Source organism: Mobula hypostoma, chromosome 7 (assembly GCF_963921235.1).
Source record: "Mobula hypostoma chromosome 7, sMobHyp1.1, whole genome shotgun sequence".
Taxonomy (NCBI): Eukaryota; Metazoa; Chordata; class Chondrichthyes; order Myliobatiformes; family Myliobatidae; genus Mobula; species Mobula hypostoma.
Window position 1 is genome coordinate 46,507,139 of NC_086103.1, and position 60,948 is coordinate 46,568,086.

The following is a 60,948-nucleotide window of genomic DNA, read 5'->3' on the forward strand; positions in this document are numbered from 1 at the left end:
CTACCAGGATTGGTGCAGTGTCACCCTGAAGTGTATGCATGACAGCTGTCAGAGGGGTGGCAGGTGGGGGAGTCTCATTCTGAGCAGTCGGTGTCTGGGGAGCGGGTGAAGGCCCAGGTTGAGTGTTGTGCAAGAGAATTTGGAACAGAGTTGATGAGGCAGAATGGGGGGCAAAAACAATTAAAATTGATGTGTGCATGCGTTGGGTGGGGGTGGGGTTGCAGCGTAACAGGGGCAATAGGGTGTGTGTGTGTGTGTGTGTGTGTGTGTGTGTGTGCGCATGCATACCTGCAAAGGCATGCAAACCTATTTCTTGAATTACTGCATTCTTTCCGGGAATGTACACTCACAGCATTGTTTGCAGATTTTAAATCATGAGTGGTGACAGAACAGTGAAAGTTCCAAGGCAGCATCGTGTGTAACTTGGTGGAAACATGCGAAGTTACTATGTACCTCCATTCCCCTGTTAGGCAGGACTTGGGGACTTCCTGCTTCTTTCCGGAACAAAAATTAAAACACCTCCCCTCCAGCTGGCACATGTTGTTTTTATCCTGAAGAACTTCTTCTGGTTTCTCTCACTTTCAAATCAAAGGTATAGACATGAATATTTGCATGGACCCAAGCCATGTCCATGTTCTTAAGGCAATGTGAAACAGTCCTTGTTCCAAACCATCTCTGACATTTCATCCCAACTCTCTCTCCAAAACACTGATGACTAATTGGTGCTGCTCCTTCACATGCAGAACTCCTCAATTTTATCACTTGCCCTACCCCCAAACTTACTCAGATCATTTCTGACACCTCTCTGTATATCCTGGATCTCTCTGACTCCATTTCAAGAGACAAACTAGCTACGAACATTTACTATAAACCCACCAAATTCCAGAACTACCTTGACATGACTTTTTCTCACCCATCTCTGTTGTATTTGTTCTCAATATGAGGGTTTCCACTACAGGGCATCTGAAATGTCCCTTCTCTGGATTGTGACTTCCCCTTTACTGTGGCTGATGGAGCCCTCACTTATATTTCCTTCATGTCATATATTTCTGCTCTTACCCCCTTCCCCTTTGTCCTCACCTTTCACATCAAGCACATCATAGAACATGCAACAGTACAGGGCCCTTCGGCCATGTTGTTGTGCCAACCTTTTAACCTACTCAAAAATTAATCTAACCCTTCTCTCCTACATATCCCTTCATTTTTCTATCATGCATGTGCCTATCTAACAGTCTCAAGTGTCCCTAATGTACCTGCCTTTACCACCATCTCTGGCAGCATGCTCCATGCAGCCACCATTCTGTGTAAAAAAAAGTTATCTCTGATATTCCTACCCCAGCTTTCTTCAAACCATCCTACAGTTATGCCCTCTTGTATGAGCCAGTTCAGTCCTGGGAAAAAAATACTTGCTGTGCACTCAACTTATGCCTCCTATTATCTTATAAACCTCTACCAAATCACCTCTCATCCTCCTCTCCAATGAGAAAAGCAATGGCTTGCTCAACATTTCCTCATACAACAATACTCTCTAATCCAGGAAGCACCCTGGTAAATTCCTTTGCACCCTCTCTAAAGCTTCCACTCTTCCTATAGGTGATCAGAACTGAATACAATACTCCAAGTGTGGTCTAACCACAACATTACCTCATGACTCTTGAGCTCAATTCCCTGTCTGTTGAAACCAAACACACCATATGACCATTTAACCACTCTAACTTGTGCAGAAACTTCAAGGGATCTCTGGATGTGGACCCCAAGATCCCCGTGTTCCTCCACACTGCTAAGAATCCTACTATCGACCCTGTACACTACCTTCAAGTGCAACCTTCCAAAATGTGTCACTTGACACTTTTTTGGATTTCTCAACCTATGCTTTGCATCCTATCAATGTCCCGCTGCGGCCCTACTAAAACCTTCTACACTGCCCACATCACTCATTTTCATATCTCCTGTGAACATACTAATCCACCCTTCCATGTCCTCATCCAAGTCATTTATCATATAAACATGATGAAGAGCAGGGGTCCAATATTCAACCCTGCAGAACACCACTGGGCATTGGTCTCCAGACAGAATACCATCCATGGCTGAAAGATTACAGCTGGGAGCTTAATGTCCAAGGATACATATTATCTTGAAAGGGAGATAAAGGGAGCAGAATTGCATTGTCGGTAAAAAATTAAATCAAATCATTAGAAAGAGGTGACATAGGGTTGGACGGTGTTGAATCATCGTGGATAGAGCTAAGGAAATGCTCTTAATGTTGTTTCCTCTACAGCACCTATAAAAGGTATTCACCCCCCCCACCCCAAAAGTTTTCATGTTTTATTGTTTTACAACATTGAATCACAGTGGACTTAATTTGGCTTTTTTGACACTGATCAACAGAAAAGACTCTTTCGTGGCAAAGTGAAAACAAATTTCTACAAACTAGTCTAAATTTATTACAATTATTAAACACAAAATAATTGATTGCATGATTACTCACCCCCTGCGAGTCAATATTTTGGCAGCAATTACAGCCTTGAGTCTGTGTGGAGAGGTCTCTATATCAGCTTTGCACAGCTGGACACTGCAATTTTTCTCCATTCTTTACAAAACTGTTCAAGCTTTGTCAAATTGCATGAGGATCAGGAGTGAAGTCCAGTCACAAATTCTCAATTGGATTGAGGTCTGGGCTCTGACTTGGCCTCTCCAGGCCAATAACTCTGTTGTTTTTAAGCCATTCCTGTATAGTTTCAGCTTTATGCTTGGGGTCATTGTCTTACTGGAAAACAAATGTCCTAAGTCTAAACATAGCATTTAGACTGATGGCCATAAAACTCAATTTTGGTTTAATCAAACCATCGAAACTTCTCCCAGCTGACTTCATAGTCTCCCACATGCCTTCTAGCAAACTCTAGCCGAGATTTCATGTGAGATTGTTTTCAATAGTGGCTTTCTCTCTGCTACTCTCCCATAAAACTGCGCCTCGTAAAGTACCCAGGCAACAGTTGTACGCATAGTTTCTCCCAACCTAGCCACTGAAGCTTGTAACTCCTCCAGAGGTCATAGGTCTCTAGGTGGTCTCCCACACTAGTCCCTTTTTGCACAGTCACTCCATTTTTGAGGATGACCTGCTCTAGGCAGATTTACAGCTGTGCCATATTCTTTCCATTTCTTGATGATTGACTTAACTGTACTCCAAGAAATATTCAGAAACTTGGAAATTTTCTTGTATCCATCCTCTGACTTGTGCTTTTTAATAATCTTTTTTGTAGAGTTGCATGGAGTGTTCTTTTGTCTTAATGGTGTGGTTTTTGCCAGGATACTGACTCACCAGCAGCTGGATCCTTCCAGATAGAGCTACCTTGACTGCACACAGCTAATCGCCATTTAACTAATTTTGAGAGTTCTAAAACCAAATGGCTGCACCAGTGAAGTTTTGGCGTGTCATATTAAAAGGGGGGAGGGGTGAATACTTATGCAATTATTTTGTGTTTTATATTTGTAATTAACAATTACTTTGTAGAAATCTGTTTTTACTTTGACATGAAAGAATCTTCTGCTGTTGATCAATGTAAAAAAAAGCACAAATTAGATCCACTGTGATTTAATGGTGTAAACAATAAACCATGAAAATTTCTGGGGGAGCAGGGGGAGGTGAATACGTTTTATAGGTACTGCATGTCTGACATCTTCTTCGGCTGTCTGTCGATTTTCGATGTTGACTGAGGCCTGGGCAAGTTTGTATGGAAGACCGGCAGTTGCCCATGTTGCAAGTCTCCCCTCTCCACGCCACCGATGTTGTTCAAGGCAAGGGCACTAGGACCCATACAGCTTGGCACCAGTGTCATCACAGATCAATGTGTGGTGTAAGTGCCTTGCTCAAGGACACAACACGCTGCCTCAGCTGAGGCGCGAACTAGCGACCTTCAGATCACTAGACCAACGGCTTAACCACTTGGATACATGCCACATAGACTAAAAACAACCATTTTGTGCAGCACCTGTGCTCTGTCCGCAATGACCGCCTTGCGCTCTCAAATTCATGCCATTTCAACTCCCCTTCCATTTCCAAATATACTTCTCTGTTGTTGGCCTTCAGTGCCATGTTGAGGCCAAGTGCCAATCAGAACACCTCATATCCTAGTGGTATGAATATTAAATTTACCAATTTCTGGTAACTCACATCCCTTTTCCATCTAATCCATCCAGTTTTTCTCACTCCTTTTTCCACCCTCCATTTCCCCCTTATCTAGCTTTATTCCCCTGCCACCTGACTCCATTTGCCCATCACCCACACACTTTACCTGCTGGGTCTCCTGTCCAAACCCCTCCACTCAAATTTGTTCCAGACGCCCATCAGGTTCCAACGACCACTTTCCACCTTCTAGCCTGTCACTACCTCACACTCACCCCCATTTTTCCTGCTTGCTTTTTATATTGTTCATCCACTACCCACCAGCTGCTCTCTCCCGATTCCATTCATCCTCCACTTGACCCCGTATGTCCATCACTGTTTTACCTTGGCGCACCCTTCCTATCAACTCTTGATGATCATCTCCTCTCTACACTCCGAGTCCTGAAGTTAGGTTTCATTCATATTGACCTTCCCTTTACCACCATAGATGCTGCCTAATCCCATAGTTCCTTTAGCAATTTTGTCCCCAGAGCTTGAATTATAAAGAGAGTAGATAGGCTAGGTCATTTTCTTTGGAACAAAAGATACCATGTAATAACACAGAAGTACAGACGGCCCTCCTTATCCGCGAGTTCCGCATGCGGCGCAAATTCAACCAACTGCAAATTGAGAAAACCCGGAAGTGCTCTTCCAGCACTTGTTGTTCGAGCATGTACAGACTTTTTTTTCTTGTCATTATTCCCTAAACAATACAGTATAACAACTATTTACATAGCATTTACCTTGTATTAGGTATTATAAATAATCTAGAGATGATTTAAAGTATACGGGAGAATGTGCGTAGGTGATCGTGGATTGGGATCGGAAAAAAAACTAAAGTTCCCTTACTAAGTCGGAACAGGTACATCCGATATTATTTGTTTGTCTTAGTGTATAGCATATATTTTACCTTCTATGCATATAAAACTTATGAAACGTATGTTTCAGTGCCGGGTCGGGAACAGAAGTTCCCGAGTCGAATCCAGTGTCAGACCGCTCCCGAGAGTGCTCTCCATCCCTGCTGGGTTGATGTGAAGGATCAAAAACCCAAAACCCAATAATTAAACCACTGCGTTGCTTAGTAATAATTGTAGCTTTCATCGGGGCAGGCCCTTTCTCACTTTATTCTTTAAAATTGTTCCAATCGTTGACCGACTGTAGCCTAACGCTTTTCCAATGACTAATGGCGTTTCACCTTTTTCCGATCGCTTTATTATTTCCATTTTATTTTCAATCGTGATCGTGATTATTTTCGTGAACAGAAACACCGCGGATTCAGAGCTCCGCTGCCGGGTCCTGATGTCCACCGCACTGAGACAGGTTAAATAAGGTCCGAGGTTCCACTGGGTCCTAAGGTACACCACATTGGACAGGTTGAATAAGGGACTTGAGCATCCACATTATTTGGTATCCGTGAGGGGTCCTGGAACCAATCCCTCGCGGATAAGGAGGGCCGACTATATTTAAAATTATGAGAAGCAAAGATCTGTTCATAAAGGTGTCCAAAGTTAGACAGCATAGATTTAAGGTGAGAGGGAGGAAATTTAAAGGGTTATTGAGGGATTTTTTCACTCAAAAACTAATTGGTATCTGAAATAAGCAGCCAGAGGAGGAACAGTAACAACATTTAGCAAGAATTTTCATTGGTGCACAAATGAGTAGGAAATGGGGCACAGAGTGGTGCAGAATTAAGACAGGACTGATGATTGACATGAAGGGTCTGTTTCTCTACTGTATAATTCTAGGAGAGACAAGTATTCAACAATTCACATTTCAAGCTTCCCTTGCCACCTAAATTCTGAAAAGTCAGACTTTTCCTCTTTTACTCACCCTTTTTTGCGGCATTTCATAGAATTCTACACCATACAGACCGACTTTTCAAAATAAAAAAGGCACAGGAGGAGGAGCTGATACAAGACCAAATACTAAAATCCTACCAATATTTCCTCTTGTCACATGTGATTGGAATGACAAACTTTTAAGACTTACACTACCTTATAATCTTTATGGGAAAATTGCATTTCTTGAATTTATCTATCCAGAAATAACATGCATTGATATTGAAATAACTTAGTTCAGAAATGTAAATGAATATAACATGCAAATAATATTGAGATGTAAATGTAGATTCGCACTACATTTTTATGGTAATTTGATGAATGTGGCTTATGAGGAAAAATATAAAAATACACAGTGTTTTTGAAGACCACAGTTTTATTTGCATTCACATGTGAATCCTCTGTAGTGAGGCTCTTAGGTAAAATTGCTTTTGGAAAAACCTTCAGATTTATCTTAAACCATTCTATATCCTGGAGCAGTTGACGTTAGCTGATCATAATAGTTCCTTTAAAAACAAAGTAATCTATAAAAATCTTTTCTTAAAAAAAACAAAAAGCAGAACTGTTGTCAGTACAAAAAAAAGCACCATCTAATGTCAAACTTGAAATCAAAATTAAAAATCCAGCATGAATGTCAATTGGCAACAATCTTTATATACAAGATCTCTTATTGCACAAACACCGTGTAACAGGCAGACGATGGAACATAGCCGGTTAGGTTGCAAGTACATTTTCAAGTAACTACTTTAAAAGCACTTGTAACATTAACAGCTTCAGGATACCAGTACTTAACAGCAGCCCCTTCTGTCAACATTATGCTTAACTCAATGGAAATGAAACAGAGCATTAACAGAAAAACACTTTGCAAATATCAGGCCTTGACGCTGCTCATCTGACAATTATAACAGAAAAAACATGGCAGTCCACAGAATTCACAACTCAATTTGTACATTGTATTATGTAGCAGGGGGCCTGAAATTGACAAAACATTGATACTGATTTTATTTAGCTCTGGTTTAGCGTCAAGCCCTGATGCACACTGAGATCAAACATATACATATACACCTATAGTGGCTACAAACAGTTAAAAGCTTTACACCTATCTTTCTCCAATCTTAATACAATCATTCTAAACAGTTTAAGGAAATCAAATTTTTGTGCAAACCACCTTCATGTGCAGTTTGTGCAATCTTGCATGAGGCTTAGGCACCCAATGATTATAAACAAACATGCTTAAAGATGCAATTATTTCAATTCATCATAACATTGCCTCTAAGACACATTACTCCTCAAACAGACACAAAACTGTAAAGCCCCAAAATCATTCCAGGTGAGCAGTTGAGTTCTAGCAAATTTTAAATACTTCATAAATGCAAACACGGAACAAATGTGATACAAGTTTTTTAAACAAAGAATTTGGATATGGAAATGTGAAATAGAAGAACTCAGTATTTTACATGCAATTTCTATAGAAAATTAATATATAACAAATGAGCAAGATACCAAAAGTCAGACCTAGCATACGTGACAAGGCAACATCAATATTTTCCATTAAATGTTAAATGCCACAGTATCTTAAATTTCTCCACAGATGTGGCACATTTAGGAAGTATTTCCAGCTTCCACTTAATTTGATTAATTTATTTTGGGAAGGGTTTGTATTATATGCTAATCAAACCACAGTTATGTTGCTGAGGCAAGACACCATTCATTTAAAACTAATCCATCTAATGACAATTGAATTTCAGTTGAAAGATGACTTATCTCCACTCAGCTTTAATTTGTCAATTAAACAGAACTACTAGTAATTGGAGGTAAAATTATTTTTCTATTAACTATACATAATCCAAAAATAAGTTACTAAAACAATTTCAAATGTTTTGATAAAACAAGGCACTATTTCATTAGTCTTACAGAGAGAATTTTTAAAAATCTCATTTCAGTACTACCTTGCAACTAAAGCTAGATTGTAAAACATTAGTACTACTGTATCATCATCGTTAAATTTTCCCCATGAAACAAGAATTTTAATATCAAAAGTGAAGGTTAACTACATCTTAAAAAGGAAATAAACACATTTATGTCAAAACCCAGGTGGGCCTGGCTTAAATTATCAGGAAATTTGCAGTGATATACTGTAAATAAGTGGGTGGGAGGGTGGAGATATGTCTCTACCAAAAGAGGTGTAAGGTGCTTCTTTCCTCTGCTAGCCTGCAGGTCACCCTTGGGCAAGGTGAGACACCTGCTTAGCTCCCCGATCAGGGTCATGTGAAGCCATGGGAGCAGGTGGTAGATGGTCGTATGAGCAGCTGCTGCATATCACAAGTCCTGATTATGTGATCACTGATGCCAAGAAGACAATCTCTGAGGAGTATTGACAATGGCTAGGGTCACCTATCTTGCAAGGACACTGACCAGAAGGCAGCAATGGCAAACCACTTCTGTAGAAAAATTTGCCAAGAACAATCATGGTCATGGAAAGACCATGATCACCCATGTCATACAATGTGGCACATGATGATGACTGTAAATAAAGGTGATGGAACTTTGTTACAACAAACATTCCTGGGCAATATTTCATTGTTAGTATTGAAAATTATCCTTAGACAATATAATGCAAAGCTTAAAAATTAAAGACTTGCAGGAAAAAAAATCAAACAATTTCCATTATACAAGCCACAGTTCAAATTAATTGTGTCTTTACTATGAAGCAAGGTTTTAAACATTGAGTTTAACCATCCTAGTCCACTGCACAGAAAAATTAATTTGCAAACTGATGTGTGCAACAACTTATAAAATCTACTTTGGTTGGAGTTTATTTACTACATGAACCTACTGCTCCATCTTTAATTCAAAGCATTTTGTGTTTTGGGCTTATCAACGAAACGTCAAAGAAGGAGGGTGCCCACCTGATGACCCCGATGACGTACCTACTCTCCCTCCTTGTCACCACTCCAAGCCCACTACCAACATGGAGAGTGCCAACTTACCATAGGGATTGAAACATCAAGTCCTAGTAGCTCTACTAAGAGCTGCACTTTGTTCAAAGATGAATGTACTGCAGCTAATTTAGATCTTCAATCCGACTCCTCTGATGACAAGGCCATGTATAAGTCTCTCTTATTTACCTAAACTTCAAATTCTATTGCTCATAAGTTCAGCATCAGCTGAAGTTTTACTGGTAAAGAGTAGGTAGGAGGGGAAACCCTAATCTGAAATGGTTCGAACTCTTCTCTCCCCCTTATGAATTCCAGGACAATTTAAGAGATTAAAAACCAAAAATAATATTGGTCAGATAAATTTGTTTATTCCAACATCTACAAGGAAAATACACGATCAAAGGTTTCCATTTATTCCAGGAAATGCATGTCTGCCTACATATTCCTGACATCTTGCCATACTAAGGCAAGAGGAGATGTCAGGGTGGAGCATGAAGTGAAGTATCTACATTCAAAGGAAGAATTGCTTACTTTTTCAATTATAGCACTACTTACCACAATACCAAAAACAACAGAATTCAGCACCAGGGATGGCTACAGATTTGAGTCAATCCACTCCAAACGGGTAGGAATCTGAAACAGTATAATCCCTAGGCACAAAATATCCTAAAAAACTTGGCTTCAGGATATTCAAATAGACAAAACACAGTGCTAGAGGGCACTTGGCAATTCGACCTTGCTCTTTCCAAGTGCCAAACCAGTAATTTTCAAGCCATGGGTTCTTGGCCGCACAAAGCACACAGAGAATGCCGAATTATTCAAATACTATCTGCACCATCTAGAACAAAACATCAGTTATTATTTATATTGAAATTAACAATTCTATTTAACATGTTATAAAATTTATGTCTAGATTTAGCTTAATTTCAACTTTTACCTTCAACTGACAAAACCAGCTTGTAATAATAGCCAAAAACCAAAAACATCTTCATGACAATCTTTCTTCAATAACTTGCTATTCCACTCTTTCAGTTTGCAGTTACCGTCTGGTAGAAGACCACAATTTTGTTCAAGTAACATACAAGGGCAGGCCTTACATTAAACAACAGATACTTGCATCAACAGAACTATTCAAATTTAAAAGAAATCTACACTCCAACAAAAGAGATAGGGATGACTTCCTCTGTACATAATATATTCAGAAATCTGATAAATTTATAAAGTTTAGTGTACAATTTTGCTACAGATCTTGGAAGAAATTTTGCCTATACATTCCATAATAATGCAATCATGATTTTTTTTTGGTTTGAATTATTTAATTTTACCAGCAAGTTGAAATTCTTGCCACTAGTGCAGTTTTAAAAAGGCATACTGGTTAGTTGTTGCCGCTTAAGTTTAAGGCAATGGATTTTATCTACAATTTATTCTGGACTAAATGGATTTACTCTAGTGGGATACACAATAAGTATTCTAAACAAAAGTTTTTCATAACCTTTGGCTTATTCTCCAAGCAATGAAAACTTTACAAGGCACATTAAATGTTAATATTGGGTTTATATTTCTATGAATTCGTTTTGAAAAATCCCAAATGAACTCATTTCAAAAACCCGCATTTCAACATTTTCAAATGGCTACAGCAATGTTCCTCCACAACAGGGAAATCATTATTATAACTCCATGCAATTCGTTAACACGTAGTAATTTAGAAGCTATTTTCTCTCCCCCCCACCCCCCACCTTTAAACTACAGACATGAAGCTGAGTTCTGTTCTTCTTGGTCATCTTGGACAATCCATTTTGCCTAACAATTACAATTACTCTAATCTAGCCAATGAAAAGTTAAAAGCTCAGACCAACATCATACAAAAACTTTTATCTTGCTTCCTACTACCAGAAATAATTGCCTACATGCCTAAATAATTAACGTGATAGATCTGAAATGCACAACATTGCATCTTTAGATCTCATTAATATACCAGTAACATACTGAACATGTGAAGAAATGATTAGAAAATATGAAGGGCTGCTAGTTGTTTCCTTTACATACTTTTGGAATGTACTTAAATCTTAAACAAATGTGTGAGATCATGAGGACGAAGTGTTAGCATATTTTGCACAAGTTTATATTCTTCTTATTTTTCCCACATCTGCTCATCTGAATTTGGGGCTAATAGCAGTTTGCACAAATATACATTGCATTATAAATTTCCTTTTCAAATTTTACAAGACTTATTTGTAACCAAAACCAGGCAATCATACAGTAAAGCACAGGCATTATGTTTGTGGTACATGCAACACATATGTATATATAATCATTGTAATGGGGTTTCATTAAATTAAAAGCAACTCAAGCCAAGAATAACAGTTGTAGTTACTTTCTGATAATGCTCATTTTTGAAGTCAGTAGGCTGATCACCTGCAACCATCAAGTGGTCCTGTTGAAGCATCCAGGCTGCTGTCGGTATCGGAAGCCAAGGTCTGCTCTGTTGACATGGACGATATGTCATTGATGGAGGAAGACTGAGAGGGACTGTTGTTGTTATTCACTGCTGCATCTGTTCTAAGAAAATAAAAAAAGTAATAAAACCTGAGAAAATAGCAAATTGTTTTGCAAATGCATACCCCAGAATATTTTTTTTAAGAAAACAGCAAGACTCACACAAACCTACCTATGCTAAAATGCCTGCAAGGGAGATAAATGAAGATCTCAAACTTCTTATTCCAGACAAAGAAATACACGTGTGCGCCGCTTAACATTCATTCGGACAACATCTGATCGCATATACGTCCGTAGTCCCGATTGGAGAACGTGACGTAGCAGACATAACCAATCTCGTGTATCGCGCATCTCTCGAGTGTAGTAGCGTTATCTAATTTTCTTTCAAAAATATTACCGTAAAGTGCATCATGGCTTCCAAACGCAGCAAAACCACTCCTAGTGATAGCAGCAAGAGGGAAGAGGCAAAGGAAAAGTACTGATTTGGAAGTGAAACAAAAGATTATTAAACAATATGAAAGTGGAAAACCAGTGAATGCTATTGTTCAGGATTTAGGCATGTCACACTCAACAATCACGACGATCCTGAAAAACAGAAAAAATTCTCGAAGCTGTTAAAGGATTGGCTTCACTGAAAACTACAAGGCTCATGAAAATACGAGAGAGATCTATATCAGATAAGGAGAAATTGCTAATGACATGGATTTAGTCAATACAGGTACACTACAGTACTCCATATACGTTTGCTAAGTATATAATATGGTGTTCGCACAAAGTCCAAATCACATAACATCCGATTTCACAGAACGTATCGTGAACGTTAAGCGCCGCATACCTGTAATCAGAAACTAAGAGGATATAGGACAGCATAGACCTTATTTGGTAATTCACAAGAGAAAGAGTGATACTTTCTCCTTTCCTATAATTTACAGAAATTTATAGAAACAAAAAAATACAATGCTCAAAAAATAAACATCCTAATCTCTGAAGCACCTTCAGTAACCCGGACAGAGAAGTTGAACTGGGAGACTGTGATGCCCTCATCGCTCCGCAGAACCAACAGAGGCTTTCGACCTTCCAGAGCCTCTCTTCAAGGAGATTCAGCAAGTAGTCAAGAAAGCTAGAACTGGCTCAGCTCCTGGTCCGAGTGGCACCACCTACAAACGCTGCCCCCAGCTTCTCCAGCAGCTGTGGAGAATCCTCAGGGTCGCCTGGAAGAGAGGCAAAGTGCCCAAGCAATGGAAGTACGCAAACTGAGTGTGGATTCCAAAAGAAGAGGACTCCGAGAACATCAGCCAGCTTAGAATAATATCCTTGCTGAGGGTTGAAGGGAAGATCTTCTTCAGCGTGGTGGCAAAGCACCTAACAGAGTACTTCCTGAGGAACAATTACATCGACACCTCCGTCTAGAAGGGTGGCGTTCCAAGGGTAACAGGCTGCTTGGAGCACACTGCAGTCATCACACAGCTCCTGAGAGAGGCCAGAGAGAATAAAGGTGACTTAGTGGTTTTGTGCCTACAGATCACTCCCCCACAAGATTGTTGAAGACGCTCTAAAGAGGCACCATGTTCCTGAAGGATTCAGAGGCCTCCTTATGGAGTACTACAACGAGTTCCACCTGACAGTCTCAACAGGGCCAATTACATCAGACTGGTGCTGGCTGGAGATTGGTATCATCACAGGCTGCACCACCTCAGTCAGCCCTGGCAATGAACATGCTGGTAAAATCTGCAGAGCCAGAATGTCAAGGCCCAAAATCAAGATCTGGGATCCGCCCACCACCAATACGAGCCTTCATGGATGATCTATCACTATGGAGTCAGTGCCTGGTGCTAGGTCGATTCTTAAGGGGCTGGAAAGGTTGATGAGGTGGGCAAGGATATCCTTTAAGTCTGCAAAATCAATATCTGTAGTGCTGAAGAAGGGGAGAGTACAGAAGAAATTTTGTTTCTCTATTGAGGACATTCCAATTTCTACCATCACAGAGAACCCTGATAAAAGTCTTGGGAAGATGTTTGATGCAACACTCAGAGATAAAGCCGCAATAAGAAACACCTGTGGGGAGTTTGAACAATGGTTGCAAGAGGTTGACAGGACTGGCCTTCCAGGGTGGTTCCATCATCATCATCATTAGGTGCCGTGCCCAGTTTGAGCTTTGACTGCCATGGCCCACACACTCCTGTTTCGGGTCAAGTGGATCAATTCATTGGTATTCATTTCCAGTTCTCTGGCTGCTGTCTCCATCATCATTTGTCTTCATCTTCCTCTTGCTTTCTTCTCTTCAATCTTTAATTACCGTGCATTCTAACTCCTCTTTCCTAATCACATGTTCAATGAAGACACGTTGTCTTTTCGTGATCTCATACATTATTTCTCTTTTTGTGCTTGCTCTGTTCATGACATCCTTGTTAGATATTCGTTTCATCAATGATATTCTTTGCATCCTCCTCAAAAACCAATTCGTTTCCTCATGTTACTAGATATTGTACAACATTCTGAGCCATATAACATAACTGGATAAACATAACATTTCAGTACTCTGAGGCAGGTTGTCATACCTAGTTTAGTGTTGGTCAGTATACTCTTTATTCTCATAAAGCTGTCTTTTGCCATCACTATTCTTCTTTTGATGTCCATGTCACACCTGCCATCTGATGTCACGCAGCTTCCTAAGCAAAAGTTCTGTACTTGTTTTATGTCTTCTCCATTTATTCTCAGCTTGCAGATAGGATTCTCCTTCTTTTTGGATATCACCATACATTCTGTCTTTTTGCAATTGATAGATAGACCCATTTTTGCACTTTCTTCAACAACTATATCAGGGCAGTTTAAGGCATGGATTTACCAGCACGGTACACTACCAAGAATCCTCTGGCCACTGCTTCTCTGAGTTTCCAATTTCCACTATTGCTGAATTAGACCATAAGACAAAGGAGCAGAAGTCAGCCATTCGGCCCATCGAGTCTGCTCCGCCATTTTATCATGAGCTGATCCATTCTCCCATTTAGTCCCACTCCCCCGCCTTCTCACCATAACTTTTGATGCCCTGGCTACTCAGATACCAATCAATCTCTGCCTTAAATACACCCAATGACTTTGCCTCCACTGCTGCCCATGGCAACAAATTCCATAGATTCACCACCCTCTGACTAAAAAAATTTCTTCGCATTTCTATTCTGAATGGGTGCCCTTCAATCCTTAAGTCACGCCCTCTCGTACCAGACTCCCCCATCATGGGAAACAACTTTGCCACATCCACTCTGTCCATGCCTTTCAACATTTAAATGATTCTACAAGGTCTCCCCTCATTCTTCTAAACTCCAAGGAATACAGTCCAAGAGCGAACAAACGTTCCTCACATGTTAACCCTCTCATTCCCAGAATCATTCTAGTGAATCTTCTCTGTACCCTCTCCAATGTCAGCGCATCCTTTCTTAAATAAGGAGACCAAAACTGCCCACAGTACTCCAAGTGAGGTCTCACCAGCGCCATATAGAGCCTCAACATCACATCCCTGCTCCTATAACTCTATTCCTCTAGAAATGAATGCCAACATTGCATTCGCATTCTTCACTACCGACTCAACCTGGAGGTTAACCTTAAGGGTATCCTGTACGAGGACTCCCAAGTCCTGTTGCATCTCAGAACTTTGAATTCTTTCCCCATTTAAATAATAGTCTGCTCGTTTATTACTTCTGCCAAAGTGCACTTTCCAACATTGTACTTCATTTGCCACTTCTTTGCCCATTCTTCCAGTCTATCCAAGTCTCTCTGCAGACTCTCCGTTTCCTCAGCACTACCGGCCCCTCCACCTACCTTCGTATCGTCAGCAAACTTAGCCACAAAGCCTCTATTCCATAAGCCAAATCGTGAAGTGGCCCCAACACGGACCCCTGTGGAACACCACTGGTAACCGGCAGCCAACCAGAATAGGATTCCTTTATTCCCACTCTCTGTTTCCTGCCAATCAGCCAATGCTCTAACCACGTATGTAACTTGCTCGTAATTCCATGGGCTCTTATCTTGTTAAGTAGCCTCATGTGTGGCACCTTGTCAAAGGCCTTCTGAAAATCCAAATATACAACATCCACTGCATCTCCTTTATCTAGCCTACTGGTAATTTTCACAACTGTTGCATTTATTATCCTTTCGATTACTGTGTTGCTTGTTTCTTTAATAAAACTTTCTTAGTTCTAGTACTCCAGACTCCAACTGAGTGATCCATTTCTGCTGGTTTGGCAACCCAGTTACAGGGTACGTAACATAAAAAAGGGGCGGGTTACACCTGAACCCAAGGGGGACCAACATTTTGTGAGCAGGTTTGCTAGAAGTGCTCAAGAGAGTTTAAACCAATATGGTCGGGCGATGGGACTGGAGTGATAGGGCAGAGGGTAGTTGATTTACAAACTCAAGCAATGTGTTGTGAGACTGTTAGGAAGAAGAGGCTGATGATAGGGCAAAATTGCAGTCAGTGGGATGGGCTGCAATGTAAAGGAGGAGAATATCGAAAAGGGAGATGAATACAGGACAGATGTATATAGATGCAGTATAAAGCATAAGGTAGACAAACTTGTAGCAGTTACAGATTGGCATGAATGATGTTGTGGGTATCACTGAATCATAGCTGAAAGAAGATTATACCTGAGAGCTTAACATCCAAGAACACACAATGTATCAAAAGGACAGGCAGGTAGGCAGAGGGAGTGGGAAGGCTCTGTGGGTAAAAAAAATAAAATTAAAGCAATAGGAAGAGGTGACATAGGATTGGAAGGTGTAGAATCATTGTGGGTAGAGCTAATAAACTGTAGGGTATAAAAACTCTGATGGGTGTTATATACAGGCTTCCGAACACAAGTAAAGATGTGGTCTACAAATGACGACAGAAGGTAGGAAAAGCATGTCAAAGGGGCCATGTTACGATAGTCATGGAGGACTACAAATGCAGGTTAAATGGGAAAATCAGGTTGGTGCTAGAATCCAAAAGGGGGAATTTGTAGAATGGCTACAAGTTGGCTTTTTAGAGCAGTTTGTGGATGAGCCCGCTAGGGTATCATTTATTCTAGATTGGGTATTGTGCAATGAACCAGAATTGATTGGAGAACTTAGGATAGAGGAACCCTTGGGGGACAGTGATCACAATATGATAGAAATCACCCTGCAATTTGAGAAGGAGAAGCTCTAGTCAGATGCATCAGTATTACAGTAAAGGAAAGGAAATTGCAGAGGCGTGCGAGTGAAGCTGGCCTAAAATGCTTGGTAGCGAACACTAGCAGGGATGATGGAAGAGTAGCAATAGCTGGAGTTTCTGGAAGCAATGTGGAAGACGTAGGGTAGATACATCCCAAAATAGTAATACAGGTATCCCCCACTTTACGAAAGTTCACATTACGCCACTACACTTTTACGAAAGACCTACATTAGTACCTGTTTTTGCTAACCGAAAGAAACTCGGAAGAGGATGTTCGCTTTTATGAGAAAAGGTGAAAAGCGAAAATAGCTTTCAGCGTTTGTTTTGCAGCGAGCCGTTATAGAGGCAGCACGCACCCCAAACAGTGAAAGCAAAGCAGAGCGCCCCAAGCAGCAAGACGTAATTAAGCATTTTGATCATTTGAAGAGCTAACTAAGGGGATAGATGAAAGTAGGGTATGGATGCTGTCTATATGGACTTTAATCAGGTGATGCATTTTGGATATTCAAAGCACGGTAAGATCTATTTAGTGAATGGCCGGAAAGGGATGAAATATCATCGAACAGAGGAACCTGGGAGTACAGGTGCACAGTTCGCTGAAAGAAACCACACAACAGGGTTGTGAAGGTGTTTAGCATGCTGGCTAAATGGAGACAGGCTAGCCCCTATTGACATCAATGGATCTGGGGTTGAGAGGGTGAACAGCTTCAAGTTCCTTAGCAGAAATACCTCACGTGGTCTGTACATACCGGCTATGTGGTGAAAAAGGCACAACAGCACCCCTTGGGCCCCCAGATCTTAAGAACTTTCTATAGGGGCACAATTGAGAGCATCCTGACTAGCTGCATCACTGCCTGGTAGGGGAACAGTTCCCTCAATTGCAGGACTCTGCAGAGAGTGGTACGGACAGCCGAGCACATCTGTAGATGTGAACTTCCCATTATTCAGGACATTTACAGAAACAGGTGTGTAAAAACGGCGCAAGGCACCCCAACCACAAACTGTTCCAGCTGCTACCGTCCAGGAAACAGTAGCGCAGCATAAAAGCCAGGACCAACAGGCACTGGGACAGCTTCTTCCACCAGGCCAACAGGCTGCATAATTCATACTGACACAAATGTATTTCTATCTTATATTGACTGTCCTGTTGTACATACTATTTATTATAAATTACTATAAACTGCACATTTAGACAGAGTTGTATCGTAAAGATTTTTTACTCCTTATGTATATGAAGGATGTAAGTGATAAAATCAATTCATCAGTTGGGGCATGTGTTTGGGAGCAGGGACATCATTTGCAGCTATACATGTCATTGATGTGGCTGTGCTTGGAGTATTGTGTACAATTTTAGTTACCACCTTATACAAAAGACATTGTCAAGCTGGATAGGGTGCAGGAGAAATATACGAGGATGCAGTCTGAACAAGAGGAACTTATTGAAAGAAGTTGGCCACCCTAGATCTTTATTCCTTGGAGCATATAAGTCATGAAAGGTAAGGATAAGATGGATGGTCATAGTCTTTTTCCTCGGGTTGGGAGTCCAAAACTAGAAGGCACAAATACAAGGTAAGAGGGGAGGGGTGTAAAGGAGATCTGAGGAGTAACCTCCAGAAGAAACAGTCAAGCAGGCACAATTACAATATTTAGATGACGCATGTGGATAGGTATATGCAGGGGAAGGACTTGGAGGGTTAAGAGCCAAACGTGAGCAACTGTGACCAGCAGGGAGGATCACAGACATGAGAAAATCTGCAGATGCTTGAAATCCAAGGCAAAACATACAAAAGGCAGGAATAACTCAGGTTAGGCAGCATCTATGGAAATGAATAAACAGCTGACATTTCAGACTGAGACCCTTCATTAGGAGCCCTGATGAAGGGTCTTAGCTCAAAGCGTCCACTGTATATTCTTTTCCATAGATACTGCCTGGCCTTCAGCATTTTGTGTGTTTATCAAGGAGGATGCTGTGGTGGTCAGTATTGACCAGATGGGCCGAAGGTTCTGTTTCTGTGCAATATTACTTTAACCAATCCAAACGTGGTTTTAACACCCATTGGTCGACCACGGATATTGTGTCCTAGCTGTCCTAGTGTGTCCAAGCCAGGGTAGTACAATATGGAGGGCAAGCTGTTGCCCATGCAGCAGGCTTACCCCCTCCACTCAGATGATTAATCAAAAGGAACGGCAGAGATGAATACAGTTTGGCACCAGCAGTGTCGCAGAACTGCCAGTCATTGTTAAACTCAACATCTCAACATGGGATTGCCATAGGGACTCCTACTCTTGACTTTTTCTTTGGAGTTTACTCCTGGAGTGCCCCCCCCCGCCCCCCCCGAGTGAATATAGCTGCAAGGCAGCAGAGGTTTGAGATCAGAGTCTTCCTTCTCCAAAATGAACTACCAACCACGGCTGATGAACGCCATCTGCCCGAAGTGACAAGTTTCAAGGCACCAGTAACCCTTCTTTCCCCTTCTCCTGTCAGCAGAAACAGTTCCACTGTGCTTAGTAGTTAAGCCACACATGAAGGCCAGGAGCTTGATTTGGTTGTCGGCAGCTATTTGAGATGGACACCATTGAGAACATTTAATAGGCAGTGGAAGTTTATCTCCACTTCCTTTCCTGGTTATGACAACCTCAAGGAACCTAGGTACACTCATGTCTAATATTTCCACAATCCTTTCAAATGATGACAGTGGGTGGATCAAACAAAGGTAGGTAATGTTAATTATCCCAGTCAATATTTTTAACAAAGATATGCTGCATAGCATTATAAGGAGTGGTTTAGAGAAAAAGGTTTCACGTAATTCTAAAATTAACTTGACACTATTGGGCATCAGAAAACTGGCAAGCAAACTTAAATGCAAGTTCTACCTCACACAAGTTGTCAACTCATCACTACAAGTTACAAAACAGAACAAGACCTTACATCAGACAAAGTGCTGACAATTACTTGCCATATATTCACCATGTGTAAACCATTTTATTATTTATCTCAGGTACCCATCCAGTCTAGTGTTAATGTTAAAACTTACTGCAGCTTCTCACATTGATAAGGACAATGGTCTTACCTAGATTCAATCCAAAGGAATTTAATAAAATTGAAAACCAAAAGTAACCACCAACCTGAAGGTAAGGGTTGTTCCTTAATAACACCATTCTTATTTCTTTCCTCCCAGTCCACAACTTCTTTGTATATCAATTCTGAAAAAAACAAAAGTTTGATGATATTTAATTGCTCAGAGAAAATGATGCAGTGGAAAATAATGAGCTGCAAAAGAATGAAGAAACAGATGAGAAATATGGGCCATGGCAAAGGAGGGAAAAGCAGTCAAAGAAATAGAATTGATGACATTGACCTTAAAGACAAAGTCAAGCAAATCTTTGTTCTGCATGTTGGAAGAGAAGGTGTTGATAAGAAGTTCAATAGCATGGTCCACAGTAAAATAAAGCAGTTAAAATTTACCACTGTCCTCTACTTCAGGAGTAACTGGAAGCTTTGCCAGCTCCAAAAGTATGTGATGACCCGCCCAGATTTGGTGATTCAACCAGATTCTTCTGCCCTTCAATCCTCTCCAACTCCCACATCTACTTGAATCTATGTCAATGGGACAAGTGTGCAACAAAAGGAGTATAACAAAGGCAGGCCTGAATTAGTACAATTAATGTTATGACAATTTCTTTGGCAACAAGAAAATCAAGGTGGAACTCCAGTAAACAGTTAGTACCTGTGAGATAATTCTCCAGCAAAAAAAATATCGGTGTGTGAACACATGAACACTACAGCACACATCTTCCCTTACTTCCCATAGTAACCTGGGGTACATCCTGTACAGCCCCTGGGACTTATCTATTCTAACGTTTTTCCAAAAGTTCCAGCACATCCTCATTTTAATGTCAACATGTTCCAGCATATTAGCTTGTTCTATACCGTCCTCATATTTTCAAGGTCCCTCCCACTGGTGAGTACTGAAAACAAAGTATTCATTAACTGCAGTCATAGGGGTTAGCTTTTCTCCATTCCTCTTGTAGTCCACAACTAGCTCCTTTGTTTTTGTGACACTGAGGGAGAGGTTGTTTTCTTGACACCACTGTGTCAGGGTGATGATTTCTTCTCTGTAGGCTGCCTTGTTATGATTTGAGATAAGGCTAGTCAAATTTAATTAGCAGATTGGAGCAGTAGGTGGCGACACAGTCATAGGTATACAGAGAGTAAAGGAGGGGGCACAGGACACAGCCCTGAGGGGCACCTGTGCTGAGGGTCAGAGAGGCAAAGGTGAGGGAGCCCACTCTTACCACTTGCCGGTGATCTAACAGGAAGTCCAGGATCCAGCTGCACAAGGCCGGGTGAAGGCCGAGGACTCTGAGCTTCTTGTCAAGCCTGGGGGGAATTATGGTGTTGAATGCTGAACTGTAAAAAAGATTTAGCTTATCTGGGAGAGAGGCAGCGATGTTGGCAGCGCCACTGCGCTTAGCTTTGAAGGCTGCGATGGTGTGCAGACCTTGTCATAAGCTGCACGTGATTTTGGTGGTGACTTGTGTCTGGATCCTGTCCGTGTGTTCTCGTTTCACTGTCTTGATGACTTTGCATAGACTGTAGCTGCATTTCTTGAGTTCTTGCTGATTACCGGCAATGTAACCTCTGTCTCGCGCGGTTAGTACTGCTCACACTGAACTGCTGATCCAGTATTCAACCAATGCTCACCCACTGGGATACTGACACTTGACCTGGTTCATTGCCTAGCATCTGATCCAATATGGCCTCTCCTCTAGTCAGCCTTTCTATATATTGTGTCAGGAATCTTTCCTGGATGTACCTAACAAGTTCTACCCCATCTAAACCTTTTGCACTACAGAGGTGCTAATCAGTAATAGGGAAGTTGAAATCACCAATGACAACGACCCTCCTAATTTTGCACCTTTCCAAAATCTGCTTCCAATTCTCTGCACTGCTCAAGCATTTTGTGTATGTGAATAGATATTCTGGACAAAAACATGGGAAGTACAGACTGTTAATTTACTGCAAAGACTGAAAAAACATTAAGGTGAAGGATGAGTGGGATAAAACTGAAGATGTCAGAAAGAAGCCTGCTGAACAAAATAGAAGTGGAAGAGAGGGAAGAGCGAGGTTGTGCTAATTGTATAACCAGTTACAGTGCCTCTAAGGTGTCTTTAGACAATGGATCTGGTCTTATAACAGGGCCATCGTAGACTACCATGATAGGACAGTAGTGAAGTAGAGAAATTGAGATGCATCAAGGTAAGCACAAACTATTAGTACAGAACTTTAACAGAAAAAAAAGTAACAGTTTCAATAAAAAACAGCATAAATAATGAAACATTCAAGCTGAGAAACCAAAGTAACATATTATTCCAGGATTTTATATCCAGAATCCAAAACAATTGTGCACTGAAGAGATTCAGCTCAGAAATTAGAAATCTTTAAGACAAAAGCTCTGCAACGAACAATGATTGGTTACCTTAAATGGGACGAGTTACTTTAAATTATAAAGGAATTGCAACTGAGGCAAATCATCATGGTCAAGATATGCAAGATGGTCTGTATGGCAGAAAAATCCATACATTCAAAAAAATAAAACAAGCAATGCTCTGGACATTAAAACAACATGATAAAAACATGTTCCTATAGCTTATATAGCTTAAACAAAGCTGTATTTACTCTACAATAGATGACAGGTGCTGGAATACAAGGCTGTTGAAAAAATAGTGATGGATGACAATGAACAAAATTACAGTAAGAGTTCTTCAGAGAACTGCCAGTATAGAAATTATTATTTAACCTTATTACCAAGATTGAGCCACGTTGAACAAGGAGATAGGATTTCATACTCAGGCACCTCTTTAAAATCTATTTGATAAAGCTGGAATGTATTAATTGAATTGTTAAACTTAACTGTTAACTTCATATTTAGAGTTAAGTTGTGACAATGATGGGATGGTAGTATATTAAATGGCATTTCCTTGCAATTGTGAGATTTTTTTATATGAACATTTTTATCATGTCCCTAAAATAGGAAAATGATTAACCTGAGTTTTTATGCTATTTATTCTAGAATTTCTTTTGTGATGAGGAAGTGATTTGAACAAAATTACGACAATGGAGAACCAGGTTGATGTTTAAATAGAACACAGATGCACATTCAGATCTCTTTAAAATACAGCACAAGAAATGAAGTTTCAGTACAAAACAATGGAACTCCAGTGAGAGTGAAATAACAATGATTAAGAACAACATATGAATATTTACCTTTCCATTCCTCTATAGTGTGCTCCCTTTCTTCCAACTGTTTATCATATATCTGTGGAGGGGGCTATTGCACAAACAAAACCTTATTAGAATGAGATATATTAAAGGCTGTATGGTAACTATAACATTACATGCTGAAACATAATCTACACATGCATGACACTTTAATGCAATTATAGCTCAATAGTTGGTTTTTAGTTTACTGGACTATTAATTACATAAATACTCTAAAATCATAGAGGTTCATCGATTAAGTTCAAGTGGTATATGTAGCATGGTCCCATCAATTTGAATGGAGTTGCCCACCTGGATTGAAATGTTTAGTGCATTTTCCCCTTTATTTTGTTACAGATAGATACTTCATTGATCCCAAAGGAAATTACAGTATCACAGTAGAATTGTAAGTGCAGAGATATACAAGTACTAGAAGAGAAGAAAGAATAAAAAGTAAGTTACCTCAAAACAGTTTAATAGGAGGGGTTCATCACTTCCCCAGTTATAGGTTGACTCATTATAGAGCCGAATGGCCGAGGGTAAGAATATAGCGCTCTTTGGAGCGGCGTTGTTGTCTTCGTCTATTACTAAAAGTGCTCCTCTGTTTAGCCAAGGTGGCATGCAGAGGGTAAGAAATACTGTCCAGATTTGCCAGGATTTTCTGTAGGGTCCTTTGTTCTACCATCAGTCTCCAGATAACTCCTATAACAGAGCCAACCTTTCTAATCAGTTTATCGAGCTTACTGGCATCACCTGTGTTGATGTCTTTGCCCCAGCACACCACCACATAGAAGATTGTACTTGCAACAACAGACTGGTAGAACATGTGAAGGAGAGGCCTGAATACTCCTAGGGACTTCAGTCTCCTCAGGTACTTGTAGGTTCTCACCATCAAAAGTAACAGGGAGCATTGCAGGCTTAGTTTTCCTAAAGTCCATCATCTTCTTTGTCTTACTAACGTTGAGCTACAGATGATTCAGCTTGCACCATTTGACAAAGTCCTCCACAAGGGCTCTGTATTCATCCTCCTGTCCTCCCTTTATACATCCAACTATTTCTGAGTCATCAGAGAATTTCTGCGGATGACACAACTCAGTGCTGTATCTCAAGTCCGAGGTAGACTGGATGAACAGGAAGGGAGCCAATACAGTCCCCTGTGGGGCCCCAGGGCTACTCATAGTCATGTCTGACACACAGCTCTGAAGCCGCACAAAGTGCGGTCTGCCAGTCAGGTAGTCCATTATCCAGGATACAATGGAAGTGCCAACCTGCATGGAACGGAGCTTTCCCCCAAGCAATGCAGGCTGTATGGTATTGTAGGCATCCGAAAAGTCAAAAAACTTGATCCTAATAGTGCTGCCCTGCTTATCCAAATGGGAGTAGGCTCTGTTCAGCAGGTAGATGGCAGCATCATTGACTCCAATGTACTCCAGGTATTTTTAAGGCTTTCAATTGATTTCTTCAACCTAATTTAAGAGCAGTGGATTCTGGTTAATTAGACTATCAGTTTTCTAAGTGGGCAGCCACTTATTCGGGAAAACTCTGAAATAGCAAAACTAACTGGAAAAAATAGTCAGAATTCTCCTCGTTTATTTGGGACACTATGCCACTCAACTGAGTCAGCAGAATGGTGCTGAACAGTTTCTAATTAGCATCAGACACGTGCCCTTGAGTGGCTGTTAGACAGTACACCAAGCTTAGAGCGAATAGTTTTAAATAATGCCAGTGCTTGTGACAAAAAGCAGTGACTCTTGTCACTGATATTTGGTGAGAAATAAGCAGCAAGACAATTTAGATCGGTTTTGCTCACTGTGGTTTCAAGAATTCAGACCTGGAGATGCCAGAAATCGCAGGGAGTGAAAATGAAACACTTTCTCTGATTCAACATGTTAGGAACTAAAAAGAATTTGAAGGTATTGACACTCACCTTGAACGTTACAATGAAAATGATAATTTGGAAGATGCAATTGTCAAAAACATTGTATGAAGGCAGTCCATTATCTGCAATAGGACTTAGTGCTGATTTTGTTCACTTACAATCAAAAGAACATGGCAGCATACAATGGATGAATTCCTCCATCAATAACTGTTAGGAACCAATACAGTTTTATAGTTCCCTGGTAGTACAGGTCATGTTCTAATTTGTTCTGCATTTCACTTAAATACATAATTTATTACTTAGATAAACAGCAGTTTGTCTTTTTGTTAAATTAACTTTTTAAACTATTTCCGTAAAACCTTGGCTAATTGGGGCAGCTGCTTAATTAGGCCAAATTGTACTGGTCCCAATGTTCCAATTAACCGCAATCCACTGTATATCCACAATTTTTTAAAACATTTTAAAATAATTTTTACTTTCTAATTACAATGAGCTGGATGATTCCTGTCACAATTCCTGTAAGCAATAGGACAAACCCAACAGAGTGTCAGCACAATGGTAGACCTGAAAGATCTACAACATTTCAGGCATGGGTAATGAAATCTTTCCCAATTACCACCCACATAATGCTCTAGCTGATGAATCGGGTGCTCCTCTATGCAGATCACTTGCAAGTAGTACGAAGTATTCTGGCTGCGATTCTTTCGTTGTCTATTATCAAGAGAGGCTTGGCACTATCAGCATTTGCCAAGTAGGTCACAGAGCAACACAATATGGATACAGACCCTTTGGGTCAATGAGTCCATACCAACCATACCTACCTTCAGCTAGTCCCAATTTCCTGCATTTAACCCATAACACACACAGCGCTGCCCCTCTATGTACCTATCCAAGTGGTTCTTAAATGATACTATTGTACCTGCACAACCACTTCCTCTGAACCCTTGTTTCATATAGTCACCACCCTGTGTGGAAAGAGTTACCCCTCAAGTGCCTTATAATTTTTTCCCTTCTCACACTAAAGCTATGCTCCCTAATTTTGGACTTTTCTTCCCTGAGGAAAAGACCATTATCATCCACCTTATCTATGCTTCTCATAATTTAAAACATTTCTATCGGGTCACCCCTCATTCTCCTATGTTCCAAGGAATAAAGGCCTTGCATGGCTAACCTCTCCCTGTAACTAGTCCTGGCAACAGCCTTGTAAATCTTTTCTGCAGCTTTTCCAATTTAAACAAGCCTTTCCTATAACAAGATGACCAAAACTGTACATAATACTCCAAGTGTAGCCTTGCAAATTGAATTATACAACAACATAAGATTCAAGCTCCTATACTCAATGCCCTGACAGATGAAGGCCAACACACTAAATGTCTTTTTCACCACCCTGTCTACCTGTGACAATGCTTTCAACAGACTACATACTTGTACTCAGTCCCTCCGTTCCATTACGCTCTCTAGTGCCCTATCATTCACAGTATCAGTCCTAAACTGGTTAGTCTTTCCAAAATGTATCACCTCATAATTATAACTATCTGTATTGAAATCCATTTGCTACTTCTCAGCCCACTTCCCTAACTGATCAAGACACCTTCCCCCACCCTGTAATTCATAGTAACCTCCTTCATTACCAATATTTCAATTTCATGACATCCTCAAACTTACTGCTCAAGCCTTATGCATTCACATCCAAATCATTCACATAAAGAACAAAACTAATACACCACTAGCTAATGGTCTCCATTCCAAGAAACAACCTTTAACTATAACTCTGTTTCCTACTACTTCCAATCTAATTTTGAATCCTCCTAACTAGCTGTCTCTGGATTCCATGGGACCTAACCTTGCAGATCAACCTATCATATGGGACTGCCGAAAGTCTTGCTAAAATCCAAACAAACAACATTCACTACCCTACCCTCATATCTTTTTGGTTACCACTTCAAAAAATTATAAAAGCTTTGCTAAATATGATTTCCCATGCACAAAACCAAGCTGACTCCTCCTAATCAGGCTATGTCTATCTAAAAATGCTGGTTGACTGAAGACTCAGCACAAGACAAGTAAAGAACAACAGTAACTAATCTGGTAGATGCACACATATATATAAAAACACAGAAGAGTAACGATTAGCACAACACTATCACACCTCGGGGGCAGAGTTCAGAGTTTAATCCCGGCATCCTCTATAGAAATTCTGAATGTCCTCCCTTATGTGTGGATTTTCTCCAGGTGCTCCAGTTTCCTCCCACAGTCAAAAGACATACCGTGTAGTAGGTTAATTGGTCACTGTAAATTGTCCCATTATTAGGCTAGGGTTAAATTAGGCTTTGTTGGGCAGTGTGGCTTGAAGGACTGGAAAGGTCTATTCTGCATTGTATTTACAAGTAAACAACTAATATAAAAAACAGCAAAAAAGTGACCATCGCACCAGTGTGTAATGCAGATCACAGACTCCAATACACTGTGCTCCTGACCTTCAAAACAGATCTGGAAGCTCAAACAAAACACCATGGACTATCAGCAGCAGGAACTTCATTAGAAGTACAAACGGTAGTTATAATCTGATCAAGGGTGACAAATTAAATATTCCAGCATGTTTAACTTTAAAAAGAGAAAAGCAAAATGGAAAATAAATGTAAGTGTAATTCCAACATTAAAGGATGGGACAAAAGCCCTCAGCTTCTAATCAGTAATTAAAATCGAGAAACAGCAAGGGGCAGCAAACATTGGTAGGCATATTATAAACTCCAAACAGTAGTAGCAATGCACAGCATTGTATAAATCACATAATTACAGGTGCACACAAATATAATGCAATAATAGTGGCAGCCTTTAATCTGTATGTAGACTGAGCAAAACAAATTCAGTAGTACTGTGGAGGATGCATTTATGAAATGTGTATGAAATAATTTTTTGGGAATCAACAAGTGAGCAAACATTTTAGATCTGCTATTGTGTAATTGTGAGCTAAATAATGATCCGGTACTTAGACATTCAAGGGCTAGTGATCATAATATGGTAGTTCTGTAAAAAAAAATGGTGATTTAACTGGAAACTAGAATCTGAAGGAATCAGGTGTGAATTGCCTGTGTTGATTGAGAAGCATTGAAATAAATGACAGGAAGCAAGCTATGGTCAACTTTAAATAAGTGAACAATTTTTTTTAAAAAAGGGAAACATTTTTAAAAAACAATTGGAAGAGTTGTGCAATCATGGTCATCAAGTTACAGTAATATAAATCAAAGGAAAAGGATTATAATGTGCCAAGAAAAATTAGCAGGAAAGATTAGGAAAATCGGAAATCAGCAAAGGACATTCAAAGTACTGAAAGAAGGATTACAAGAGTGGCTAGAAGGAAACATAAAAATCTAGGAAGAGCCAGATTAATTGCCTCCCCATCCACAATAAACATCTTCTTCAGTTTGCTCTGTCCACAAAAGGACTGTAGTTTTTCCACCTTGGATACTTCATTGGCACCTTCCAAAACTTCTGACTACCTATTATTCTATCAGCTAAGCAGACAACATCATCAAGCCATACATTATTTTGACTGGAAAATCTATTATTCTTCCTTTAATGTCAAGGACAAATCCTGGAACTCCCTCGAGCCAGGAACTAACTTCACAAGAAGGTCTGCAGTGCTACCATCACCATCATGAGGCAATTAAGGATAGATTATAAATGCTAATCTTGCTCGAGAAATCCCAGAAAATGAACATGTCAGCCAAAAACCTACAATCTATGCGGGGGGGGGGGAAATCGCCAAATGTCTCTGGAATACTAAGCGAAAGATTCCCTGTAACACGCTTATGTCACTCATCCCAAATTCTGGAGCATTTTTGGCACTTGTATCATTCTTTTCAATTGCAAATGGAGTAAAGGGCATGAATGTGCATCTATCTTTAGAAACAGAAAGAACAAACAAGTTTTTTAACAGTAAAGTCACCATTATCCTGTTAATTTTTTTAAAAAACTAGATTCCAAAGGTCAATATACTGGAAAGAACCATACAGGTCAACTGTTGCTACTAGCCAACAGGAACTCCTACTTAATCAATTTAAAATTGATACTAACATGTTTAGTAGTCTTGTTGCATGTGGAGAAAAGCCTGTATTGTTCAATGGGTTAGAAAATTTGCATCCAAGAGGGATGTTAGGAAAAAACTCTTTTCAACACTACATTTCACTGTAATTAAGCACCAATGCAAAGCAGATGTGAAGCAATCAATCATTAGTTTAAAAATATTCATGATCAAAAATAATTTGCTTACTGCTTCTACTTCAGAAGGATCATACCAGACGGAAATATATGGATGCTGTAAGGCTTCATCCACTGAAATTCTCTTGTCAGGATCAATCACTAGCATTTTCGAGAGAAGATCTCTGGCCTGACTTACTGCAATTTAACACAACATACATATTTTAATGACTGACATTTTTATAATTTACTCACTTTACAAGTCATGTGTGGTTCAATTAAATACTGAAGGACCCAAGTCTTCAATAAATCCACACAAGAAGAAAGGTACCCCAAAGAAAATAACTTAGACTATACTTGCAAAATCTACAGTGATGCTAAACAGTTTGTGAACGCTGTAGAACTTTCTCTATTTCTACGTAAATATGATCCAAAATGTGATCAGATTTTCACGCAAGTCCTAAAACTAAATAAAGAGAACCTAATGTTACCTGGATTGGGGAGCATGCCTTATGAGAATAGGTTGAGTGAACTCGACCTTTTCTTCTTGGAGTGGAGGAGGATGAGAGGTGACCTGACAGAGGTGTATAATATGATGAAAGGCATTGATCATGTGGATAGTCAGAGGCTTTTCCCCAGGGTTGAAATGGCTAACATGAGAGGGCACAGTTTTAAGGTGCTTGGAAGTAACTACACAGGAGATGGCAGGGGTAAGTGTTGTTGTGGTTTGTTTGTTTGTCTGTTTGTTTGCTTGTTTTTTTTTACACAGAGAGTGGTGAGTGCATGGCAATGGTGGTGGAGGCAGATACGATAGGGATTTTTTTTTTTAGAGACTCCTGGATAGGTACATGGAGCTTAGAAAAATAGAGGGCTAAATTAGGTAATTTCTAAATAAGTACATGTTCGGCACAGCATTGTAGACTGAAGCTTCTAATTAAACAAATAACATAAAATTCATTATACTTGTTCTTTTATTTATTGAAAATAATGATCCAATAGTACATGTATTTGTTGGAAAAACTATATGAACCTTTGAAGTTATTGCTATAAAAGGGGGTCACATTAGTTACTGAAAACAATCAAATGTTTCCGGTAACCGTTGATCAGTCCTGCACATCGGCTTGTAGGAACTTTAGACCATTCCTCCTTACAAAAGTGCTTCAACTCTGAGATGCTTGTGGACTTCCTTGCATGAACTGCTCGCTTCGGGTCCTTCAACAACATTTCTAAAGGATTAAGGTCAGGACTTTGACTCGGCCATTCCAAAACATGAGTTTTCTTCTTTTTAAACCATTCAGTTGTTGATTTACTCTTGTTCTTTGGATCACTGTCTTATTACATTATCCAACTTCTATTAAACTTCAGGTAACGGACTGCTACCCTGACTTTCTGCTGAAAAATGGCGATACTAATTTGAATTGATTGTTCCCTCAACGACTGCAAGCTGTCCAGGTCCTGAGGCAGCAAAGCAGCCCCAAATCGTGATGCTCCTTCCACCATGATTCACAGTTGGAATGAGTTTTTGGTGTTGATGCAGTGCCCTTTTTCCTCCAAACATAGCAATGTGCATTTCTGCCAAAAAGTTCAACTTGTCTCATCTATCCACAGAACATTGTCTCAGAAGCATTATGGGACATCCAGGTGGTCCTATGCAAATCTGAGATGTGCAGGAATTTTTGTTCCAAAGAGCAGTGGTTTCCTGTATGGTGCCCCTTCCACAAACACCATTCTTGTTTAGTGTTTTTATTATAGTGACACATAAACAGAAACTTCAACAAGTTCTAGAAATTTTTGCAGGTCTTTGGCTGTTACCTGACTTTGTGCATTTTTTTATATATGGGGCAGGGCACCTCTACAACCCACACCTCCAAACTCATCTCATTTACTGGAACACCCGACTCCAAATAGCTTTTGTAGAACGCATCACCCCAGAGGTTCACGTACTTTTCCCAAAAATACATTAATATTGGATCATTTTTCTCAATAAATGAACAATTATAATGTTTTTGTATTATTTAATTGGGTTCTCTTTATCTAGTTTTAGGATTCACATGAAGATCTCATCACATTTAGATCATATTTATGCAGAAATAGAGAAAATTCTACAGCCTTCACTAATTTTCCAGCATCACTGTATCTGCCTCCTTTTAAGTATTTTGGTTACAAAATTCCAAAGCAAAAATCACAAATAACAAAATTAACTGAGCTATTTTAATATTCCCCCAATGGCACAAAATTGAAATATCCAATATTTTCACAAGTAATGGCTAATTTGTGACTGGTATATTACAGATAATATAATACTGTCTTTCAGCAACTGATTTACAAGTAGTTTTATTTCAGCTTATTTTTGTTAAGTCTTAAAACCTCAAGCATATTTGAACTTAATTGAAGTACCATTTAAAAAAATAAATCATACCTTTTAACTTGTCTCGCTCAGAATCTGCTGGAAAAACCCAATCTGGAAATAACGTTTCAAAACCAAGCCCTGGATACTTAGGCCGATTTTCTACATAATTTCGGACAGTTGGCTGCAATTTCTTCATGAATTCTGCAGATGGGGTTCCTAGCTGTTCAATGACTTTATTCCACTGATCAATATCTGTGCCAACTGGTTCAGGAAAATAGGTCCACACAATCTCAAGCCCCTAAGTTTTATTATTTTAACTGTAATCAATTTTATTAATTCACTTTAAAATGACTTCATTACTCTCATTTGCTTTCTATTCGGAATTTCAACTCTGAAACACTATATTTAGCAAAAATGTTTTGAAATAAATATTCCAAATGAAACAAAACATTTAAGGAGAAACAGGTATTAAACTTCAATTTAATTTAACCAATGTTAAGGCGAATAAGCAATTCATTCACATTCAGGATCATGGACAAAAAAACCCCTGAATTTCCAAAGAATGAAGACAATGGAAGGCAAAAAAAATCATCACAAAATTATAAAGTAATTAAGAATCAAGGTTAGCTTCAAGTACATCTTCAAAATGTTAATTTTAGCTCATGATCAATTAGACTACCCGATAATGAACATACTTAAAATATCCCTTTCACTTCAAGTATTGCTCTTTACTAGCCCTCTATCTATATGCAGAAACCTATTTGGAAGTTTAGTTGATCTCAGAGCTGGGCAAAATGATTGCAGACGTTTCAGCTCCAATTGAAAAGCCATAATCAGTGCACAGCTGGGGCTGTTGTCTCTTCAGAATGCCAGCTTATATACTCCTCCAGGATCTGAATGGATATTGATTAGACGTCATGATCTGGTTGGCTGGTTCAAAATACTGAACGGTTTACTAGTAGCAGATTCTGATTGGCTCCCTTTGAGGGAACTAGCCAGTCAGAATCTGCTACTGTTAAACTGTTCACAGTGTTTTGAACCAGCCAACCAGATCACATCTAATCAATGTCCATTTGGACCTGGAGTATATAAGCCATCATTCTGAATAGACAACATCCTCAATGCGCACTGATAATGGCTTCTCAATTGGAGCCGAAATGTCTGCAAACATCTTGCCAAGCCAGGCAATCAAGCCAAACTGAACTACCAACTTTCTGCAATATTTCAGAAATCTATTTATAAATAGCAATCCTGATAATCCAGAATTAATAACGCAAACAACAGAAGTTCTATTCTTTTAAAGCATTAGCCTTAAAATTGCAAAAGGAGTGAATTTAGTTTCTATATTTTAGCTTTGAAGGAGGATGTTCGTACAGAGTTATCTATGCAATTACCCTGATTTCACTACAAATACAATACTGGCAGTAAATTATGTAGGCAGTTACCAGAACCAAGGGTTAAATAATCAGGAAATTAAGCTTATCGGTAGTTGTCTTAAACAGGCAGAACTCCTTTTGACAACAGTTTACCTTTTTAAAAACATCCTTAATACTGCCAGACACTCCAAACTACTTTGTAACATCTGATCCAAAGAGGACTCTGCAGCAGAAACCATCAGGACAGAGTGTTCAAATAGGCTTAAGGATGTAAAACCAGAAAATGCTTGAAATACTAGGCCCAGCAGGAAGGAATGGGGGAGAAAGAGGGGGGAGGAGAGAGGGGGGGAGGAGGGGGGGGGGAGAGGGGGGGGAGGAGAGGGGGGGAGGGGGGGAGGAGGGGGGAGGAGAGGGGGGGAGGAGAGAGGGGGGGGAGAGAGGGGGAGGAGAGAGGGGGAGGAGAGAGGGGGAGGAGAGAGGGGGAGGAGAGAGGGGGAGGAGAGAGGGGGAGGAGAGAGGGGGAGGAGAGAGGGGGAGGAGAGGGGGGAGGAGAGGGGGGAGGAGAGGGGGGAGGAGAGGGGGGAGGAGAGGAGAGAGGGGGAGGAGAGAGAGTGGGGGGAGAGAGAGAAAATACTTCTGGTTGATAATTTTTCCATTTGAATGGGAAGTTAGACATTAAGCATGTTTTAAGTTGCGCGCCACTGCATCACAGACACTGTTTCCTCCAAGCTGCGTGGGTGTGCGGCTACATAGTAACTGAAATGTTCCCGCACACATGACCTTTGTTGCTACGCAGCTGAATTTTTCTTTCATATAATGTTTTATTAAAATGCCACGCAGTTTTCAGGCCATGTAAAAATTTCCTGCTGACAGCGATGGTTGGTCTGCAGAGCTGTAACAAAAAACTTAGAGGGAATGTTGATCAGACATTCCCTTTGTTCTCTCTACTCTCTCCTTGCAACTAATTTCTTTTATAGTTCTGATACAAGGTTATGACTCACAATATTACGTTTTCTCTCCACAAATGTAGCCTGAACTTTGTCATTATTTCAGATTTTCAGCACTTTTCTATTAGTATAAAGGATGCCATTATGACAAGGAATTTCCTAGATAGTCCATTTGTACAGAAGCCATTGGAAAACAACGAGGTTCAATGCCTTTAGAGCCTTATGGAATTCTAGCTCTGGATGGCTAAAGCTATCTTGTGCTAGATATGATCATCTCTGTACCTCGAAGACTCTTAGAATCAAGATAGCAAGGTTAGGGGCATTCTGAACAAGCGGATAGGATGGCAGAGAGAGGTAAAAACTTTTACACAGTTAAAGCTGTTGCATGTATTGAATTTTCACAAAGGAAATATAAAATTATTTTTATATTTTGATACTAAAACTAAAACTTCTGAAGAAACAAATCATCCTGAGATGGAGGGTTAAGCTCTTTTGGTCCTATGGATCAAAGAGTGAATTTTCTCACTTCTTTTAATGGCATAGATTATTAGGAATTTTTGCAGTTGCAGCTCTCTCAATGGGCATCTTGCTTAAATGCTCTTGGGAGGAGGTCATAGTAATGACACCACATAATCATTTTATGCCCTTATGTTCAGTTAAAACTAGGTATTACATTTCAGTACATCAAAGATGCTACACAGCTGAGAAAAATCATTTTCCTTTAATCAATTCCCTTACATCCGTCCAAAGCACGACTTCCCATCCTTTTTTATGCCATGGATCAATACCATTAAGCAAAAGGCCCATAACCCTCAGGTTAGTAACACCAGAAAAAAATAAAATTTAATCTATCTCATATTCACTAACTTATTGATTATGTTATCACTCAAAACAAAGATTAAAGAGTCTGAGTCAATCCAGTGCCTAAATATTCTGCCCGCATGGTTTATCTTGGCCAATATTTGAAGTAGGGCAAATTAAATATTTTCAGATCATGAGAACATTTCAGTAGCAATCAGAGAAAATACTGTAAAAGCACAGCATGCTACATTGAACATTAGCCAATAATTACAATACTCATCAATATGCAGATATTGGAAACTTACTGCCACTATATAATGTGATCAGATTAATTATTTAAGATACAACTTTTATCTTGGAATTCTTAAATACCTGCAATTTCTTTCAACTGATTATTTGTCAGGAAATTAGCAATGACATGAAATTACAGTTATATTGATATGATCAAACAACCGCATTAACACACGATGCATTAAGAAATGATATGGAATCAGTATCAATGCTCTGCACAGTGGCTTGCATGCATATTAGAAGAAACAACCAGATAGAAATACACCACAGCAATACAATCTGAAATGACTGTTGGATAATTTTATATTAAAAGAATTTACACAAACAGGTAAAGTTAATGAATTAAAGTATAACGGATTTCAGCTTTAAAGGAATTGGTCTTAATGTATTTTTTATAGACAAAACCCAAAAGGATGCTTTTTAAAATTTCTGTCACTTGCCATTTTAAAGGGTGAATTGTGAAATTTCATTGAAGTTATACTAAACTCAAATGGGAAACTTAACGACTTAATTTTTACAAAACTAAAATCATTTGCATGAAAAGCCTTCAAATGCAGTAAATGTCAAAACCTCAAATAATAGCATCGATAATCTTAAATACAACTTGCACACAAAATACAATTTATAAAAAAAAAATTTTTGTCAATGATTTAGCCAAAATTTGGCTAAATCATGTTCTTTATGAGTGTACCAATTCACTTCAGAAACTATTGCTTACTCTCTTCTGTTGGACAAATATTTTCAAACAGCAGAAGTTATGATCCATGTGGAAAGGAGAATTTTAAATGACCTTAGCAGAGGTAATTAATGTCATGCAGGCCAATAGATTAAAGAAAAACACATACAGACAGCTTCACAAGAAAACATTCAAGAATGGCAAACTAAAATAACCTCTATTTTCACCTTAAAACTATTTTTGGTCCTCAGAATGAGGGAAAGTAATTGTCTTTTTGCCTCAACATGTATGACTCTAGATTCGGAAATGGCTGGGCAAGGATACGATCAGTGCCTTGGAATAGCACAGAACCTTTCAGCATTTCTCCCATGATGCACCCCACTGACCAGATATCAACTGAAAATAAAATGAAATGATGGATAATTAACATGCCTGTCAGAAAATAAAAACCAACAATAAAAAAATGTATTGAAATTTACACAATGTGACAATGACAAAAAATATCAATTTGAGCATTAAGACATTGCAGGGTTTGGGAAATGCATAGAAGCAAGCCCAGTACGCTTTTATATGTTTTTAAGCACAATTAATGTGAATAAACAAACATGTATTTCTGTATGTACAAGGATACAATCCCTTCCAGAGAACAGGATTTTGTGGAGCACCATTTCTGCCATAATGCAACCAACAGACCATAAATCCACTGTATGGTTTATGTGGGTAAGGTTAACAAAACAAAAATGAAAAAAAATTCTATTTAACATGTTACTGATCAAGTACAGGAAAAGCAATTTAAAAAGGGCGACAATGGCACAATTTACCAGTCCTGGTACTGAAAACTTCAATCACATTATGATACATAGTTTTATCATTTGAGCTGTAAGTTTCATGCAATTACAAGCCTTAAGATACATATCAGATTATGGGGTTTTACATACTGAATTTTAAAGCAAAGATTTAAAATTTTAATTCAGAAATTCTTAAAACAATTTCTGAAATCTACTTGATCTACATGCAACTAGTCTTGAACCAGACACTACTTAAGTTTAAATGTTTCTACATTGTGCGTACCTATTCTACAAATTGTATTTTCAAAGAAAAAATACCAAGAAAATAAAAAAGGCGCATTTCCAACTCAGCCAGAATTTAATCTGCTATGATACTCTGTGGTGAAAAAAACTTGAGTAATAAGGGAAAGTCATTTTTACAAGTGCCATGGACTCTTTAAAGAGATACAGTATGATACAGTTTTAAAATTCATTACCCCCTCAGTCTATTACCAGCAACTTTTAAGAACTATCATTTATTTTTTTAAAAAGTCTGATCATTTAAAAATATTCTATTGAAAGTCAATTTCATATTTACCGGTGTGAATCAGATTACAATTAACTGGAACAATCCATATTAATATTATTTCTGTTTCTCTCACACTGCTTGAAGAAATTACACTGCTGTCTCCTACAGGGACGCTACAAATTTAATCTTTATTTTGCTTAGTTAACTTAGGACATGTAGCTTCATCATTTCCCCTCCACTTTATTTTAAAAAATAAAGCTAAATAAATATAAGGTAGATATGAACTATCTGAGCAATCCTTCTAGTCACCCACTCAATAGCATTGCTGGATATTCCACACAGACTTGGAACTCATTACCTGCCATTATTATGAAGTTTAAATGGGAAAGCTTGTTACAGCATGTCAAATCTAAGCCCTTTGCAATTTGAGGCTTACTGGGACTGATCGGCCTAGAGTCAAAGGTCATGGAAAATTGGGCTGCTTAGTAGTTCAAGGTTCTGTAACTGGACTAATTCTGATAAACTGGACTAATTAGCAATTTTAACAATAAACTATTTCAATCAGTTACGTTAGAAATATCCGATATGAAATAGCAAGGTGAATAAAACTTCAAATTTATGTAATGCATGGCAAAGAAGAAAATCCCAGAGATAAACTATTAATGTAAGAGATCATACAACAGTTTCAAAACCTTGTCTGGGTATGTTTTTGTATGACATGCCTTCCACTTTCCCAATATCAATTATGTTCAATTCTACATCCTTGTTTTTATACTGTACTAATAAAAGTAAGCCATGTTGATTAAAGCACGTATATGCTGGTTTCAGCTGAATAAACTTATCATAACCAAATTGAACTTAAATACTTCTTGCATATTTAGTACAGAAATCTCAGGATAGCTATGGCTAAAACGGTTGTATCAGAGCATTCCTTTTGAAAAGTATATGTGGGAATGCATTTACAGAATAATCAGTCTTGGCTATGATGTCTGCCAGAAATCAAAGGGCCAATTGCAATCACACTAAGAAAGGAAACTGGGGTCATTTTATGCAACACTATTGGCAATAGGGTACATAACAACAAAACAAAAACTAACACCTGCAGTTGAAAAAGGGGCAACAATGGCTCATGTTTCAGGAGTTCATGTCAACTACATTTTGTGTCCTGTAAGTAGTGCATCCAGCAAGAAATCCTTACCGTTTTCTTTGTATCCCATTCCTAGGATAACTTCAGGTGCTCTATAATATCGTGTCACTACATATGGGGTCATCATAAAATTAGTACAGGCAGTCCTTGCCAGTCCAAAATCTAGAATTTTCAGTGTGCAGTCTGACTTTACTACTATGTTGCTAGGTTTCAAATCCTATTGCAAACAAGAGAAAACACCTTTAATATTTAAAAAGATAACACACAGGAATTCACCAACTTAAAACTGTTTTTAAAATGTCAACAATTCAATTCTTTAATGTCATGCTACCAACTGGCTTCCCATATCATTAATAGATCATGAAGTATTTACAAACAATAAAACTTAAAATTAACAACTTAAGAGAGGGAATAAAGGATTTGTTTTCAAAACACAATGCTTTCTTTAAATGATGATTCAAAAATTGAATAAATTAAAACCCTGAGTACCTACTCTGTGGATAATGCCAGCTGAGTGAAGGTGTTTAATACCACATAACATCTGGTAAAGAAGGTAGGACATTCTCTCATGGTCTAGCTCCATATGGATAACCTGGCATAAGTTGGCATCCATCAACTCCATAACCAAGTAACTACAGAATACAGAATTAAAGATACAACCTTTACGAACTTCACGACAAACTATTCCACTACAACTAAAATTTAGAATCCACAACTCTTGTCAAATTTTATTCAAATACTTACACATCTTGGAATTCTTCTAAAGACTTCTGTGGTGTAAATACATTCAACAAACTAATAATCTGCAAGAAGAATTTTAAGCTATCAGATTTGTAGGCAAACAACTTGTTTTTAAATTTTGCATAGCAAGCTGCTGAATATTATGTCTGGTTCACATCTAGAAAGCAACAAAACTATTACTTTTAAATGTTCCCACTGAATCACATTTGTAAAGAAAAGCCATTTAATTTTAAGTGCACTTCAATTATAGATGAATGCAACCATCAATTCTGCTATAATAAATTTACTTTGAACTTTAAAATCAAACCAGATAAACAATACTGCAATGTTTCATGTTTATACGTTTCAATGCAGTGGCACAAAATGTGTAATATTCAATACTGTTTTATCCAATTTTAAATACTCAACATATTTAGTCCTCTTACGATACAGGAACACATAAAACAGTTGCTCACATTTTTATGATTTACACATTTTAGAAGAACAAGTTCCCTGTAAGCTCTCTTGGCATGAGTTTGGTTCTGAAAAGGTCTGCTGAGTTTCTTAACAGCAACACTTCCATCAAGTATACAATCAAATGCAGCACTGTAATTCAAAAAGAGTTTATATAAATCTTCTACCATCCAAAAGCCAGAAAGCAAAGTCACAATCAGCATCCAAGTAGTTGACACAATTGACTTAATATAAAAACTTTCAAATTATAATTGTACAATTATGTTCTGAAGAGCGTACCACAGAGTAAGATGCATGTTTTATTCTCTTGCCTTCATATTTTTGAATAAACTTATTTTGTGATATGCAAAATGCAAATGACAAAACTAATTAATGTACTATAAATTAGGTGCAACATACATATTGAAATAAACCTAGGAAAAAGCCAATCGCAATAGCTGACATTTAAATGATACTCTGCAAAATAAAAATGAGGTGCAAATATACTTTCAAAATTGTATGACAGAAGTGGATTTTGTTCTCAGGTTTATTTGAAAAACTGCATTTCCATTTTAATGACACTTTGTTGAACATGAACCAATTTCTAATTAACTACGATGAAGATGAATTGAGATGCAAATAACTGGGAAAAAAGAACGAAGATGAAAGGGTCTAGGGATTGCCAAGATAGGGAATAGTAAATGAATGTTTTTGAGAAAGGGGAATGGGACAAGGAAAAGAGGACAGGCAGGAAAGAATATAAAGTGAAAGTGAACTATCAGATAAGCAGAACATACATAAAGATAAGGGTAAAATAATGCACAACTGAGAGTATCCTGGCCCTTCATGAATTTATATACAGCAAGTGTTTCAGCCTGTGACCCAAATAATTACATTTTTGAGATCTGCACAATATACACTTACCAAACAATTCCCTGTGCTCCTGAACCTATGGGCTTCAATGACTGGTATCGCTTAAGAACTGTGAAGGTGGAATCACCAACTTGTACACTGTAGAATCCTGCTTCACTGTTAATTTCACTCATGGTGTAGTGTTTTTTGCAACAGAATCTTTATCACTCAGTTCTGGAAAAAAAACCAAACTCAGCTATAAGGATTGGATGCCAATATGATAATTGAATTTAAACAGTAAAATTAATTTTTTGAATGAAAAATAAGTATCTATCTGCAATTGATAAACAATTACCTAGTCCAATTATTAGCAAGACCCTTACTGAGAAATCCTGTTTTAATAGGATACAATGATTGAGCAAAATTATCACCATGCTTGATCAACCACCTTCTCAGTTGATTGTACCAAAAGTATATTCTACTCTGCATTGTTCCCCTCCCCCATACCCATCCTCAACATTAGCTAAACACATTGATAAAGGCTGGTGCAGCAGTATGGAGAGTTGATGTTTGTCCAGTGCAAATGGAATACAGTATCCTACTGCCAGTCACATCTTCCCCTTTTGTGCTCCACAGGATCCACTCAATGATTGCCTAGTTCATGACCAAGATTGGTTGGGCATTGCCTTTGCAGCTACTTCACTCTGGTACACACAAATTGGTTTAAAGTGAATTTACACCAACCAAAAGAATTTCAAAATAGTTCATTTTTCATTTGGTGTCAAAGAGACAATGAATAAGAAGCAGCAAAGAAAACTTGGCAATCATTTACATTGAGCTAGAGGCTGATGCTTTGCTTATTCCTAACACTATGAAGGTGATGAGTATGTCCATCAGCCATCTCTGATTTGTCAGCACAAGTAGCAGATTAACTTAGGAAATGGATAGGTACAGTAATGTTAAACAAGAGAACATCGGCAGATGCTGGAAGTCCAAAGCAACACACACAAAATGCTGGAGGAACTCAGCAGGCCAGGCAGCATCTATGGAAAAGAGTAAAATCAACATTTTGGGCCTGGACCCTGGACTGGCTTTAGATTGTCACAAACATAAACTGGTTCACAGCATGCTTCAAGTCTGTGCTGTAGTCCATCACATGCTAGCAAACTATTACACAAACCAAAAGCAATAAATGCATCTTACCAATAGAAGTAATAGCTAGAGAATAAACATGTTTAAAAAGTTTGTACCGTTGAGAACTTTAAGGAAGAAACAACTTATTTTCTGCAACATTTTAAAATGACCTTTGTGACTTCAAATCAAAAGTGTCTTAGCTTTACAAAGCTACTTGTGCCTGACAGCAAACCAAATCATGAACAGGGTCATGCTTCTCACATAAGCTAAGTAGCCCATTCTTGTCTTTATTAAAGCTTAACTGACATCATATCTGGTAACATGCTGCAAAACTGCAGCAGTCCTCTTGGATACATATACTGTATTGATGTTGCTCAACTGGAACCCTGCCCCTGCACACTGGCTGCTCATCACAAACTTGGAAATGGTGCACCATACTCATGAGTGGAAAGGTTGAAACTATAGAGGTTACACACAAGTAAAAATAACCTATAAAAAACTAAATAGTTCTTATAAAAACAGGGAAATTCACTAGCTTTACAGCTGCACATCTTTAGAAATGTGATAGGAATGTCATATCATTTCATGTGTCACACAGTGCTATCACATTTTCAAGGCAGATTATTTACTAATACATTGTCAGCTATCATTCAGCTATGAATGACAAAATTAATTCCAGTAAACTATAAATGACTATTGGACATACAATAGTTACTGAAGAAAAAGGAAAGGATAACTGCAACAAGAATATTAGGAACTAACCATTTCACAGCGAACTATGTCATATCCCTCAAAAGGCTTCAGCACCTCAAACAGCAGGTTTGAAATTCATGTTTTCTTGACAGCTACGATTTCTTATTAAAAAAGATAAAAGATCTTATGCAGACAGTTCTTTCATGCATCTCAAGTGACAACTCTATGATCATCAACACAATTAGCAGGTTAACTCAATAAATAGAAAGATATTGTTACCTCATAACAGCAAAAGCTTAAAAAAATCCTTTCATAATTAGGTCAATGGTGAAGACATATGAAACATCTTTTATAATCCAATTCCAAGCTGCTTCACTTCTTCTAAAGTTAACTGTGGTATTTTTAATTTTTTTCTTGGATAAATTACCTCAGATTTTCCTTTAAAAATCTAACATTGACAGCTTACTAAAGGCTACAGCACAGCAAGAAAACCTGCTTTCCTCATCCTTATACACTTGCTGTCCACAACACCTGCCCATTTAGTTCTCTGAACTGCACATTCTTCTATTTGTCTTTTCATCTGTACTATCACAACCTCCCCAGAAGCATAAACTTCCTTCCAAACAGTGACCCAAACCCACCAACTGTTCACTTGGTACAGTTACAAAACTGAGATTTTCTACTCCAAATAATTTTCTACATAGTCCTGGTTTCCAGGATGTCAAATTATCTTCAGTCAGATTCTACACTTGTGGAGAAGTAATCCGCCATAAAGTTTCACTTGCTGGAGCTCAAGCATTTTACACAAAAACTCTGAAAAAGAATGTTTACCATCACTTATGGTGAACACATTCCATCCTTACTGTATAATAAATACTTAACAACTGCGACAGGACTCCATACTTGTTTCAACCAGATTATCCCACAAACTGGCTTTCATAAGTCTTAACATACACCCTGACAGTAGATTATTGCCTCTACGCAAGCCTTGGCCCACAGCCCTCTGAAAGCTTTTGAAAATTCAATTAGTATAGATGAATTATCAGATGCTGATTAAATTCTAAATATGAGCCTCAAGGAATAAAACATGGATGCAACAATGAGTTCAAATTCTCAGACACTTAAAAGTGATACATTAATAAAGCTGGAAAAAAAATGGAATCCCATGTCTTAACCAGATGCTTAGAAGGAAAAAATGAAGCAGTTTGAATTATAAATTAAGCTTCAATTAAGATAATCCTAATTCAAGAATATTACCAAAGCCTAAGAAGGCACAAAGAAGATTTGACATTAGAAATAATTGGGGCTGTCTTCATTAAAACATCAGTTATAAAGAATAAGCTTCACTAAAAGCAACGTTAGGGAGTGAGATTGGGAAATTCAACAGCTGCTGCAACCCAAACTGATCCAAGTCACAAACTTTGAAAATTATTCTAACTAAATTTTTCAGAAAAAGCAAAAATAACCTAAAAATACAAATAGTTACGTCATGCCCTCAGCAGTTAACATACATTTAAATGAATGAAGAAAGTCCTGCATTATCCAATAAATCCACAGTTATCCAAAAGGATTCTTCACCTTAAGTATTGTGGAATTTCCACACATTCACTCTGTCATGCTGGTCAATAAGGACTCTAAAACCAAAGCACTTTCAAAGAAACACCAACCAGCAGCAAGGAGAAGCCTAGGGCCTTATGCATGCAACAGCTGAGATGCAGAACCTCTTGGCAATTACTGGGAACCATCAGCATTTCTCCCATAAATGCTAAACCAAGGGGAAGATAAATTGTTAAATATGTAGTGATTGGTCAAACAAGACATAGGAATTTAATGAAATCAGCCATTGAGAGTTGCCTTTGAAATCTTTTTCTTATCATTCATCTTTATAAAGTTCATAGATTACACACATCAAGATTTCCAAAGTGTTCAAAGACCTCAAACCTTCAGATCTTTCAGTTGCCTTATTAAAAAATTACCCAAAGTGCTGCCTAGATAAAATGGATGGAAGAAACTTAAACAATGGGCTCACTGTCTCAGAATAAAGGTACCAGGATGACAAAAAATGTCTTCAAACAGAGATCGGTGAAGTTCCGGTGACCTCATCGTTCAGAATGGCAGCTTAAATCAACAGCTCCTCTGGAAAAACGCATATTTTGCCCCGTTAATCCATGAAGTACAAGATCTTTCGAAAATATCTGAATTGATAACGGGGGCAAGAATGGGGAGAAAGAATGAAGATAAAAAAGCATCACTGCAGAGCCTATGGAAGAGAGAGTACAGTGCACGGCTCTCCTACACGTGTGCGTGGCGGCGAAGCTGATGATGGGCCTCGTGCAGGCGAAGTGGCAAATATGATAAGGATTCTGGAAGAGATAAGAGAAGTCCAAAAAGATATAAAGCAGCAACTCAATGATATAAAGTCAGAGCTCGCCAACATCAATCAGAAAATAGTGGTGGCAGAGACTCCAATTGAGAAGGTGGAAGATCGTGTGCAAAACATGGAACAGATACTAAGTAAGATGATAAAAATATTAAATCAACAGGAAATTAAATTGCTTGACCAGGAGAAAAGATCGCGACGAAAAAATATCAGGATTTATAATGTTCTCGAAGGAGCGGAGGAATTGTCAATGATGGACTTTGTAGATAAGCTGCTGTGGGAAGCGCTGGAGATTCCCCAGACTATAGAGATTGCAATTGAGAGGGCACATCGTTCGCTCGTCCAGCGGCCTTCCGGAGACAAAGTAAACCGCGCTCAATAGTACTTAAATTCCTTCGATTCAAGAGCAAGGTGGAGATTCTACAAAGGGCCTGGGGTAAGAAGAGGGTTTTTTGGAATGGGAAGTTAATATACTTCGATCATGATTATCCCCCAGCGGTCCTATAGAAATGGAAGGAATATTCCGAAGTGAAACGAATATTAAAGCAAGAAAAGATTACATTCCAAACCAAACCCCGTACCCTGCCAAACTGAGGGTATTTTACCAAGAAGGGATGCAACTGTACCAGATGGCAGAGGAGCCGACTACAGGCATGAACAACAGAGGACTGTCCATTAGCGTGGTCAAACCCAGGGAAAGTCTGGCTGAGCAGTTGTCCCGAGCTGCTTGGGAAATAGTAAGAGAACCTAGAAAGCAGGGGACGGGAGCAGGATGAGAGAAGGATATTAGGAAGAGACTGTCAGTTCTCCGAGGGCAGCCCTCACCTCCTCCAGAAGAGCCATAAGGTTTGGCTAACTTTAAAAGTGCTGATAAACTAAATGGAAGCAAAAATAGCTGGTGATATACGTATCTTGAGAAATACGTGTTATAATTTGAATTTTATATTACTCAATTTTTAAAAAATTCATTTATTCGTTCCTTTTCCCCCACCTAAATGAGAATATATACATGGGAGGAATACACAGGGAAATCATTTCTGTGTAATGGACATAGTTTTCTTTACTTACTTTTATAGGTATTAATGGGGGCCCTCAACCCACAGGTAGGAGGGGCTATCCCCCACGGCTAGACTTTTCTTCTAGCCCAACCCGGGTCAACTAGAGACCCCAGCCTTGGAATCACACCTTTGTTACCTTTTTTTTATTATTTGCGTTTCTTGGCTCTTATTTGTTCAGGGAGTAGAACGATTAAGTTAATTCTGCAAATTTCAATGATATACTAACAGATAAATACACATGGCTAAGGACAAAGTAAATTCATTTCTTTTAATGTCAATGGGCTGTTGAATCCAGTCAAGCACAGTAAAATTCTATCAAAAATGAAGAAAGATCAAGCCCATGTAGTATATTTACAGGAAACTCACTTAAGTGTTAATGAGCATGGAAAATTAAAGAGAATGGGCTTCACTAATTTGTTTCTCTCCTCATATAAATCAGGACATAGAAGAGGAGTTGCTATTCTCATCTCAAGTAAGCTAAATTTTGAGAAAGTATTCGAAATGGGAGATAAGGAGGGCAGATACATTCTGGTAAGGGGGAATATAGATGGAAATCCAGTTACTTTATTGAATATATATGCACCCCCAGGAAGTGATATTAGTTTCTTCCAGAAAATTACTAATATTATGGTAACGGAAACAGAAGGTCTCTTGATATGTGGGGGAGACTTAAGTTTACAATTACAACCAAAGTTAGACTCTTCTAATAGAAAAACTTATGGAACAAAGTCCTTGTATAAGAAAGTTAACACTCTTTTTGAGAATGTTGGTCTAATTGATATATGGAGGGACCTTTTCCCCGACAGAAGGGATTACACTCATTATTCTGCCCCCCATTCCGTATATACAAGAATAGACTATTTCATAACATTTGGAAAAGATAAGACACAAAATAATCACCTGTGGAATTGGGACAATAGATAGAAACATAGAAACATAGAAAATAGGTGCAGGAGTAGGCCATTCGGCCCTTCGAGCCTGCACCGCCATTTATTATGATCATGGCTGATCATCCAACTCAGAACCCAGCCTTCCCTCCATACCCCCTGACCCCTGTAGCCACAAGGCCATATCTAACTCCCTCTTAAACATAGCCAATGAACTGGCCTCAACAGTTTGCTGTGGCAGAGAATTCCACAGATTCACCACCCTCTGTGTGAAGAAGTTTTTCCTAATCTCGGTCCTAAAAGGCTTCCCCTCTATCCTCAAACTGTGACCCCTCGTTCTGGACCTCCCCAACATCGGGAACAATCTTCCCGCATCTAGCCTGTCCAATCCCTTTAGGATCTTATACGTTTCAATCAGATCCCCCCTCAATCTTCTAAATTCCAACGAGTACAAGCCCAGTTCATCCAGTCTTTCTTCATATGAAAGACCTGCCATCCCAGGAATCAATCTGGTGAACCTTCTTTGTACTCCCTCTATGGCAAAGATGTCTTTCCTCAGATTAGGTGACCAAAACTGCACACAATACTCCAGGTGTGGTCTCACCAAGGCCTTGTACAACTGCAGTAGTACCTCCCTGCTCCTGTACTCGAATCCTCTCGCTATAAATGCCAGCATACCGTTCGCCTTTTTCACCGCCTGCTGTACCTGCATGCCCACTTTCAATGACTGGTGTATAATGACACCCAGGTCCCGTTGCACCTCCCCTTTTCCTAATCGGCCACCATTCAGATAATAATCTGTTTTCCTATTTTTGCCACCAAAGTGGATAACTTCACATTTATCCACATTAAATTGCATCTGCCATGAGTTTGCCCACTCACCCAACCTATCCAAGTCACCCTGCATCCTCTTAGCATCCTCCTCACTGCTAACACTGCCACCCAGCTTCGTGTCATCCGCAAACTTGGAGATGCTGCATTTAATTCCCTCATCCAAGTCATTAATATATATTGTAAACAACTGGGGTCCCAGCACTGAGCCTTGCGGTACCCCACTAGTCACTGCCTGCCATTCTGAAAAGGTCCCGTTTATTCCCACTCTTTGCTTCCTGTCTGCTAACCAATTCTCCACCCACACCAATACCTTAGCCCCAATACCGTGTGCTTTAAGTTTGCACACTAATCTCCTGTGTGGGACCTTGTCAAAAGCCTTTTGAAAATCCAAATATACCACATCCACTGGTTCTCCCCTATCCACTCTACTAGTTACATCCTCAAAAAATTCTATGAGATTCGTCAGACATGATTTTCCTTTCACAAATCCATGCTGACTTTGTCCGATCATTTCACCGCTTTCCAAATGTGCTGTTATCACATCCTTGATAACTGACTCCAGCAGTTTCCCCACCACCGACGTTAGGCTAACCGGCCTATAATTCCCCGGTTTCTCTCTCCCTCCTTTTTTAAAAAGTGGGGTTACATTAGCCACCCTCCAATCCTCAGGAACTAGTCCAGAATCTAACGAGTTTTGAAAAATTATCACTAATGCATCCACTATTTCTTGGGCTACTTCCTTAAGCACTCTGGGATGCAGACCATCTGGCCCTGGGGATTTATCTGCCTTCAATCCCTTCAATTTACCTAACACCACTTCCCTACTAACATGTATTTCACTCAGTTCCTCCATCTCACTGGACCCTCTGTCCCTTACTATTTCTGGAAGATTATTTATGTCCTCCTTAGTGAAGACAGAACCAAAATAATTATTCAATTGGTCTGCCATGTCCTTGCTCCCCATAATCAATTCACCTGTTTCTGTCTGCAGGGGACCTACATTTGTCTTTATCAGTCTTTTCCTTTTTACATATCTATAAAAGCTTTTACAGTCCGTAAGATGTAAGTGACCATGCACCTATATATTTATCTGTTGATTTTGACCCACAACAAAAGAATACTATTTGGAAACTAAATTCAAGTCTACTCAATGATCCCTATTTTAAGGAACAAATTAAAAAAGAAATTGATCTTTACTTAGAATTCAATGATAATGGAGAAGTTTCACCTCCCATTCTATGAGATACTCTGAAGGCTGTCTTAAGAGGGAAAATTATAGCAATATCTTCATAAGAAAAAAATAAGGAATAGAACATTAGAGAAATTACAAAATAAGCTGAAGGAACTAGAAAAAAAACAAATTGAGTTTGGCACAGGATACATAAGAGGAAATTTTTAAAAATAGGAATGAAATTAATAGTTTGGCTACACAAGAAATTAGAAAAAATCTTACGTTTCTGAAACAGAGACCCTATGAAAATGGATCTCAATCAATGAAAATACTGGCGTGGAAACTAAAACAAAAATAGCAGAAAATACAATTCATAGAATAAGCGATCCAAGAACAAAAGTGATAAAAAAAAGCTAAGTGAAATTCAAGAAGCTTTTGAAGTGTTTTACAAAACTCTATATTCCAAAGTTCCAGGGGGAAGCATAACCCAAACTGTCACCTTCCTGAATTCTTTAGAGTTACCCACCTTAAGCAAAGAACAAAATAGAATGATGACTGCTGACATAACTGAAGCTGAACTAAAAACTGCAATTAGTAGGCTTAAATTAAGCAAGTCACCAGGTTCAGATGGGTATACGGCAGAGTGGTGTAAAGAGTTTAGAAGTGAGTTAATTTCTATTTTACTCCCCACACTGAACTGGACCCTAAGAAAGGCGCAAATGCCACCCAGTTGGAAGGAGGCAATAATCTCAGCTATACCAAAAGAAGGCAAGGATAAAATGGAATGTGGGTCATTTAGACCAATATCTGTTCTTAATGTGGATTATAGAATATTTACTTCCATCATGGCCAAACGATTAGAAGAGTTTCTACTCACACTGATAAATAATGATCAGACAGGTTTTATACAACAATGCCAAACACAAGACAATATATGACGGACACTTCACATTATGGATCATATTTAAAAAAATGAAATTGAAGCAATAGTGATAAGCGTGGACACTGAAAAGGCATTTGATTCGGTTAATTGGAATTTTCTTTACAGAGTTTTGCATAGATTTGGTCTACATGACACAATTATTAAAACTGTACAGGCACTATATGACAATCCTACTGCCAGGATTAAAATCAATGGATATTTATCTAATAGCTTTACCCTAGAAAGGGGCACGAGACAGGGTTGTGCATGGTCACCGCTACTCTTGGCATTATATCAGGAACCATTAGCTCAATACATCAGACAAAATGAAGATATCAGGGGAATTACTATTAAAGGGACAGAGCATAAATTGCCCTGTTACGCGGATGACATTTTGATCTATCTAGGGCAACCAACATACTCTTTACCTAAATTGATGCAATCCTTTGAATAATATGGCCAATTATCAGGATACAAGATAAACATAGATAAAACCCAACTACTTTCATATAACTATAGCCCAGCAAGAGAAATTGGAAGTAGGTATCCTTGGGCATGGCAAACAAGAGTCCAAAATTATCAGAATGCAATTATCAGCCTAAATATAAAAAAATTAAGGAAGATATAACAAGATGGAACCTAATTCCTTTCTTGGTCTCAGTTCCAGGATTGAATCTATTAAAATGAATATACTACCCAGACTACTATATCTCTTTCAGACCCTACCAACAGAGATTAACCAAAATCAATTCAATGAATGGAACAAGATGCTATCAAGATATATATAGCAAGGTAAAAGGCCTAGGGTTCGTCTCAAAACTTTGCAATTAGCCAAGGAAAAGGGGGGATGGGGCCTACCTTCTCTCAGAGATTATTATTTTTCAGCACAGTTGAGAGCCGTAATATGCTGGTGCAACCCATCATATGGCGCTCAATGGAAAAACATTGAGGAGAGGATACTTTTCGTCCCCATACAGGCAATTTTGGCTGATAACAACCTACAAAGTTACATAAATAATATTGACAACCTGTGGGAGAAATGGACTATTAAAATATAGAAAACTATTATAAAAGAATATAAACTAGAGAGAGACATTGCAATTCTTAAATGGTGTGCATATGACTCGGATTTTACGCCGAATAAACTGGATGCTAGATTTAAGGACTGGACAGCTAAAGGAATAACAGCTATTTGCAATATAATGAAAAAAGGAACACTGTTCAGTTTTGAAATGCTCAAAGAGAAACACTTATTAGAAAAACAAGACTTTTACCAGTATTTACAGATGCAACAGTATGTTAATAAGACGGTTAAAAATGTAACCAAGGCAAGTACATGTCTGATAGAGCTACTTAGAAAAACATATAATTCAGACAACGGTAGTAGAATAATTTCAAGCGTTTATAAGGGTTTGTCAAATCTTAAAACACATTCGACTTCATACATTAAAACAAAATGGGAGAAGGAAGGAGGGATAATAATATCTGAGGAAGACTGGACAATAATATGGAGGTATCAATGGAAGTGTACCAGTTCACAGAAATGGAGGGAGTTCGGGTGGAAAAACTTGATAAGATATTTTATTACACCATCTCAGAAATCCCATTATAATAGTAACTCCCCTGCTTGCTAGAGAAATTGTGGAAATCAAAATGCAAACCATTATCATATTTTCTGGGAATATAGAAAATATATCAAATTCAAACACTATCAAACACTATTGGAGTGGGATACATAATGCCCTACAAGACATCTTTAAATGTGAAATACCCTTAGAGAGTAAGACCATATATTTTAGGTATATACCTCAAGAATGGTTGAAAAGAAATAAATATTTAATGAATGTACTGTTGGTGGCTCGTAAAAAGATCCTTACCAGGAAATGGTTATCTCCGGAGAGCCCAACTTTAAATGTATGGATAGAAATTACAATGGACATTTACAAAATGGAGAAGATAATAGCATCTGTTAATCATAAGCTGGAACAATTTTATTCATACTGGAAAAAATGTTTTAACTACATAACACCTTATAGGCCTTATTTTATTCTCACAAGTCAATGAATATGTTGTAAAAAAAATCACTCCCTACTCTGTGCATAGTTTTCTTCTTTCAATTGTTCTTTCTTTCCTCTCCTTTCTGTAAGTGTATACCTCAGATAAATATTATGTGGAGATTTGTGACAAATATGATTATATGATATATATGTACAGTATCTGAAATACATCTTATGGAAATGTTTGTTTGATGATGAAATTCAATAAAAAATAAATTACAAAAAAAAACAGAGATCGGTGTATTAGGATTCTCTACCCGGGAGGCTATGGAAGTTCAGCCATCAAATTCATTCAAAACAGAAAACAGAGTTGAAGGTTTTAAGGAAATTGGATGTTGCTACCTTTCAGCATTAAGACTGAAGATTGGCCATGAACTTCAAGAGCCAAATGGCTCTCTCCTGCTCCTACTTCCTCTGTTCTGGAAATGTCAATGATCATTATGTTTATGAGTTCCAAAGCAATCTAATGCTGTAATTACTTCAAGGTGGCCTAGGCCTCAGTTGTCAATATCAGAAACAGACATTAACCTGGATCTTGAGGCAATTTTCTTGATTAGGAACTACTGTTCCTCCATTCAAGAGAGAACATCTTAAAACTTCAGAATACTACATTGTAAAATATAGTAGCTTAGCAATCAGGATAATTTACTAATAAGTTTAGTGTTGATTATAAAAAAACAATGATGCAATATTCAGTTGAGACAGGAATGACAAAAATCATCAATAAGAAAGACTAATGATACAGATGAGATTAATTATCTTAGTTACAACTTTCAGTTTGAACCTAGCTATTGATGAATCAGTCACCACAGGGACATGGCTCTAGATAAAACGTTTCAGATTGCTGGGACATTAGGCCCAATTCTGGGGCAAGAGGAACCTGCTCTGAACAACTCAACATTACGGGGTAATATTCTCACAAAAAAGCTTCATGGGAGTATTTCAAGCAGCAAAAGGAAAGGCTCTAGCATTTATCAGTAGAAAATGTGAAGCAGCACTGATGGAGGAAGATGTTATAATGATGGATAGGGAGTGAGTCTTGAGGTATAAAAGACAGAATTTATTTGATTAGAGTTAAGGAGGAGGACACTGTCAAACACCTGCGGTTATTCAATATATTACCAAAAATTAAGATAAAAGAACAAATCTGTCAGAAAATTACAAACCTTTGTCTGGAATATTAAAAAATATATTCAGAAGGATTTCCTCATGTTTTCAGCTTTATGATGAAGCAAGATGAATAACTTAACTACTGCATGGTTCATGAAACAGAATCAATCAGGGCTTTCAAAACAAGACGACCGACACCCAAGGGAGAACAATGTGCAGAATGACAGAGAAATAAGGGTTAAGTAAATCTGATAGAATCATTCTACACTGGTGTAGACTATATGGGCAAGTCAGCCTCCTTCTATGCTATTATCTTAACACAGGTCGACCTTCACTAATCCAGCACCATTGAGATCTGAGGAGTGCCAGATTAGTGAACATGTCCAATTACAGAAGGATCACATTAAGCATAATCACTGCCGTATTATTGAAGGAACCGGATTACAGGTAGTCGGATTAGTGAAGGTCGACCTGTATAATGATTAGTAGACAGCATTTCGTAAATGGATACTCCTCTAATTGCACTATTCCTCCATTCCCTCATAGGAAGAGATGTCTACAATTGCTCTTAATAAATCCAATTTCCCAGCTCATTCTCCACACACTTACTTCCTCTAGAGCACACTATTTATCTCCACCAATTTATGAACTGCTTCCTCATCTGGTACAATCTCCCCACATGAATCTTCGAGAACAATGCCACCTCAATTTCATTAGTGAGATCTTTCCATGGCATTAATCTGCCACAAAAGGTGACTGTAACAATCCCCCATACACAAAAGTGCTTTTTAAACATTATCTAAATATCTTAACAATGACTTATTTAAATACATACATCCAAAAATATTCAGCATAAAGCAACACAAATTAAACATTAATATAAATAGAAGATTAAAAGCAATTAAAGGCATACATACAAAATAAATTCACCAAACTAAGAATTAATCCAGTGCAGGTATTTCTCTCCTTAGAAATTAATGCAGAGAATCATCCTCTGGCAAAGTCATCTTGAAAAACATGTTCATTTGAGCAAATACTAGGAAACTGCTATACTTCTGCACTCCCTCCACAAGAATTCAGCAGACTGTAGATGAAGAAATGCTAGTGAACAGCCAGTCTAGACTTTCATATTCATGCACATCAAGAAATCCTGACCTTGGCGACACTTACGAGGGGAATTACCAGCAATTGTATTGCTGAACCAATATCACAGAATCACAGAATATCACAGTATTAACATCCACTGGGCAAACAGAATTCGTAAAAGTACTGTAGAGGTTAAGTTTGCTGAAGATTTCAGGGATCAACTGGAGAAAAGACAATCTAGCAGAGTTAATTAGGATATTAATAAGGATCCTCAAAGGAAAAGAGCTCATAATATAAATAGAGTACATGCAGTTTAAGTGAGAAGTAGTTCAATAAGAAACAACTATTAAAGAAGCAAAATATGTAGGTTATGGCAAGGGCTAGGTTTGGAAATATTTAAAAAACATTATTGCTCTAGAAATGAAACATACAGTTAAAGCAGCAACTGAAAATCCTCATTTGGGAGCTAAGGAATGTTAATAAACAGAGATACCATGAGGATTAAGTCCTTAGTTCCTAGAAAGTGGGAACACAAGTAGATAGGATGGTGAAAGTGGCGTACAGCATGCTTACCTTCATCAGTTGGATCCTAGAATATAAAAGCTGGGATATAATGTTGCAATCTTAGAAAATACTTGCAGTACTTTGTTCATTTCTATTTGACAAAATATTGTTTGCCCTGGAGACAGTGCAGAAGAGATTCACCAGGACGTTAATTGGATTGGAGGATATGAATATGCTACTTTTCTTCCCCGTAGTGTAGGAGGCTGAAGGATCACCTGTTCAGAGGTATTTCAAATTTAACCAGGGCTAGATAGGGTAGATAAAATGCTTTTCCCCATGTTAGTTGTATCAAAAATAACAGCCAACAGGTGTAAGGTGAGGAGAATGAGTTTTAAAAGAGACAGTACAGGAAATTACACAGAGTGGATTATGTCCTGAACTCACAGCCAGAGGAAATTGTAGGAATTAGAGACAATCACTAAACTTAAAGAAATTTTTGGCAGGTGCTAGAACAGGCAAGGCATAGAACAATAAGCACTTAATTGCAGGTAATGGGATTAGTGTAGATGGGCAAAAAATTAATCGTGGACATGTGGGCCAAAGGTCCTGGCCCTGTGTTATACAACTCTATTTAAACGTACATATTGTAGACACACCACTGCAAAAATAAAAACGTGATGAATTTGTAACCAACAATGAAAGTTCAGAATCATATTAAAGGGCTTTTATATGATTATATATGAATAATTGATAGAATTTTAGAAGGCAAAGCATGACCAATTTTTGATAAAGGAGATAAAAGATCATTAAAAAAATTTAAAACTTTCTGCATTATTTTAAAGTTATTAAAATAACAGTGAATCCTGTTGAGTTTATGACAAGAAGGATTATAGAAACACAAAGAATGTTCAAGTGATTAAGCAGTTTTTTTAATGTCTGTACATGAGCGTCTTTAAGAGTTTAAAGTAACTCATTACAGGTTTCCTCCGCTATCTGAAAGTACAGCCTTCCTACGAATCCTTTTGTAAGCCGAAATAGCGTAAAGCGAAGAAGCAATTACCATTCATTTATAAGGGAGAAATTTTTGAGCGTTTCCAGACCCAAAAAAAACCCACCAAATCATACCAAATAACACATAAAACCTAAAATAGCACTAACATATAGTAAAAGCAGAAATATGATAAATACACAGCCTATATAAAGTAAAAATAACGTACATACAGTGTAGTTTCACTTACCAGAAATGGGAAGATAGCGAGCACACTGGAAGGTTCATGCAGTTTTCTATCATACAGTTCTTTGTAAGCACTCAAAGCATCCTGCAAACCTGCCCTAAACCTACGTGCCCTTTCAAAATTAAAGCCATATTTTTTTGCAATCATTGCAGCACCGTCAATCGTAGCGAAAATCTCACGCAGTTCAAAGCTATGGCGGCTCGCTGCAAAACAAATGCTGAACGCTATTTTCGCTTTTCGTCTTTTTTCGTAAAAGCGCAAATCCTCTTCGGATTTCTTTCGGCCAGCAAAAACAGGTACTAATGTAGGTCTTTCGTAAAAGCAAAGTGGCATAAAGCGAACTTTCGAAAAGCAGGGGATACCTGTACATTAAAAACAAAGTACCAGGGAAACTAAAGGTGGCCTAAAATAGGGAAATTGCCTGTATCTGCATACAAAAAGTCCTAGACAACACTCTGACATGCACAAGTGGCAAGTAAAATCCACAACACAGGGGTGTCACACAACTGAAATCTCCAGCAGTAAGGTCCAACAACATTATCATCACCAGGATCCCAATCAGCAATGTTCTAGAAATCACCATTGACCTGAAATTCAATGCACAGATACTATCTGCAAGAGAAGATCAGAGACTTGGTATCCTTATGAATCTATGTATGATCTTTCTATTATTTTAAAATCTATAAATTCTTATTTACAAACTTTTCATTTCTTTTGCTCTATTCATTTCCTTTGAAAGAGAAAAGTTTATTTGGACTTAAAACAATCTACCACACACAATAATGGAAATTTTCCACAAATAAAGTTATAAGAGAATTAAACAAAAAGAAAAATTAACAAGTGCCCAAACAGGAAACAGTTATACAAATTAAAAGTTATAATTAAAATTTTTAGCTTAATTTTCTCCTTCACATAAACCCCAACATTCATAACCCATTATAAACTTACATACTTATCCTTTATCTTCCAATTGCTAATTTGAGAACATGTAGTGTGCAAAATATTACATCAAAAACTGTATCCTTAATTGCACATTAGTTAATACCTTATCTTTCAATTTTACTTCACATAACTGACTTAATTCAAAACTTCAGTAAAAAATCTGATAACTACTCTTTTTCCAAAGTCATAACTGCATTATACTCAAGATGTACCTCTTCGTACATTTCTCCATTGAATTTAAATATTTAATAGCTTTGCTATATAAACAATAAATTTGTCTCCACCAAACCATCCAAAAATCTAAGCTATAATCATCAGATTTCAAAATCTGATTAAGATCATGGGAGATACAGCCAGTAAATAGAGACACTATTCCCATCAGACAGACCCTGGAGCACAAGACAGAAGGCAGAGTGGGACAACCATGGAGAAAACATATCATACATATAGTGTTTAGATTGGAGTTCATTGTGCAAGGGAGAAGGAAGCACACTTAGTAATTTCAGAAGGGAACTGGATCAACATTAAGGGGAAAATCTGGGGGAAAGAGGAAAAAATGCCAGGACTGGTAAAAAACATTCAATGGGTCAAGGAGCCTGTTCACAACCCACAACATCTTTTGATTCCATTTTGTGATCAGTAACATCCTCAAACAAAAAGAGTTACTCCACATTTAGTGGAAAATATGGAAAATTAATTTTTCATACAATTTTCTAGCACATCTTCATAAACTGCTGCTGATCTGTGCAGTTCAAGCTCAATTAACACTGAATAGCTTAGTTTTCACTGAATTATTATGGGTCTTATGCAAGCACTTTTATAATAGTAAGTGACATTTCACTAATGATGTACATCAATAATTTCTCTCAATATTTTCCCAATAACCTTTCAGGTTTTTGGTTACCTGTTGATCTAGGATCATCTGCTGTCATACTCTTCTCAAGTATCAGTTTAACTGGTGCTCTATTGTTCCCCCTTCAAAATCAGACAGCAAAAAAGACAAAACATTATGATGATACTTCTATTTATAGAAGTGGAATTTTAGTATTAAAATTATCCTGCAGGTTACAACTTCTAAAAACAACAGAATTGTCTGCCACACAGAAAGACTATGAAAGGTTCACATAAATTCTGTAGAGAAAAGTCTACAGAATTCTGTGGCTAAATCCCCCCAAAGGAACTCCTACAAATATTTCCATTTCCTTCCAAGGATCTTTGACCTGAAATGTTACTTTTTTTTGACAGATTAATCCCGATCGGCTGACTGTTTATCATGTTCTCTGCTTTCTCAGATTTCCAGCAGAGAAGACTTTTGATTTCCATTCAAATATTTCTCAGCTCTTTCCACCAATAACTTTCTAAACACTTATGTAACTAGTCAGATTTATTTATCATTTGTGCATCGAAACAGAGTGAAACGTGTCCTTTGCGTTAACTAACACAATCTAGGATGTGCTGGGGACAGCCCACAAGTGTTGACACACATTCAGGCACCAACATATCATGTCTTTAGTGCCTGGCAGGACAACACTGAACACAGCAAAAACAGAACACAACAAGCAACAAAAAAACACGACAGCAAATCAAGCTCCTTTCATTCCTCCCTGCCACCACCCACACGGAGAATATTCCAACCCTAAGACCCTCTGAGCCTCCTACAACAAAGCTTTACCTATCAGGCTTCAACTTCTGGCTGACCTTCAATCTGTGCTGTCAACCCCCAGACTTGCCAATAACAGGACTCCAAACTCCAGGCTTGCCAACCCACCCATCCTCGTGCCCCTTGCTCACATGGACATCCAATCCTGGGACCCACTAACCGAGGACATCCACATCACTGGCCTTCAAGTGTGAGCAGAGGACTGGACTCAGGGTATCTTTCATCCCATACCCACATCGCAGGCCTTTGAGTGCACAATAGAAGCCTGGACTCCAGATGTCCTTTGTCCCAATCTTAAATATCATTAATTTTCTTGAATATTATTAAACTTTTCTACGATGATCATCTTGACGAACTATTCTTGTATGAAAAACCTAACACACAAAGGCAGCTATTGGAAATGAAGTCATTACAACAACCTCTAACTCAATGTCAGCAAGACCAGAAGTTGATTATAGACTTCAGAAAGAAACCAGAGGATACTGAGCCAGTCCTCATCAGAGGATCAGAGGTGGAGGGTTAGCTACTTTAAATTCCTCAGTATTATTATTTCAGAGGACCAGACCTGGGCCCAGTACACAAGTATAATTATGAAGAAAGCACGGCTGCCCCTCTACTTCCTTCACAGGTTATGGAGATTTAGCATGGCATTTAAGACTTTGACAAACTTCTACAGATGTGTGATGGAGAGTATACTGACTGGCTGCATCACAGCCAAGTATGGAAACACCTACAGAAAGTAGTGGATACAGCCCAGTCCATCACAGGTAGAGTCCTCCCAAACACTGAGCACATCTACATGAAATGCTGTCACAGGAAAGCAGCATCCATCATCAGGGACCCTCATCACCCAGGTCATGCTCTCTTCTCGCTGCTGCCATCAGAACAAAGGTGAAGGAACCTCAGGACACATACCACCAGGCCAACTTCATTCAGTTTCACTTGTTCCATCACTGAAATGTTCCCACAACCTATGGGCTTACTTTCAAGAACTCTTAACCTCATGTTCTTGATATTTATTGCATATTTAATTCTTCTCTTTGTATTTGCACTCTGGGTGAACACACTATTTGGTGATCTGTCATTGATTCTGTATGATTATTACTCTATAGATTTATTGAGTATGCCCAGAAGAAAATGAATCTCGGGGCTGTAAACAGTGACAAATATGTACTTCCATAATAAAATTTATTTTGAACTTTTAATCTAATAAACGTTTGAAATACAGCTTCACTATGCTTGTGAAAAAGTCACAGATTTTTATTTTCCCCCCACAACTTGAACACAATGTATATCACAGCCACCAATCTCTAAAATCTATATAAGGCACAAAAGTATTTAATATCCAGACCAAAATAAATGCACTGAAATATACCACCAAACAAAAAGGACTAACTTTGTGAACGTAGAATCCTGAATGGAAAAGATCAAAATCAGGTTTATTATCACAGTCTCATATGATGTGAAATTTGTTTTGCAGCAGCAGAACAGTTAAAGACATAAAATTGCTATAAACTACAAAATAAATTAAGTGGTGCAAAAAGAAGAGAAAAGAACAGGTAGTGGTGTTCATGGATTGTTCGGAAATCTGATGGAGTGGAGCAATCTGTTCCTGGATGGTTCTTGAGGCTCCTGAAGCCTTGAGACCTACAACCCTGGATGGCAAGGGTTCTTTAATGGTATATGCTGTCTCCTTAAAACACTGTCTCTTAATAACGACACTGATGCCACGATGCAGTTAGCTGAGTCTACAACCCTTTGCAGCCGCGTGCGATTCAGTGCATTCGAGCCTCCACACCATGCAACCCATTCACTTACATCTGTAGACATTCGCAAGAGCTTCTGGTGACATACCAAACCTCTTCCTAACAAAATAGAGCGCTGGTATGCCTTCTTCATGATTACATCAATGTGTGGATTAGATGCTTCTGGGTGTCAGCTGAGGTATCATAAACATCACATCCTAGGTGTGATCGCCATATAACGCTGCTCCCTCATCTTCATGGGAGGTGGGGGGATGTGGAGGTCTTATTGTGATGAGTGGATACATTTACCTGAGCTGGACATTTGGAATGATCTCTGTTATAATTTATGATTCTATGATCAACATAGCAATAAAATAAAAAATATGAAGGCAACTGGGTGAAATTTATCGTTAAAGTCATCCACACCTATAAAATACTTCAGTTCAGACCAGTTTTAGAGGTCCAATCTCTAAAACCTTCCAAAGAAGTGAAGCCATTAGACCAAATTGAATTCTCAATTAATTGGCTACTGGAAAATAATTATAATAGCTATTAAGCACAAAGAAAAATGAAAAGTCACGCCATATAATGTTTCATTCAAGGATGCAATAAACTCAGCAGTGAACTCATCCAAAATTTGCTCTGATTACAGCACAGCTACTAAATACATAGCTTCATATATTTCAGTTCTCTTAACTTTTGTATCCGTTCACTTAATTTCAAAGGTGTTGACCTAGCCCAAACTACGTTTGCTTTTAAAAAAATAAACTTAAAGACACAATTAATTCAAAACTTAAACCTTTCTTTAATAGGTATTGGCGGTCATGAAAGTGAAGGGGCGGGGAAACAAAAAGAATGCATACAAGTAAAATTTATCCTTGCAGAAGTGTAACTAAATTACTGCTATAATTTAGCGCTCTTAACTTCAATAGGTCGAAGGGGGAGGGGTTCATGGATCTACATTTAAAGACTCCGCAGCGAAACCTGCCACTATCGCACTTCTGCGATTCTATTGCACCAACACTGTCGTTTTGGAGCTGTCGACTAACACAACGACAGAAAGAAAGTGCGCGGTTCATCCACGCCGGACTGCCGCTAATGAATTAGCCAGAAAGGCCGCGCAGCCTTACCAAGGACGGGCTGAACTGAATTACGTACCTCACCACATCCGCTAGAAGAAAAAAGTTTTTAAAAGTAAAAGAAAACAGAAGAGTTAAACACCTCGTTACAGATTTAAAAGGGGCTAACCGTGACTGTGATCGGTGTGAAGGAGGGGTGTTTGCCGACAGTCTGTCACGGTCTCAGTGCCATAGTTGCTCCAGTACCGCAGCGCTCAGGTACGTCACCACGTAACTACCGCCGGCTCACGAACTGCAAGAGCGCAACCAAAACTCAGCGGCAAGTGGAACAGCTCTGATTGACAACCGAACTGACCACTAGACCGATCAGCTCTGCTCCCGGAATGCGCAACAACCAATCGCCGGCATCAGGAGGCGGAAAGTCTTTCTCCAAGTTGGGACTGGTCTCCCGGGTGAGGAGGGTGTGTGATTCTCTCTTCCTAACTGCGCGTTTTAGTGTTAATGTTACAGAAAAGCATGCTGGTTGTAAAATAATTCAAAACGTTTTTAAAGATAGGATTTTAATCTGTCCCACAAAC

General features: G+C 38.5%; 1 protein-coding gene across 5 annotated transcripts; it reads right to left on the minus strand.

The window, feature by feature from the left end:
- Positions 1-6,374: 6,374 nt before the first annotated feature.
- LOC134349295 (mitogen-activated protein kinase 9) lies at positions 6,375-60,652 on the minus strand. 5 transcript variants are annotated; one of them, XM_063053377.1, is made up of 12 exons: positions 60,540-60,652; positions 39,946-40,107; positions 39,045-39,174; positions 38,593-38,651; positions 38,342-38,480; positions 37,900-38,065; positions 35,730-35,801; positions 31,384-31,566; positions 29,038-29,162; positions 22,892-22,955; positions 19,750-19,827; positions 6,375-11,493 (listed from the first exon to the last, which is right to left on the minus strand). In XM_063053377.1, the coding sequence occupies exons 2-12, from the start codon at positions 40,065-40,067 to the stop codon at positions 11,351-11,353; spliced, it is 1,281 nt and encodes a 426-aa protein (XP_062909447.1). In that variant the 5' UTR covers positions 40,068-40,107; positions 60,540-60,652; the 3' UTR covers positions 6,375-11,350. The 5 variants fall into 5 exon arrangements, with proteins under 5 accessions (XP_062909447.1, XP_062909448.1, XP_062909449.1 ...); XM_063053378.1 differs by lacking the exon at positions 35,730-35,801 and adding an exon at positions 36,037-36,108; XM_063053379.1 differs by having other exon boundaries at positions 60,513-60,577.
- Between the last annotated feature and the right edge of the window lie 296 nt (positions 60,653-60,948).

Bases quoted from the DNA above. Each gene is read 5' to 3' on its own strand.
- LOC134349295 (XM_063053377.1), bottom strand. From the start codon at position 40,067: ATGAGTGAAATTAACAGTGAAGCAGGATTCTACAGTGTACAAGTTGGT. The intron at 39,175-39,945 runs GTAAGTGTATAT...TTTGAATTACAG, and splicing joins GGAGCACAGGGAATTGTTTG to TGCTGCATTTGATTGTATAC. The intron at 19,828-22,891 runs GTAAATATTCAT...TGTTTTTTTCAG, and splicing joins CACTATAGAGGAATGGAAAG to AATTGATATACAAAGAAGTT.